Raw genomic sequence first — 60405 nt, 5'->3', positions numbered from 1 at the left:
TGATGCTGACTAGCGTCGTGTGCTCCAATGGGGATGAAGAGGAAGTCACAACAGGTCCCAATCACAACATTACTACACTTAAGTCAGCCAGTGGCACCAAAATGCACAGTTCACGCTGTAGACAAAGACGTTCACACTGTAGACAGTACACGCAGAAGACAATTCACACTCTAGAAGTAACAGGGAAATTGAGCAGACCACTACACCAATTTGTCAAGATCGTGAGCCTTGCGAGGGGGCCGTGCTGTTCAGGTACAGTCCACATGGGCTCTGAATTTTCTCACTTTCTGCGGCGATAATTCTACACTCACCTCGGAAAGAACCATTGATTCGAGTGTCTCCAACCATCCGCTACCTGAGGACACCACATTTTGGAAGGTAGGAGCCCTGGCGGGCCTTTTCCGGCCAGCTTTTCTATCTCAAGCGGCCCAGCCAAGCTAACCCTAATTCGAACACGGCGCACCGAGGAACGGCGGCGCCGGCTGCCTCAAGCTTAACCGAGGTTAGGCCTAGCGTCCGGCGGTTCCGGCCAACGATCCAGGCATGGACTGGGACGTGGAAGACACCGAGAACATGGACAACACCCATCATGAAGAAGAAGCACCCGAGAAAGACGACTGGGTAGAACAACGAAGAAGACGAAACAAGAAGAAAAAGTCACAATCCATCAACCCCGATGTAGAAAGCCCCAAGCCGGACATGACATCCACATCAAGGTCACAAATTAAGCAACAGAAAAGACTCCCTCCCCTACCAAGAGATGACTACAAAATCATCATACGCCCAAGGGGAGCACTCAAACTGTCTAACCTAGAGATCGTTCACCTCTCACGAGCGGTCGCTGAAAAGACGCAACACGGCAGCAAGCGGACAGCGAAAGCCTTCTTCCAAACACGCGTACACGAAGTACAGAACATCGCCATCGTAAGCACTCCGGACGAAGACCTGGCACGAAACATTCGAGACTTACAATCACTACATATATTAGGCAACGAGTACGAAATCACTGCGTACATCGCTGCCCCGGATGACTCATCACGTGGAGTGGTACACGGCATTCCACCAGGAACTCCAATCAGCGAACTCATCGACAACCTCCACGCGCCTGGATACGAAATATTAACCGCCCGAATGCTTGGAAAGACATCGACGGCCCTAGTAACCTTCGCCGGAAAGCGGGTGCCCAGAGGCGTCATCTTCGAACACGCGATGCTCTCCTGTAGCCTGTATCGGCCCACACGCCCCGTATGCTACGTCTACCATGAAGTAGGACACCGCGTCGACGTGTGCCCAAACCCGGACACCGTGAAATGTGCAGTGTGTGGTCTCTCCAACCCCGCGAAGGAACACGAGTGCACACCTCGGTGCGTCCTGTGCAAGGGTGCACACCCCACGGGCGACAAGAGCTGCCCTGAGAGACTGGTCCGACGCTCACCACCGTCACCTCAGATGAGCCAACACCAAAGCCGAAGAGACACCTTCAACAATGACCAGTCACGATCCTTATCCCGAGGACCTGCCGGAGCCGGAGCGAGCCATCGGTCCAGCTCCAAAAGGCAACCTGCCCAACAGCGACCAGCTACCATGGAGCCCAGCGGATCCGGTCAACGGCACGGGAATGGCAAGGTGAGCTGGTCAGCACGGCTCTTCCCACAAAACAATCAGAACAAACCGACTCAATCCTCATCTCAACAGACCACCGACATTAACCAGCAACTAGCCGAAATAATAGGTCAACTCAGAGAATTAAGAGCTGAAACCAACAGCTAAGAGAGGAAAACAGACAACTGAAAGCATTGCTAATTATCAAAAATTCAATCCCTTCACCTCAAACCCACACACAAATCGAAAACGAAACAACTCCCCAACCCATGAGTGACCCCTGTCCCACACCAGCTCCTGCCGAACCCGTAACAACATTAGAACGAACAGTAGCTGGTCTCTCCGAAGCCATCATGCAGGTTCAGCAGCAAATGAAGGAAATAGTGATGCAAACACAGCAACTGCAACAACACAGCACCCTAAACGAAGAAAACATGAAAAAACTATGGCAACATATGCAACACACTAACCTAAAACAAACTACCCCTGAGCTAAACGAGGTTGATCAAGGCAACCGCAAGAAAGTAAAACTTAACGTTAGCCCAGAAGCACTGCCTCTGCCTTCTGACACAATGGATGATTATGAATAAGCCAATTCAGCCAAACAGTAACAACCTAACAATCTGGCAGTGGAACTGTCGCATGTATAAACAGACAAGTGGCGCTTTACACCAATACATACGGCACGTAGAAGACCGCCCAGACGTAATAGCCATACAAGAAACTGGATCTACACCATTACAACCAGGCTATAGCACCCACACATCATCCCCAAATAGCAGAATAGCCACGCTTGTCGCAAGATACCTTACAGTCGTACAACATACAATAGATGGCAGTGATATTGATCACATCCTTATAGAGATTCTGCCCACCAAAAGGGGTCAGCCTAGTCTTTTTGTACTGAACTTATATAGTCCTCCGAGCCGCAAGAAAGAGCACTTCGATTACCTATTTGCTACAACCCTGAAACTGGTCAAGAGAAACGCAGTGGTCATCCTGGGAGATTTTAATGCGCCACACCCGGCCTGGGGATACGGCAAAGCAACCACAAAAGGAAACAAGCTATGGGAACTCATCCATCAACAAGGCCTGACCCTTTACACGGGTCCTAACTACCCAACAAGAATTGGTAACAGCATAACACGAGACACCTGTCCTGACCTGACGATGACGAAAAACCTTTCAAGAGCAGAATGGCACAACTCTGAAGAGACACTTGGGAGCGACCATTGTATTCTCGTCACCACAGTCCCTCTCACGTGCAAGAACCATCCCGTAAAGAAAACACGCCTCGTCAACTGGGATGCATTTCGAAAGCAGAGCGAAAACAACCCCTCTTCAGAGATTACCAACATAGAAGAGTGGGTTCGTGATCTGCACGAAGACGTATCCAACCAATCCAAGGAGCTGACTTCATCGAGAGAAAAACCAGCCTTCGACCCCCATTTACTTCACCTCTGTCAAGCCCGAAGAAGTATGCTCAGGAGATGGCGCCGACAGAAACTGAATAGGAGACTCAAAATTCGAATAGCAAAAATTACGGAAGACGCCGCCAAGTACGCAGCGGAACTCATGCGGCAAAACTGGAACGAACTCTGCAACAAACTCCAAGGCACGTTAGGTAGTGAAAAAACCTGGGCGCTATTGCGAAATCTCCTGGACCCTACAAAAAGCCGATCAGCTACGCAAAACACCATCAAGAAAATCATGCACCAACACCCAGGAACCAACCAAGACATCCTTGATGCTCTACGGGACAAATATATAGGTCAACAGCAACCGTCGGACAAGCCAGAGGAGTACAGAGGCGACCCCAACGAAGACCTGGATAGACCAATCACCCTCTCTGATGTCAAGCAGGCGGTTCAGGCCCTCACCAATAACACCACACCGGGAGCAGATAAGGTCACGAACCGCATACTCCGAAACTTAGACGATACCTCCATACAGGCCCTTACAACTTATTTCAACCACCACTGGGAAGAAGGCACACTGCCAAGAGAATGAACTCACGCTGATATCGTCCTGATTCCCAAATCAGGCAAGCCACCCAAGCTGGAAAACCTGCGGCCTATTTCCCTAACCTCTTGCATAGGCAAACTGTTCGAGCACGTTGTCCTAAACAGACTTCAGCCTTACATAGAAAACAATAACTTTTTACCACCAACAATGTTTGGTTTTCGTCCGCACCTTAGCACACAAGATATTCTCCTCCAACTCCACGAAGAAATTACGCAGCAGATCTCTCCCTGCAGCACCAAAGCCATCCTGGCATTAGACCTCAAGGCTGCATTTGATAACGTCAGTCACAAAACCATACTCAGAAACCTCAGCGACATAAACTGCGGGAAACGTACTTTCGCGTACATCAGCGCCTTCCTCCGCAACCGTACCGCCACGGTCGGCATAGGGGACCTCAGAACCCCCCCTCTTCCTACTCCAAACAAGGGAACCCCGCAAGGAGCTGTATTGTCGCCAACACTCTTTAACATAGCGATGATGAAACTTCCAGCTCAACTCGCGGCGATAGAGGGCGTGCACCACGCTATATACGCCGACGACGTCACCATATGGGCAAACATCGGCTCGGACGGCGAGATACAGGAAGCCCTGCAGCGTGCGGCCGACATTGTCCAACAGTACGCGCGCAACAGTGGTCTTGAGTGTGCGCCGGAAAAGTCGGAACTACTCTTGATGCAGAAAAAATGCGGAAAAATTTCATACGATCCTCCTCAAATCTCCCTCACATTGGACAATCAAGACATTCCACAAGTACAGACTATCAGAATCCTCGGACTCTACCTTCAACAAGATGGCGGTGGATCGCACGCACTTCAGCGACTCAAGCACAGCACAAATCAAGTCATCCGCATCATGAGCCGAATCGCAAACAGGCGCCATGGTCTTAAAGAAGAAGATACCACCCGTCTAGTACAAGCACTCGTCATCAGCCGGGTAACTTACACCGTACCCTACATCACAATAAACAGGGGACAACAGGAGCAATTAGAATCCCTCGTCCGGCAACCCTACAAGAGAGCCCTAAATCTTCCACCCACCACCTCGACGCAGAAACTACTGGCTCTCGGCGTCCACAACACGGTAGAAGAACACGTTGCTGCACACCTCGTCAGCCAACGAGAAAGACTCCAACTGACCGCGACGGGCAGGCAGGTTCTCGAACGCTTAGGGTATCCAACACAAACTGCAGGCCATAACCACACGATGACACTCCCACACATGTATCGCGACAAAATCCACGTAAGACCTATACCTAAAAACATGCATCCTGATTACAACCAGGGGAGACGAGAAGCCCGCGCCCGTGCTCTCCAAATCAAATTTCAAAAATCCAAAGACGTGCGGTACACCGACGCAGCCAGCTACCCAGGGAGGCCAGCTATGGTCATCAGCGTTATTGATGAGGACATGCGAGAACGAACGACCGCGACAGTGAGTACACCACGCCCTTTAGAAGCAGAGGAAACGGCAATAGCACTAGCCATCACGTCAGCCCTGCGAACCAAACACTTAACAGTAGTATCCGACTCGCAAGCAGCCTGTCGCAGCTTTAGCAAAGGCCGAATATCTAAAATCGCCCATAAAATTCTGACTAAACATTCGCCCAGTCAACTACCCACAACTTCAGTAATCTGGACACCAGGACACAGCACCCTGGACGGGAACGAACGAGCGCATGCATCAGCCCGAGCTATGATTATCCGGGCATCGCCACCTCAAGACGACCAGTCCACAGTTCCAGTGCCAATCCCTTTGACATATCATGATATTCTGCAACATCAGCGTTTAAGTCGCCGCTCTCTTCCTCCGCCGCACAAACACCTAACCAAAGAGGAGACAGTAGAGTGGCGCTTGTTGCAGACGAACACCTACCCACATCTCAGCCTCCTCCACTCGATGTACCCCGCTATCCATCCGTCAAATCAATGCCCACTGTGCGGGCGAGAAACAGCTACTCTTTACCACGTCACATGGGCCTGTCCCGAAACTAAGACAGTTCCCGTGAATGACAATCCAAGGAGTGAACAGTGGGAAGCCGTGCTGTCCAGCTCGACCCTGGAAGATCAGCGCAGACTGGTCGAGAGGGCCCGGGCGGCAGCCAAAGCTACAGGGGCACTTGAATGAGGGCTCCTCTCACTTGGGAAGACGAAAATCTAGTTTTTGCCACCAATAAAGTTTTTCCTCCTCCTGTCAAGATCGTTTTCAAGGCCGTACTGTGTGATTGCTTCTAGTGTGGTGGGATTGCTGCGGACACGGCTATGTTCTTGTTCAGTTGCAGTTGCGGGACCCAGAGTTAGAAGCTGATGGCGATTACGGCCGAATAATACACAAACCCAAATAAACTGGTAAAGTTTTGGCGTGCCGTCACAAATACAGTGCGATCCGAATAACGCCATCCGCGCTGTTCGGACCCTGCTGGAGCTGTCCACGTAATATTAACGGCCGGGGTGTACGTTCGCATGCAATTTATTGGCAAATACTTTTCCCGGATGCGAGAAGCGCCTGAGAGGACCAAGGATGACAACCGGAGTTTGTTCCTGTAAGTACTTTGTGCTGTCCGTTTTGAGGTGATGAAGCTAGATTAGCCAGTCTGCTTGGTGAGAGAGAGAGAAAGAGAGAGAGAGAAAGAGAGAGAGAGAGAGAGTAGACGTGTTTATTGCGAATAGCAATGGGGAGGAGTCCTCAGTTCAAGACCCCTTGAGCTTTCCCAGCCTCAACAGCCCTCAACACCAGCAGGCGCTGGTCATCGAGGTCGGAGCTGGTCAGAGCTCTCTTCCAAAGCTCGTAAGAAGAAATGAAGGAAGTTTGCGAATGTAGGGTGGCATCGGAGCAGCTCCCTAGTAGGTGAAAGAGTGTACCTGGGTTTTCACAGAACCGGCATAGCGGGGAATATACGGTGGTTGCAATATATGACATTCAGTGGGATGGGGAAGGGTGTTCGTCTGGAGGGTATGGAGCTATGTTCCTCCTCTTTTGCTAGGTGTTTGGGCGTTGCTGAGTAGGTGATGCGTCCTAACTTATAGTGCGGTGTTATCTCGTGATAAGTGATCAACGAGGTTGGCCTCTCCTCCCCTCTTCCCGAAGCCCGGAAGAATAAGTCTGGGGCCAACAGGTGGGTGGTTTTGTGTTTCCGGGAACGGCAGACTGGGCGGGTGCCCGTATAATCGCGATGGATCTGTCTGGTGTACACTGCAGATGAGTTGGTGGATTGTCCTGTAAATTCGCCCGCACGAGAAGTTGCGGCACGCTTGCTGCGAATCTAAGATGATTACTTTGGCTTTAGTTTGCGCCATGGTGGGAGCGATGGCCGCTTCTTCTGCCTGTGAGAGATCGTACCCGGGAAGGGCCAGGCTGCTGACGTGCTTATTCTGCTGGACAAACACGGCTGTAAATGCTCTTATTCCGGCATAGGAAGACGCCTCCTTGCATGCAGTGGTAGGTTCTCTCCCGTGGTTTGTGTGGATGGCCTTGGCTCTCGCTTCCCTGCGCCTAGTGTTTTTGAGGAGAGGTGAAACGTACAGGTGTTTCCTGATATTGCGGTCGCGATATCTCATTTGAGGTGTCTGACGCTACAGAGGGAATGTGAGCCCCAGACGAGGGAGAAGAATCCTCCCGGTGCTTGTGACTCCCACCCTCAAACTTTGGCTAACAAATGGGCTTCTATGAGCTCGTCGGCAGTATTGTGCACGCTGAGCTTCAATAGCTTGTCGGTGGCCATGCTGACGGGATGTCCGAGGGCCTGTTTGTAGGCCTTCCGAATGATAAAATCCAGCCTTTACATTTCTGATTTGGAGAGAAGAGCCTAGGGTTCGGCGTATGTAATTCTGGAGATTATGTATGCTTGAAGTAAAAAGGACACACCTACCAAAAAACTAGTATGAAACCTTTAAAACAACAACAAACAAGATGTTTCGGCTTCGCTACGGAAGCCTTGTTCACAATGGGGTGAATGAAAGTTCATGGATGCTTATGTTCTCCTCAGCACGTGGCGTAAGCAGCGCGTTTACGACGAGGGGAGCCCCCCTTGCTCCCCAGTTAAGCGTGAAACGTGTACTCTGTATCTCTAGAGACTAAAAATAAAGCTGCGATCAAACGTTTCTTTCTTGGCCAATGACTCTTGAAAAATTCCAATCAATCCCATGTCCCGTTGCACCCACGTTGTCGGCAAAAGCATTTGACGCTACTCGCTTCTTTTTTACATCATTCTGATGCTGCCGCAATCACTGTATAAAGTTGGCCGATTCACCAATGTATATGTAGTCGCAATCTCCTCAGGAAATTTTGTGTACCAACCAGGAAACGATTCTCTGGGAAGCATGTCCTCACCGCCCACGAGTGCGTGCCTCAGCTTACACACAGGCACGTGTGGCAGCCCGACGTCATAACTTCGCAGCACGCGGGACAAGGTATCGCTTACACCAGGGACGTAGGAAATCGCAGCACGCTTTCTTGGTTGTGGATCAGCCGGTCGGACAGGATTGGACTGGCTGCGTTTCACTCCATTCAAGAACGCCTTGGGATAGCCGCTTGCCGAGAGATCGTTTCGCACCCTCTCGAGGTGTGTAAAACGGTCTTCTGCTTTTGTACAAATGTAGTTCGGACGGTTGAACAGGCAAACAGCAACATACCTTGTGTGAGCATGAGGATGAATGGACCGAAAATTTAAATATTGACCACTGTGCGTGTTCTTTCGGTACACGTTAACCCAAAGTGCTTCATCGTCTCTTGAGAACGTTCATAAATGGGCGTCTATTGTCTACCTCCGAGGCTTCTATGAAATGAATGGCTCTTTCTTGACTGTTGAGATGCGGAGTGAACGAAGCCAAAGCACTGCGGCGAATCACGCACAAACAGTCGTCCACATATCACAGATAATGTTTTGGGCTTCGACTGAAGGAAGCGAGTGGGCGATTTTCCAACCAATCCATCGTAACATTGGCAGTAGTAACAGAGACGGAGGCACCCATTACCATACCGTAGACTTCCCCGTAGAAGACATTGTCGACGCAGAATTACGTGTTTGCAAGGCAAAAGCAGAGGAACCTCTTGAGGTCATGAGCACTAATCCGGCAAAGTCCGGTTGGTTTCTGGAAAGGTGTTGCATGCTTCCACAAACACGTCAGCCGGAATCAAGGTAAATAGCGACACAACATCTAAACATACTATCACCTCGTCGTCGTCTATAACCACGTCACGAGCTTTTTTAATAACATCAAGGGAGTTGGGGAGCCATTTCCGACTAGCGGAGACAGAATTTTGTGCAGTTATCTGTACAAAATGTGGAGCGGGAACCGGGTATAGTCAACAATTGGACGCAGGGGGACGATAGGCTTGTGAACCTTCGGTAAACCTTAGAGTACAGGTACTGCGCCATTTTGACATAGAAGCCTATATTACAGAGACTTGCGCTGCGGAGGTACGAAGCGGAATAAATCCACCAGGAGTCCCTCTCAGTACCTCTGTACTTTCATGAAAGGGTCGAGTGAGCCTGACTTATGTGTCCTGGCCACGAAGGAGAGCCAGCATCTTGCTTTTGTAGAGAGCCCTGTCAATTAGTACTGTCGTATTCCCCTTGCCAGCAGGAAGAATCACAATTTCGCTGTTCGCCTTAAGTCACTTGGCAGCCTTCAGTTTCTCCGCAGAAAGGAGCGAGATTAACTTCCGCCGGTGCAGCCCAGAATCACACCAATAGCGGGGGTGCGCCCTTCGTCATGGCGGGATGGACCAAATGGGTTTACAGCACACTCCACTATACACACAACACTTCTGACAGCAGAGGCGGGTGCAACATTGAAGTTCAGGCCCAGCTCCAGCACGTAGGCCTCGGCAACGTCTACTTTGTCCGAGGAAAGGTTGTGCACCGTAGTTTTGCTTTGCGGACGGTGAGGCCTGGCTTTTTCCTGAAAGCCTGCCAAGCTTGACACTATGTACGGACTCGGACCGACGAGCGTGCACATTGGCTTCAAAGTTGGCGTGCAGCTGGATGCTTCCAAACTGCTCCGGGCGGTAGTTCTCCAGGCGGCGTCGAACAAAGAACACTTCCTTTTCTACTTTAGAATAGCATCACGATCGTCCAGTATTCTCCCCTGTAGCAACATTCTTTCTGCGTTTGCGACGACGCTATAACCAAACTTGGAAGGTACAGGCCTGTTCAGGTGCAATGAGCGCAGAATGGGTCCCTGTGCTTTGCAGGCTAGGTTGGAGTCCAGGTGTTTATGAAATGCAGCAACGCGGGCTGTGAGGAATAAATAACGGCGAATTTCGGTGATTACGGGTTGGCCATACGCCCGGCGAAGGCCTTTGAAGTCGAGAGTTGGACGGAAACCTGTCAGGTCGGGAGACATGTTGATGCAAACAGGGGACACCGACCAAAAGAAACTGTTAAAACCTTTAAAACAACAACCAACAAGCCATTTAGGCTTCACTAACTTATTCACAAGCCTTATTCACAATGGGGTGAAGGAAAGTTTATGGACGCTTATGTTCTCTTCAGCACGTGACGTAAGCAGCGCTTGTACGACGGGAGGAGGGACCCTGCACTGTGCTTAGGCGTGTGACGTGTGCTCTGTATCTCCAGAGACTCGAGGTAAAGCCGCGATCTGCAGTTCCTTTCTTGGCCGATGATTCTTGAATTATCTCGATCAGTCCCATATCCCCATATGGCAAGGGCATTCGACGCTACTCGCTCCTTTTTTACATCATCGTGATGCTGCCACAATCTCAGTTTAAAGTTGCCAGATTCACCGATGTAGTGTAGTCGCAATCTGCGCAAAAAATGCACATGCACAGAGATACATGCGTGCGCATGTGTATGTGCATGTGCGTGAGTGCGGACGTGCGTTCATGTGGGCGTGGTAGATCCTAGGCTAACGCGAACTGTTATGATGTATTGGTGCGCAAATGAAAAAAAAAAAACGTGGCAACGACACGCAGACAGGCCTTAGAAAAAGACAATAGATGAAGTATAATCGAAAAGGGACCATGTTGGGCTAGTTGGTGGTGAGATACAAAGAAAGGAACAGCGCATATTTTGATGAAGAACGAACAGAAACACACACCACAAGCGCGTGATTGTCAACTGATCACTTTATTTCAAGTTGCGGAAAATAAATAGGACGCTTAAGGGAAAGAACAAGGAACGCGTTCAGAAGAGAGGCGAAGATTGCCTAATTTGTCAAACCATTACGGCATCAATGAACTTATCGCCACATTCCCTTTTTCCTAGCCTCGAAGAATGCGATTTACTCTAGCGTGGTACCTATTGACGGCACGCTGACACATTTATCACCTGCTCTTGCAATCCTTGCAGATGTAAGGTCCCTCGTCGCTTGGTTTCTGCTCTTAAAAATTACCGTTGTTTTTTTTTCAAACTCAGTTAATACGAGAAGCACAGAGCATGCAGTCACGCATATGCTGCCCCACGGGGCCTTGTGATAGTCAACGGACATTATTGTCACGCTCTTATAACCATTTATTTAGGCATCGGCCTGTCTAGCCTATGTATTCCTTACCACAGACCATAGGGATCCGGTACACAACGTCGTTTTCACATTCAGTGAACTTTTTCTTATGCTTTGTAGTGCACTTTGGTTTTTCTCTGCGAACGGGGTTGCTTCTATTTATTAGCTGGGTTAACTTTATTTGTGCCGATTATACTACGCGGACGTCAACACACTGACCAATCTTCGTGAAATAGTGGGAGAGCTTATGGAAGTACGGGATTACCGCTATCTTTTTCTTGTATTGAGGTGTACCTGCGAGTTCGTCATGGCGGTTTATGCTGCGTCTTTTTATTTTACTAACCAGGCCTTCAGCCACTGAAACAAACAGCGTACTAAGGTATCCAGGATTGCTGAGCTGGACAATTTGCGAATGGAAACTTTTCTGGGTCATGTGTAGACATGATTTCGTGAGATCGTTAGTGAGGCACGAGTCGCTATGCTTCTTTTTACAAGTTTTGAAGTAGCTGGATTAAATAGTAACGATGGCTTTTTTAGTGTGAGCTACACTAGCCGAGGTGAGCAGTTTTGTGTGGCTCCTGGAGAGATGTGCTGGGGTGGCGGCCCGGTCCACTTGATGATCATGCGAGGGGTGGCCGGGGGTGGAACCGACGGCTTATACATCGCAGCAACACCGGCATGCGCCCATGGTCTCTAGTTTCTATGGTCTCTAGTAAGTACAACGAAAAGAGCACAGAGAATACGCAGACCCTTCTCGCGCGCGCAAAAAGACATTTTCAGGATAAAACGTTCGTATTTGGGCACAATTGAAACACTAAAAAAAAAACAGAATAGAAGACAAAAAATAGAAACCACGTGCTCTGGTACATGAATGACAGGTTGTTTTGGTCTTCAAGCAGAAAAAATTGAGAAGTTGAAAAGAGGGCTACAGGACATGGCCAACGAAAGGCAAGTGCAAAACAGTGGTAAGACCTTATTGCAAAAACAGGGTGAGCAGCAATTGACGGAAAGTATTGTCTGATACAGATGCAATGTTGTCTGGAAGACCATTCCACAAACGTATGGCGTGAGGGAGAGCAGAAGATTTGAATGGAACAGTTGACGTATATAACCGCGTCGAACTGAGGTGATAATGCAACCTACGTGAAGTAATGGAAGGAACATCAAGGTGAAGTGGGTAGGTCTATTGCTGTAGACGTATTAGTGAAAGAGGCAAAGAAGGGAAATGTCACGGCGGGTTCTCAGAGGTTGAAGTACAAGGCCGTACCTAATTTGAGTTATGCTGCTGCGATAGTCGTGATTGCTTGAAATTAAATGCGCCCCCCCCATTCTCAATCACCTCTAGAATATTATTAGGTAGTTGTGGGGAGGGGACCAGATAAATGCCGCGAATTCAGGCTGTGGGCGGGCGAAGGTTTGATATGCTAGTTGACGGACGTGTGTGGGACAGCTATGTAAATTACGGCGTAGACATCGTAAAGATTACGAAGCTTTAGCGCTTACGGTGGCAATGTGGTGGGACCAGGAGAGGTTTGGTGTGAAATAGATTCCAAGGTACTTATACGAAGATTCCTGTGACAGTGGGTGGTTATTGATTGTGTAGCGATAGTAATAATTCTTTTGCTTGCGCGTAAATGATAATATTTTACATTCTTCGTGTTCAGTGACATTAGCCATTCCTTTTACCAGTCTTTAATTTCATGAAGTCGTTTTTCAGTGTTAAGTGGTCGTTGGGGGAGCATTTAGGACGATAAATTATGCAATCGTCAGCGAAAATTCGCATGCAGAATGAAGTGTTACTTGGCAGATCGTTTATTCAGATTAATAAAAGTAGGGGGCCGAGAACGCACCCTTGTGGTACACCAGACGTTACGTGGGGAAGGTCGGATTGAGTAAACTGCTGACAAAGTGAAAGGAAGTTACGGTTACAGGGGCGTACTTCTAGTTTCATAGCTGAATAATTTCTAGTAGGCCTTGTCTTTATTAGCAGTTATGACGAGGGGCCTGAAGTTGGTGGTATGGCCTTTTGGGACACTTCTACTCTCAGCAAATTAACCTGGTAGCTTAATCTTTCACCTTGTACTGATTTTATATGGGGAATATGACCGCGGTCCTCATTGTGCGTATCTCTGAGCATGCTATTCTGCTATGTAATTTTGCGTTCTACCGGCTGGCTGTGTCGGGTAAAATTTCCGTCAAGTGCCATCACACCTGACTTGTTTTTAGAGTTTCTAGTCTTCCAAAGCGTTTTGTTCAGATGGTATATATGGCACACTAATGAGGAAGCACTTGCTGTTAATAGACAAAGCCTGTCTCTAGGAGCTTTGAAAATGTGGCGTTGTAGTTGAAAGTTGCCTTTGACTGCTCCAAAACAACTTTCTGCCTGTGCATTCCAAAATTACAAAAATGATATTACTTTATATCGTGATAAAAACGTGAATCGACGAGTTATAATATTATTTTTTGAGTGCTTTCTGTCTTTTCAGATTTATACTGGGAATTTTGTGTCTTAAAGCTGCTTGTCTCTATTTCACTTCCACCGGCTTTTTATTTTCTCACGGCTACACCATCTCAAACTTCTGCATTACGCTGAAAACATTTTGGCAGCCTCAGATTGTGGCGCCTACTATGCAGAACATTTTGGCAACTGCTTGTGCAGTATTACATTAAATTCATTTTGCCATTTTAGCCTAATAGGTTACTGTCAGCTTGCTCCGTCTTCTGATGGCATCCGTGCTGGGTGAGACAATAATGCTGACATCAAGGTCGTTGGCATAATATATGCATTTTTCTCAACAAAAGCATACTTCCTCAAGTTCGCTGACGTGATTGAGCAGGTTACAATATATCCCCAAACGCAAGCTTCAGGAGTACGTTTTACCTGCATGCCGTTGTTCTTCGCATCGAATTGAGAAATTTCTATCGCACCGAATAGAAATATCGGTGATGGAGGTGCAGTGAGGGCTTGTGATTGATTGTACCAAAGCGAATTTCCTATTTCTCTCTCTTGGTTTGGGTTAGCAATAAACATCTTTCCGAGGTAGTTACATTATTGTACTTATTCTAGCGTTTCGTTTCTTAAGCTGAAGAGGACGTTTTCATATGTTTATTCCTCATTACTTTAAATTTATTCAGAAATATTTTTAACTCCACGACTATGATTTTGGATTGCAGTTTCATAAGTAGTGTTTGCATGTGTTCTGCACTCTCACTCAGCACGAATATCTCACCCGGAAACCTCAAATAGCTTATGTACTCCTCGTTTTTACTAAATCCTATGTTTTTACAGTACAAACACGCTAACGTTATCCTTATGAATAACAACGGAGGTCCCAAGAACCTAAAAAATTACAGACCCGTCCGCCTATTGTCAGTTGTTGACAAGGTGTTTACCAAAGTTTTAGTTAGCCGCATAGGTGACAGCCTGAATTCCCAACAACCCAGAGAGCGGATTTATGACTCTTTAGGACACTCAACCATGAGCACGTTCATGTCGTCAATCAAGTGATAGTACACTGATAATCAAGTGATAGTGCACTGATAGTACACTAAACCACTTTATATGGCATTTATGCTTTAAGAGAAAGCGTTTTATAACGCACACACTGCAGCCGTGCTAAAAGCGCTCAAAGACCATGGAATAGTTGAATTCCACATAAGTCTTCTAACAGGCACATACAAGGAATGCACTCACACGATAACCCTCGACAAGCAAAGCTATAAATTTCCTATCCCAAAGAAAGTAAGACTGGCAAATTATGTTTTGTGTATTACGACAGGTCCGTTATGTATGCAAAGACCTCCAATTGTTATGTTGTGTGGTATGGAATTGATGTAACCTTCGTGAAAACAATTTTTTGAAGTTGGCTTTCCCACGGTGTTATTATTTACTTTCCTACACTGGCTCTTCCTCAGATGTCAATTCCATCAGTGAGCCACGCTTTAAAACGCCCATGTAGTTCATTACTTCATGTGAACCAAATTGTGGTTTTGTAATACGCAAACATTATTCTTCCGTTCGGTATTTTTGTTACGTGAAGCTGCGCTTTTGTGCGCGGGCAGCATCATAAAACTAGCGCGTCATCGGAACAGAGGCTCTCGACGCGCTTACATTTTGGTGTTTTTAACGTTACTGATGGTACATTTATATTCCGGCGTTAACGCAAACGGCCATTATCAGAGGTGTCTTCTGTGTCGTTCTGTGTTAAGTTCATGAAGTGTTCGTGTCGACGTATTGCGTTACCGTGTTATAATTCCTCAAAACATGCTCCCGGATTGTGTAGTTTTCGGACCCATTCAGTTTGCGAAATACGCCGCCAAGCAGTATTAGATTTGATGTGATTTTTGACAAAATAAGTTATGCATTTCGGCAGCATACCTTTTATTTGAATGACAACCGAATTCACCATGCCCAAATGCAAGCGAAGTCAATAGCCACTGTTGGATGCTTGTTTTAATGGGTATGGGGGCCAAAGTTCTTATAGTCTTAAGCTCACATACTACCCAGACAAAATTTTCTACATTACATCTTGCAAAACACAAAAATAACAAGAACGACTGCCCGCGCACAAAGTATCTTTTCGTACTTCTTTAAAACAAACACATTTGTTCTCTGCGTCATTGCGAGTGTTTTATACCAATATTTACAGGACCCGGTCGAGAGGTTTCTTGGAATAAATAAAATGAAAGGTGGTATTTTTTTATTTACGTCACATCAAGTTTGTGTAATGCATAAGGACGAATTTTGGTCTTACAGAACAGTGTTGATACTACGGTTGCAAGCGAAAAATCCACAGGAGTATCGCTAGAAATGCATAGGTTCATTGTTATAGTGGGATGTTTTTTTAAATAGCGGCGCAGTTTCCCCCTGTGTGAAGTTTTCGACGAATTTAGAGTCACCTGCTTTAGTGCGAAAGAATTATGTTACTCATGTGGCCAATAACCTGGCGTAGTGAAGACCTGCTGGTTCCTAATACCCCTGTCACACGGGCACTTTCAATCGCGATTGAAGTGAATCGCGATCGAGTTTTCGAGCGCGCTCGAAGCACTGCCGCTGCTACACGGCCCGTTTCAATCGAGATCGAAAAGTTGCACGGGTTGCATTCGTGTACGCCAGATGGCGCTAACAATGTACTTTTGGCCGGCGTCTGGTAACTTCGCGCGGTCGTAGGTATACGTAACTATGTAGATATTACCTCACGCTTATTTGGGTCAAGTTATTTGACACAATTTGTGGCGTTAGTTGAAGTTGTCACATTCTGTGCAATTACTGAGCGGGGACGAGAGTATCGCTGCTTTCGTTCGATCGCGCTCGGAAGCCTCGATCGCGCTTGAGAAACCAGGATTGAGTTCGAGCGGGATCGAGCTCGATCGCGATTGAAACTGCCGTGTAGCAGAGGCCCGATCCGGATTGAGCTCGATCCGGATCGACTCAATCGCGATTGAAAGTGCCCGTGTGACAGGGGTATAAATTTCACAGGACTTCTGCAGAAAAAAAAAACCTAAGCAAGTTGTAGAATCGAACATAGAGCCGCCAGGTGACAGTGAAGCGACGAGTACTGGCCCACAGCTACACCCAGGTACAATTAAAAGATGCACGCAAGTCTTCCCACATGCTTCGAATTCTGGAGAATCCTGGTTTCCCCCTACAATTCTTTACGGCTACATAGTGCGTACGTCATGATGGTTTCATGAAGCTACTGTTCCACACATTTGTAACCTTTAAGAACAGAGTTCCTAATGGTTACAGAATGTGCAATTCATCGTCATAACATTGTCTCTCACCCGAACTTGCCACTGCAAATGAAGCGGCCGTTTGTGGCACGAATGTAGCGGTTCGTTAGGTGTTACTTAACGGGTGCGCCCTTGTGGCTAAAAAGCGCGTGCCTCCTGAAAATACACGAAAAAACGTAGGTCTAGCGCCGGCCTTCATTCCGAAAGAGTTTATAGTTTTTTCTCTTGATACGGTCATAATACACTGTATATTCACGGTGCTCTATTCGTTTTGCAAAGAAACTAGACTAGCTCGGAAGCTATCACAAACAACAGGACATGCTCTTGGGCGAGTTGGTAATTATTATTAAAACAGCTGCGGCGCGCTGCAGGGAGTTTCACGTCAGATGCAATAGTTATTGCGGAGAAATTGGGGCTTTGAAGCTTAGTCGAGCAATCACTTTAACTTTGGCGTGTGTATCTGAATATCGGGTCCTTTATTACGATAGAGGCCTCTAACTGCTTTCTGAGGTGAGGTATTCCGTGAGACGTTTTCCACTGTAACTTTGTTAAGTTCGAGTTAACAGATTGTGTTCCACTTTGTAAAATAATAAAACTCAACATACGTTGCATCTTACACCAGTAGGTGGTAGCAAATAATCCTGAACACTTTAGCGAAAGTTGGATAAACGTTCGCTGAAATTTCTGATTTTATATCTTCTATTTTTGAATGAAAGAGCAGACATCCTTAAAACTGCTTAGATACTTTTGTTTGTCATGTTGATTTGCGCAGTGTATATGAACAAACTGCGGTTAACTGAGAGTTGATAGTAAAATTTTTTGGCAAGCAGGAAATACATAGAAAAAATATTTCACCCCAGATTCATTGGGCACTGTGTATAAACGCTGCCTTGGGCCTCAATTGTATGTCATAAGTTATGATGAAATACCAGCGCTAGTACCGATTAGAAAAATTAACACTGCTTTGAGACCAGCAGAAAAGGGATGCGAATTACCATAGCCAGGCTTGCGTGGCGAACATGGCATACCTGACACGCCTTTGCAACAAAATAAATTTCTACTTTCGGGAAAAGTACGAAATCTAGAAAGTTATCTCCTTCGCTCTATGATATGTCCCAGAGAAATTTTGCATGGTCTGGCTAGCTACCATTACGAAATATAAATAAAGAAACGCCTCTCGACCACTTTATAAAACTTATTTATGAAAATTGTCGTCTTTTATCGAGGCAGATTTTGTAAGCACTTCAGGTTACTTGAGAAAACGCCCGCCAGTTTTCAAAACTGTAGTTCCATCTGGAGACTACTTTCGGTTCTTACAAAGCACGGGTGCATCTGCAATACATTGATTAATTGAACAGTGGGCTATTCGTATTCTATTGTGCACACCGAAGTTGACGTCTTCGTTGACTTGTGCGTTCGGTTTTTTCCTGAAAGAAACATGAGGTTAATGACACCAAAAAGTAGCCGCGAAATGCACATGGTAATGGACAATCCTCAGAACGTCTGCAGCTATTTTTGTGTTTACTTCATTGTCTTTCGGAGAATAATGCAACTCCCTGGCACTCCTGACGTGACGGACAATACGGTCGGTCTTTTGCGGCTCGTTTCGAAGCAGGCCGCTATGTTCCTGCTCCACGTCTGCGCTTCTACAGAATTTCTTAAAGAAGGAGAAATTTGGGGAATTTTCCATTTAATCCGCAAGGATACTGAACGCGCTTGTTTTTGTCAATACCCTTGGGTTTTTTATGGCATTAAATGAAAACGCCAAAGTAAAAGCATTGTATTTTGTTGTTTTATTATTACATAATTGCATGATGGGGCTCGAGTAGATATACATTCGTGATTGAGATGATTTAGGTTACGGTTTTTTCTGTACTTTGTTTTTATGCAATTTATCCAGGTTGCCTTAATTTTGTAAGATCGAGCCTGATTTTGGGTCTGTCTGCTAATTGTTCCAAGGGCCTGAGGTACGCAAAACAAGCACGCATTCCCTAACACCTGCAGAGGTCAGTGACTTTAGCTAACCAAAACTTGATTTAGTGATTGTGCTGTAGCCTTAGACTCACAAACGCGTGCCGTAAAGATGTACGGATGCTCAAAGGATTAATATCAGCCTGTTGAGTATAGAGGTAGCGGTTAAACCAGAAGACAATTACGTTGCCAAAAGTAGACCCCTACGATTTGGTTATTCCATTTTAAGATTTTCTTTGATATATATCTATTAATTTTCATGCGGTGAGCGATGGTTACCAGATGTGCCTAAAGATAGTCATAGTGGCCGACGTTTCAAGACGGGTATGATCTGTTGTTTGTTTTTGATTTTGCCTACAGTAGCGGACGTTTGTCCTGTTGAAATAAGTAAATTTCCCAAGTTTGAGGGTTACCAAGTATTGGGCCAATAGAAGATTTTAAACTTGTCGCATTGGGGTATGCACCCAAGACTCCTTACTATTAATTATTACTGTTAATATTAGTGTGATTCATTGTATAGTAGTATGATTCATTTATTTTACTGTGGTTAGCTCTGAGCCGCAAATGCAAATGTCAGACATCAGCCAATTCGTTTTCTTAGCGTCTTCAGGACGAGAAGAAATTGGGTGCAATGTGCATTTTCAGGCAGTGCAGGCACAATTGACACTGCTCTTTCGTACAAGCCAGACGGAACCAAATAAACACTGCTTCGGTGTTTGCCTGTGATAATGAGGACGGATGTAAACTGACCTATTTTTTTCTTTTACCAATCAGAACCGCCAGAAGCCTCTTCAAAAATGCATCATACGTCACATCTTTGTTCCGATACGCGTAGTGCCTTTTGGTGCACTGCCGAGTACGTTTCTGCACCCAAAAGTGGCTAGCAAGTACATTGGTCGTCCCGAGATATTCAGAGTACCGTAAAACACTCAAAATACATCGTTGTGCCTACGACGGATCTTCCATCATGACGGCGCGAGATTGTTGATGCGATGCTGGTAAGTCACTAGTAAAACCTTCTAGTTTACTCGTCACCTCGATTGGCTTGAATCTTTATTTTCTACCGGGAACGATTGTAGAAAACATGAGCCACTAGAGAGTTATAGTATAGCGTTTTGTGCCGTTGCGTACGTTAAAAGTTATATTTTTGCGGCAACCTACGTTGGCACCGAGCGGACAGTTTTAGTACAGCGTTTCGCCGGTTTTGCTTTGCGTCCCGATAACGCTAATGGCACCATCTGTTGAACCGAATGCGACGCGGAAATCATCTGGCCGAACGAGCACCTGGAATTTGTGCGACTGCCCAAACAACGAAACAAAACGCCTTCCCGTTAGTATCAACTGCAAAATGTGCACGACATGATAGAAATATTCTCCTACATAAGCACACTATATAGCGGAAGCATCGAAGCACCGAGGTTACTTTTTTTGGCGGTCGGACGCAACACACAGAACCAAATGACTTGGTTTCAGGTATACATTTTATTCGACTCGAATCCCGAAATCCGTTTCGAACACATGCTTAATAACCACAAAACTGCCTATACTACGATCCGGAAGCACAAAAATAAAATGCGATGTTTTGCCTCCAGCCTGTCGTAAACATATCGCACTAAATTCACTCGATTTGCGGGGTCGAACAGCAAGTCGCTTCTCTCTGGCGCAAGCCGAGAAGGCTTTTAACCGCACATACTGGGTTGCGTTATCGCTAGTGACTACTAATTCCGAACATAGCAAGCACAGTTCACGCTCAGGAGCACACCGTCGCCTTCCACCGCGAAGCGAACCCGTCAACGATAGGGGCCCCTAGCTGCTTTCTGGGGAGAGGTATTCCGTGAGACGTTTTCCACTGGAATATTGTTGAATTTTAATAATTGACACCGCGACACACATTGCGTCAACTAGAAGTCAGCATACGTTACATATGACGCTAGTATGTGGAAGCAACACAGCAACCGACGCCGGCGTGCAGCAGTTTTTTCTTGCAGTCAGCGGTGTCACGTTAGTTTCGCTCACCGCGATAGCAACGTGCAAAGCTAGGGTGCTATTGAAGAAGACAGGAGCAAAAAAATTAGCAGTGGCTTAGCTCGGCTATGCCAGGATATACGTAGAGTGAGCTAAGGTTCAGCTGGTTATTCATGGCTTTCCTGGTTGTCTAGGATTAGCCTGATTATCATGTTTACTGCTGCTTCAATTACATACACACGGTACAGGCATTATATGACACATTTACACTTATCAAGTGGCTCCGCCGTAGCGTCACCAATAGCACCAGAGCTATGCTTGTTCCACAGTCGAAGGCAGGTGTTGCTGCGATGCACGAGCCATCGGTTCCACAGCCGGCCACACCTCACATCAAGTAGACCGGTCTGCCACGTGCGGAACGGAGGTCGGCGAAGACGCTGGGCGCATGGGATGTGTCAGAGACGCCAGGCAGTGAGCAACGTTATGTGCGCCGTGTGACGTCGCTGCTCCTCGCGCACGCAGCATGGCTCTCAAGGAGTCACGTGAAATTGCTCATCCTCGGCCAGTGTAGCTCACAATACAAAAACTTGTTTTATATGGTGCAAATTACAGCTCACAGAGAAGCGAAAATGTTCAGGAGCTCCGGCCTACTTGCCGCCATGTCGTAAACACAGGGACATGCAAGGGACGTAGCGTTTGCATGCTACTTCGCTCAAATAGCGTACTTTCGTTTTACGGCCGCTTGACGCAAAACCTACTTCGCGTACTTCGCAGGTGCAGTGGGACAGACGCAAGCGAATAGCACACGGTAACACTTAGCGTAGAGCTGAAAACTCTATACTAAAACTGTACTGTCACAGCACAACGCATGGGAGATATCTCCGCGGTGATGTCGAGGCCAATCCAAGACCCTCCAAAACAACCCGCTCGCAAGCCAATGCTAATGATGGAGATGAAGCGCCACGTCGGCCTACTAAATGTGATAAAGGTGATACGCAACAAAACAAGATCGTGAGCATCCTCAAGGAGCTGCAGTCCCAGTCAGCAACAATATCAACAAGCGATATGAAAATAAAAGAAACCACTGCAGAAAGAAACCATCGCAGCAGCTAGCTCAAGGTAAAATCTGCGCTGGGAACATTTGATAGCAGGCTTTCGCGGTAGAACAAAAAATATACAAATTTGAGATACTTATGAAGACGTGAGTCCCGCTACTATAGTGTTCAATCACACACAAAACCAGAATAGTCTGTTGCAATCTCGTCTTGACCAACTTGAAGAGAGAGTAAGCCGCGATAACTTGGTGTTTAATGGCATCACTGATGCTAAACAATAGTTGTAAGACTCCGAAAGAACAAACTTAAGCGTCCTAGAACACCAAAAAAGCTTACGCGTCCTAACACCCTAATATAATAGCGCGGTGACAGGAGAACACATTGCGTGCGTCCGTCGACCGGGAATATAACCACCATGGTGCCGCCCAATAATTGTGAAGTTTTCGAATTCTAAACGCGAGAAAAAGTTTATTCAGCAAAATATAAACCAAACGAGCATGATTTCACCCTGTTAAAAGACTTATCACTTGGCATGCGAGAAGCACATAAACTTCTGATTGAATTTGCCAAATACCAGCCTAAAAACCTTTCTTTATAAAAATATAAAAAAGTAAAAATACCAGCATCTGCACTTCGTCGATAATGGCGAGGGAGCGGATTACGGGGACTCGAAATGACATCTAAGTTGCGCCACGAGTGATATCCGGTTTCCGCCCCGACATTTATTCGATTTGCGCCGTGAGTTGCACCTTGATTATTCGCTAAACGAAACTTCAACTCAGGGCTCAAATTGAATTTCGCTTCATTTTTCGATTGATGGTGGTGTGCGCAGGGATGAACGCGGATGGACATTGGGAGGTTCTAATGTACTCCGCACGGTTACAGGCAAAAGAGTAAGCCATTTAACATTCGGGTACTAACTCACGGTCGTAGCCCAATGGGTAAGACGACTGACACTAACTTTGTCAGGTCTACTAAACACCGGCTCGAATCCTGCATGTGCCTGTGTCATTTTTTTGCTAATGTAAATGCTATGCGGACGGACGCGGACATTGTGCGGTCGTAAGGTACTCCGCACCTAAAATTCTTCTAAACGGCAACTGCGTCACTTGCGACCATGTTTTAGGCAATGTGATTGAGTCGGGCCATTTCCCTCACGTGGAGTTGCTAACTACGCCCCTAGGAACTGTAATACACACAATACTTCCCCCTCTCAGCAGCTTCTAATCTGGCCCTCAATAGCCAGAACTTCGTTACAGCCTGCTGTGTCATCCGAGTAACAACTACTAAGCGGCAGTGGCAATCAGTCCTCCTTCACTAAAGCATCGGTTCTTTTCACTGATAGCAAAACGTAATCAAAAAGCTCACCGAAATTTCCGCGGGAATTAACACTTGCGCAGCTTATGCTACCATTCTAACCACAACATGGTTCCATAGAAACATCCGCGATAGGAAATTTTTTTGACTCAGCCCAAACATATATTGTTTTTTTTGTTGCAATAGAGAGGCGAAATAATGTGGCGGCATATTGGTTGCCCTAAAACTTCACCTTGAATAATTTGATCTTATCATATTGCCACAAACCATGCTTTGGGTTTATTGTTTATGTTTTGTTTTTGCCTACCGGCTGCGCCTGGCTATGTTATCTCTGTTATCCGCGGGCCAAGTGAACCTCATGTTCTATACTTTATGCCGCACGGGTTATCTCCTTTGATAGAGAGAGTGTCGCGAACTACCCTAGAATAATCTTTTATGATATACATTGCTCTGGATGCAATTCGACTGTTCGAGAAGCCCTTGCGCCGAGAGATGAATGATTGCAGATCAGACGCCGTGGCATTCGATTCGACGACACCATTCTGCGTACGTCACGTTGTTGACTGCTGTTTCGCCGTCTGAGAAGTCTTTGAATTGCTAGGGGAGCTCATTTTTGCTCGAATAAACTTGTTTTCCTTGAAGACAACGGCATCGTCTTTGGCAACGGGACAATATCTTCATCTTTGGAAATGAAATGTACATCGATCAAGTGTCTCTTTGTAGAATAATATTAGGAGCCTGCTATCACCCCTCCAATGCCCCAGCCACATTTTTGACTGCGCTTCAGCAAGGTATCTACACGTTAATGACCGGCTGCACTTCATTTCCTATTTTTCTGTTGGGAGACTTTAAATACACAGGAAATAAATGGTTGCTATCAGTGCCTTTCGCAGGTCAGATTTTATAAAACCAACACTTGCTCGAGATATGTTTGCACTTTATAATAACACAAATGGTTTAAAAGCATGCTAGAGTAACAACTGCGTCTTCTAAAATAGTCGATCTACTTCTCACCACTTGCTCTCCCCTATGTTGTAAAACACCTATGCCAAAACTACGTGACCACGCCCTACTGAAAGTTTTAACCGATTTACAGGTGAAGAATGCTACCGGGCCAGCCAAAAGTTTGAGTAAGTAGAGCAACGCCGATTTCACGAGAATACAGTAGGAACTGAACGTATTTATGAGTAAATTTTAAAGCGGCTTTGACAAGAGAACTATAAAGTCAAATTGAACCCTGTTTAAAACTCAAGTAGCCCGCCTCACCAACCACTACTTCTATTCTTTCACAGACGTAGCTACTTCTGTTCACTCACAAACTGCGTAGTGTTGTTGACCGTAGTCGCTTCGCCAATTGCATCTTTTTTAAGGTTTCGCATAAGCATTCACTAAAGCTTCACACCGATAACTACTAATAAAATTAAGTATCTTGAGTCTTCGTACTTAGCGCTAAAAGTCTGGTTGCCAAGGAGACGTGCTCTTCATTTTAGCGTGTGTTTTCGGATGTCCCCAAGGCACAGAACTAGTGCCTCTGCTTTACCTCATCTATAATTATGAATTGCCAAATTAAATTTTTCCCCGGTCTATTTATTCGCCTACGACTGCGCCCTTTACTGTGAAAGAACAACTATTAGAGATGCGTATCGCTACAAGATGACATTAACGCAATTTCGTCAAGGTGACGTATGTGGAAGATGACATTGAAAGTTGAGCAGCGAAAATTCATGCGAACCGGCCGTGGTGCTACTAATACGTTGTCTTTTCGCTTGAACAGAACCTCTCTGCAATAAGTGTCATCTTACAAATATGTAAGCCTTCATATCATACCATGCCTATCATGTCAATGCATATCGAGTTCATCATCAGCAAAGCTAACCTCAGCTTGGTTATTTAAAACGTAACTTTCCTTCTGCCCCGCTTTCAATCAAACTTCATTTTGCAAAAGCATCATCAGGTCGCAACTTGAATGTGCCTCATCTATATGCGATTCTTCCGCGGGGACGCTTAGTCATTTTCTGGAAGAGGTTCACAAAAACTAGGAACGTTCTATATACTCAAACTACTACTGAGCGTCGAGCGTAGCCATAATGAAAAATGATTTCGGCTTTCCGCCAATAAGTTCACGTCGCAAAATCGCACGTCGTTGTCTATTTCATAAAGTTTTTTTCATTAGCTCTTTACGAGATTGTTTATTAACTTCACCCTCATATGGGTCATCGCGTCGGGAGAACACGCAAAGTCGGCGTCATCAGTTGTACCACAAAACTTGTATTCATTCTTTCATCCCGCGTACATCAAATCACTGGAACAACCTTTCAGTAGATATTGCATAAATCAAGCATATAAATTTGTTCCGTTATGTATTGGGTAATTTTGCTTGAATAATTTTAGTTTTGTGCAAACAATTTGTTACTCTTGATGTGTATTTTAACTTGTCTATGACTTCCGAAATGCATACGGCGCACAAATTTGTGTCTCTAGAGATGTGTTTTTTATACAGTGTGTGAGCCGGCGGGGCTTTTGTTTTGGAAACAGCGGTTTGTTTTAATACTGTTTTTCCCTAAATACACTTTCCTCTGTAATGTATTACGCTTAAGTTAACAATAAACAAATAACTAAATAAAAATGACTCTACATGGGTTCGTACGTCACATATATTTTGGCAACTCAACAACTGACTTTTATTAGCTGTGTTATGAAGCTTTCACACTAATTCAGTGTAAGGTTATCAGAGTCACTTCTCGCATGTTTAGAACGGCTCGGAAGGGCAGCAGTTATTCAGCTTAAAGGACCACTGACACCAATTTTTGTGCCTGATATTATTGTACCATTCGCTTCCTTTACCTGCCACGACGTCATGCGTAAAGTATGAACAGCGTGTGTAGAGTGGAACATATTTTAATTTAATGGTAAATGTAGCCCCCACGAGACCTCTCTTCTTTCGACTGCCACCGAAATCGACATCTCGTGACGTCGACTCAGGAGAGCGAACGGTGGTGACGTCATCGCGATATTCCAAAATCCGTGACGTCGCGTAACAACAACCGGCGGATCGCAAGGCAGTCGCATGGAGCAAGTTCCGAGCCTTCTATTTCGTTCCGTGAGCAGTGCTGTGAGCAGTGCACGATGCATTGGTGTTCAGTGAAGAACTGTAAATCGAAAACGGGAAGTGGAGTTTCTTTTTTAGCATTTCCTCGCGACGAGGTGGTGCGTGATAAATGGGTCGAATTCGTGCGCCGCAGCGGTCGCCCTGAGTGGGTTGCGAAGAAGAGCAGCGAACTGTGTTCGCTCCACTTTTCAACCGAGTGCTACAGTGAGAACCCGGAATACCTGGCGAGGTTTAACCTTTCAAAAGGTCGCGCATGGATCTTTCCCGGGTCACTGCCAACCATTCTTCCCGGCGCACCTGTGGCTGAGAGCGCAGCAGCGACGCCCAAGCGCCGTAAGCGACAGGTTCGTACGCCTATTGTTTATGTCACACGGTGTATACATTTCTGACGCAGCGCTTGGCCTAATCGCCTGCATTCCTATGGTATAATGCAGGAAGATGCAGCAGCAGAAAGCGGCGCACGAGCTATCGACAGCGCCGACGTCGCGATTGCACCAGCGAGCGAAGGTCTGTGATAGCGCTTGTCTCGCGCGCTCGGAACATCGCTGGGCTTCCGAGTGCTCCGGCGGTTTGTTTGAAACACGCTAAGCCGCTTTCTGTACAAAGTAATGCACCTGCCGGCAAGGTATAAAGATCTTTAGACCTACGAGAAAAAAAAAAACTGCACGTTATGAGCTCGCTCTCGAGTCTCGGTAAATAACCTGCTTGTTGCGGCGCTCTATTTAGACCAGTTTTGTGGCGCTTTCAAAACCAAGGACAAACAATATAAACAGCACACCTCTAATTTGTTTGGTTACTTTGTCGCGCTTTTACGTATAGGAATACAGACTGCAAGTGACAGCTAAATTGCTTGTTGGTAGTGGCAGTGACAGGGGTGTGCTTTAGGCAAAGCTGCTTGCTGCAGGGGAATGTTTGTAGTTGTGAGACAGTGAAGCAGAGAGACAGCAATTTTTTGCTGGGTTATCATACAGAAACGGTCACTGAGCTGTCTGTAGCTGGCAGCGCTTGCCTCAGGAGAAAAAAATCAGTGTGAGAGGTCTTGGCATCCACATTTGGGTAGAAGGACATTTCATTCAAGCATATGTTTTATTCATTGTCTTTACATTGGCCGTGAATGAATGACAGTTACAAAACCTTACCGTGGGAAACTTGCGCACTGATTTTTGTACACCAAGAAATTGTAATAGCCACAAGATATTGTAAAAACCATGGTAATGTAAGTTTCTAGCCCTCTGGAAATAAGTGACATAAAAATATTAACTTTATTTTATAATTGTATCAATGATAATAATAATAATGAGCACCTTTCATCTGCATTCTGGCACGCAATGAAGTGACCCCTTCCTCCAACCTCCTCCTCCTCCTCCTCTCTCTCCTGAGGCAAGCTTATGGATGTTGTACCCTGCACTGAATGTGTTTCGTGTATGAGGTGATTGCGTGTAAGAGCCTTCTCCAGGTCTTTTGACCGAAGCACCCGGTGTGCCAAAGCAAACAATACTTGACCATTCATCATTGAAGTGCGAGCATTGTACCAAAATTCCTTGATATAGTTCATTTCTTGCCTTTACATTTAGCCATTGCACCTGCATCATCTGCTGCCAGTCCAGCCAACGAGGCATGGACCCCACCCAGAGTCGGCCACGTGGATGCACAGACGCAGGCCCACGCACACGTAGCCATGAAAAGCACGCAGGTGAACCGCAGGCCCACAACCCGTTCAATTGGTGTGCAAGCAGGAGGTCCCGCAACCGAAGATGCCGGTGCGTTCCCTTTACTGGAGAAAAAGCTCATTTGTACCGAATTCAAATGCGTGTTTAGCCAAACCAATTTTTCAGAAATTTTCCTCCAACACTAACACTATAAAGGCATTTTTGTACAGCGTAATAATTACTTTTTCATTGCTTCTTTTCCTTCTTAGTAACGTTTTTTCACTCCTTTAAATAGATGAGCACTAAGTTGCTCACACAGTTCAGTGCAAGCTCTCACCAGTAATAACCTGATCTTGCTTCTAGGGTGCCAAACTGATTTGGAGCTCCCCGATGTCTTGCTGCATGAGCACATGCATCAACGGCTCTGCTCAACGCCTTGTCCTAGTGTGCCAGACCACCTGGAGCTGGAACCAATGGACACGTCCATTCCATTCAGAGATGATCCTGCAGATGAGACTTACGACCCTGCACTCGAAATGTCAACGGCGTTAGTGCCTTTCAAATTTCTGCTTACTAATTGTAAACAGTTTGGACAGTCCTCCAGTTTAAGATTTTAGCTATTTTTTTTAATGTTGGTTACCTTTGCAGTTTCCAGTGCATTGTTGGGCAAATATCTACCTATGATGACAAAACCTGTAACATTACATGTTGCTCGCTCGTGTGTTGTCTGCCATAATGGTGCCTGACCAAAACCTTCCTCATGTCTTTCACAATAAGCCTTGTCTGCTTGGTTTCTTGGTTTAGAAGAAAGTCAACAGGTAAACTTTTCCAAAAGAAGTAAATGTAAAGGTTACAACAGGCCATATGATCCGTCACTTTTGTAACTTTAGATGAAGGCTGTTAAAAAAACCCGCTGAATTTTTGTTTTTTGAAGGGGAGTTTTACATGTGCAGTAGGAGCCCACTGCGGCGGAGGGCTAGGTTTTGATTTGTGCCAACTGGAAGCCTTCAACATACAGTAGACTCTCGATTAACGGAACTTCATAGGACCGAAAACATTAGTTCCGTTTAACAGGAGTTCCGTTTATTGAGAGAGATGTGCAAAGGTGAAAATTTATGTGGCTACGCAGTCGTAATGGCATTTCATGGAACTCTAAGTACTAGAAGGTGAATGCACGTGAATGTTTTTTAGAAAGCAAAAAACCTACAAGAGGTATTGGCGGTGAGCGCGAACACAGGCGGCGCTGCGAAGGGCGCCTCCGTGACGTCAGCTTAGGGATTCTCGCATTTGTCGTCTGCTTCACTCAGGATTGCTCTCCCTGCTGTTTCTTTGCGCTCGGTCAACGTCTGATGCTTTTCCGCACCAGAATTGGCGTGTGGGTAACTTTTTATCATAATAATTGGCTTAAAATCACATACAATAGCTCATGGTGTCAATTAAAGCATAGTTTTGGATACCGCTGCGGAAGAAACATTGCCGGCGCCACCCCATTCCTTGCGAAGCCGGTCCTGTGCGGAGCGTGAAGAGTTGGAGCTAGGCGTCAGCTTCTCATGTAAGCATTCGAACAAAAGGAACAGTCAGCTGCTAATAACCGACAACAGCGAAAATGGAAGACCAAAACAAATTCTAGGTCTTCAGTGCTGTCGGCTTTGTCAGGAGGCATCACGATTCCCGGTAATCATATGTAAGGTAAAACAGTTTTTGCAACCTTGGGGAACGCTCGAACGCGTTTTGTCACACCACCCAGGTAGCACAAAAGAGCTTAAATACTTCTACTACCACGAGTTTTCAGGACGAAAGAAACGGCTTGCAAACATCCCAGACAATCCGAGACACGCATTCGCGACGTTTTCGAAAGGTCTTCAATCACGTCTAATGTCCAGCGGGTATTACTATTTCTAGACGATTTATTTACTCTCTTTAAAACATCCTGAAAAATCTGTTTAGAAGTTGGATTTTACAAGAGCTGTATAAGTCTGTCAATGCGACTTTTCAATCCGCATTTTAGATGGTTAGAAGACGTTCTGATAATTCTGGTCTAGCAAAGGGCTTTAGAAAGATGCTAAGAATCCCGTTCTTGGGATATTTAGAGCCGCTTTTTAGACGTATGATATACGGCTTTATGAACCCCCCTGCCATACCCCCCTCCCCCGGAGGTGATGCTGAGGGCGAATGCAGCGGCTTTGCTGCATGCATTCGCAATTAAAAGCCATTTGGCTCGAGCAAACATTTTATTGAGGCCAAGCAATGGGGGTAATGTACTGAGGAGAAAAATACCGTTACAATTCAGAAAACATTGCGGTGAAAGCGTCCTTTCCACCTGCCAGAAGCATCTTATATAAAAACGTCCAAATAAAACACTTAACAAGATAAGAGCAATGCAACAAACTTGTATCAACAAGTCCAGAACTCTACACTTTCTTATTTTTAAACAAAGGATGGAGGGAAAACAGAACTCTGAAAACAAAAACAAAATAAATCAATGCAAGAAACTTGTAAAATCTTGTCCATAACTCTGTGAACTTGCTTATGGATATTGGAAGGTACGAATGCAGCACAAATAAAACACTGCAAAAAGGCACACGCAAGAAACTCTCACCATCACGTCCACAACTTGTACAGTTGTGTATGATTATTTGAAAGCAAGTATGTAGCACAAATAAAACTTTCACGAAAAAATATAAATAGAAGAAAATTGTACCATCAGGTCCACAACTTTGTACATTTGTTTTTAAACTTAAACAATAAGATGCAAGGACAACTTGTTCTACAAAAAATGATAGTCACTTAGGAAAGTGAAACAATTGAACTGCGTTTATCTGAAAGATCACATTGTAAAAATGTACCACAAAATGTGTTAAATACTTTCTTCCAAATAAAAAGCCACGTGCAGCATGACTAACAAAGCATCGCCAGCGGGAGTGAACATATCTTAAATGCAAAAGCTTTTCTTCAATACACATGGTTCATACATGGTTGAAAAAAAAAGAAGAAAACAATGCACAATTTTTCTAAACAAATAAAAAGCCATGTGCGGCACGACTAGCAAATATCACTAGTAGTACTAAACCTATCCTAAATGCCAAAACGTTTCATCAATAGTCATGGTTCATATATGCTTGAAAAAAAAAAAAAACCCTCAGCAACCCACCGGGGTCCTCTTGTCTGCACTGATGAGGGGCAAATCCTCTGTGACCTTTCTGTCGACGACGCCTTTCCCATTTCTTGCACTTTCCTTAATTAGCTGTGCTGTACTGGTCGTACCTCCAGCTGTTCAGGTTGTCTGGATGAACTGCAGAAAAAAAGCCAATAAAAACCTTAAGCCCCAACCACATGGAGCGATTTTGCGAGCGACTTGGGGCGCGACGCGACTAGCGACGAACTACTTTTCGCCGCGCACCAAGTCGCTCATCGAATCGCTCGGTTCTGGGCAGCCAGAAACAGTCGCTCGCCTCCCGGAAGTGGCCTCAGCGACTAGCCAATAGGAGAGCCCCTACGTAAGCACGCACCCTCCGGTTTTGAAAGAGAACGGGGGGGGAGATTTTGCAAATCCACGCAGACGACGTTTGCGGTGCAGCGGCAAAGAAAGCTTTGCGTGGCAAAGGTTGTGTACACGCTGAAGCAGAAGCAAGAAGGCTCCCGCTCACACTGGGTGAGACCCGTGTGGGAAAAACGACGCCAAGAAAGCGAATTCTTCACGGCGTTCATGTTGGAGCCGAGAAACGAGGCGCAGAAGGAAAAGCGTGCGCTATCGCTAACCCAAACCAGTTTTAGAGATGCAACGAAGTGCAAAAAGCAAGGTAGAAAGGCGTAATACTTTTTAGTCATGCTTTTTATGACAAATGAACAAAAAAAAATGTTTGCAAATATCCAGCGTACCAAGCGCGTTACTATGCGCAATGCGGAAACATTGAAATCGCCATCCTCAGTCGCATGCTCAGTCGCTCGAGCCGTCGCTGTCGTGTGGTTGCCTCGGCGAGCGACTTCGGTTCGGCGACTGCGGATCCTAGTCGCGTCGCTCGTCGCGTCGCTGGAAAAATCGCTCCATGTGGTTAGCGCTTTAGGTGTGTAATCCGTTTAAAATACCCTGTTATGTGTTAGTCAATGTGGGTTACGTTCGCGCCTTTGCATTCTTGAGCTGGATCATGATGACTGTCTTCATTTCTGCGTCCGTGGCTCCTCGTGTTTGCATATTCGCTCTCACAGCCTCTTAAAAAGAGTTGTACACGCACGCATATTTCAGAGAACATCCTTTTTTTACGGCCTATTGTACGTACCACATAAATTTAACTAAACTGAGCAGTTCGAATAAGATAATAAAAAGTTGAACCAGGGCAAGCTGAAGCAGCAAGCATGGTGCTATTTCATTTAACACTGCAGGCTTCACAACCCAAAAAGGAGTTTACTACCTATTGACTAACCTCTGACGAGGTGGCACAAGCTTGTTTTTCTGGCCCGAGTTTTCTGTCGCGAGCTGCCTAATTATTTGCCAGCTGCTTCGCTGAGCCGGCACAGCGATCTTCCGTCAGGTGAAGGGTGCAGGCCTTATGGGCTAGGAAATTATTTGCCGGCAGCTTGGTTTAAGTAAAGGTCCTATTCTAGGTCCATTTTAAAAGCGCTGTGACGGCGCAAATGACCGAAATAACCCACGTAGTCGTACTGTCACGGAAGTTGTCCTTCGCGAGCAAAGAGTGCCGGCATTTCGTGTCAGAATAATTATTTGCCTTGAAAGCACGGCCGGGTGGCTTATTTCGGTTATTTGCGCCGCCACAGTGCGTTAAAATCGGGCCTAGAATATGACCTTTAGTTAAACCAAGCTGCCGGCAAATAATTATCCTAGCGCAAAAGGCATGCACCCTTCACGTAACGGAACATCGATGTGTCGCGGCTAAGGCAAGGAGCCGGCAAATAATTAGGCAGCTCCGACAGAAAACTGCCAAGAAAGCTGCCGGCTAATAACAGCTTACAGCGCGGAAGACCGGCACTCTTCGCTTCACGGCAGCTTGCGAAAGAAAACTCTCCAGCTGTCTGCCGGCAAAGCGTGTTCTCATACAGCATGCCGGCACTAATCATGTGACCGCAGCAAGCCAATAAGGGGAGACTGCCGGCAAACTTCCGCTCGCGCGGGTAGGCCGGCTGCCGGCCGAATATCCACTCCCAAGAACTGATGTTTCAAGCTGATATATTTTAAACTTTGCTTAAAATATGCAAAACTAACCATCGCGCGACATTTTTGCACTACTTTAATTTAGCATTGCCGAAAGAGCCTTATCTCTAACCAGGATTTAACATCTTGCGACGCTTACCACGTCTATCATCTGGTTGGGGCGGCATGTTGCGATGGCAACAGTCGGGTCGGTTCCGAAACAGATCGCGATTTGAACCTACGTAGATTTTAATTGCGGCAATACGTTGATATTAATTGCTACGAAAAAAAAAAATAAACAGGCGCCAGTAAAATCGCAGTGCCGCTTCGAGCAGAGGCACCCGTGTTGGAGGCGGTTTACAGAGCTTTATCGGCACCAAAACACGGATATCTCAGGCGCTGCGGCTGGCTAAACGTTCACACACGACGCCCTGTCAGTAAGGCACTGCGTCATGGCATGGGACGACAGAATTCTCTCACAAGGAGTGAAACAAACCCACTTGTTCGCCTACGGCCCTCTTGGGTTAGTGCAAAAAAGATGCCGCAAAATTTTGACGCCGGCTTTCTTAAAAAATACGGTGAAAGCGCAGCTCAGCGTTTCCGACCAAGGATGCCAAGATGCAGCACAAGTTGTCGCGCAAGTAAACCAAAACATCTAATAAATGTTACAATGCCAACAATATATTCCAGGAGCAGCTACCATAGAGCAGCTGCTTAACCAAATACTTCTCGCTTAAAACTAACCACGGTATTACGCATACAACACTCGCGTTTGACAACATCGCGAAACTGCACACATCAAGACAACTTAACGGGCGCTTGTGGCTGGAAATAAAGCTTTTTTCAGAATCACTGTCACAAATACATCAGAAACATGTCACAGCGCGGCGGTATCAACGGGCGGAACAATATGTAACCAATGAAAACGGCACAAATAGCAAATACTACAAAAATGATGGCTACACAAAGAAGCTCGGAGATCGGCGCCCAGCCGCAAACTGACCGTCGGGGTTGGCGCCAAAATGATTACTCTTCAACCCAGCGCACGCCCAAGCTCATGCGAACGCTGCGGAGGAGGTAGAGGCAGAGAGGAAAGCCACTGTTTTCTCAGTAAATGGAGTCACATCAGGCCATACCGTTGGCGCCAAACCTGATTACTCTCAAACCAGCGCGCGCCCAAGCGCGGGACTGTACGGCCGGCTACAAGAAGGCTAGAGGAAGAACTGCTAACAGCAGTTATCAGAAATACGTTTTAAAGACGTCATTGTCTGAGGGATATTATCCTTGCAATGATTGACTTCTAGAAGCCATCTTTTCCTGTCTGAAATCCCTTTCTGACGTTTCCTCCATAAATACGACGTTTTCTAGACATTCTGTGCTACCTGGGCACTTTACTTTGTCAAGGCATGAAAGTTTGCCGACATGCACTATAGACTGCAAAAACTGTAGGTTGAGTTCCAAATAACCCAATGTGTATATACGCGCGTGCTGATTCTATACCAGGCATCTAACCAGTATGGAGTTTTATTGAGCAAATACGAGTCACGTCTTCGTTAAATTTATAGTAACACATATATGTTTGTTAAGACCTGGAGGGATATTTCGGAACATTTTGCACAGCCATATCTTCCCGATATTCGGATATGCGTTATAGGAAAACTGCACTCAAGAGGAAGAGAAGGAGTAAGGGGAGGAGGGGAAAACTTTGTTTAACAATTAAATTGATCTGGTTAGTGGGCCGGGTTCTCAGTCCAGGACAAGAGAGTAAAAGTAATTTTCTTCAAATCATAGAACGCCATCCCGAGTAGAATAGGATTTGTTCTTCGCGCCTGGAAGGGTTGAAGAGCAATAAAGAGCTACTTGGAATTCTTCTTCGTTTTCGAGTCTTGTAATATATGCAGGTATACTATTTATTACGTTAGTTAGCGAGTATATCATGCCATCATGCCTTCAACACCGTAATCATGTCATCATTGTTCGAGTTGAGAGTCAGTTCGTTATGTTAACGATATAATTACGATAGAAATTCGGAGCACAACAGCCGCCTTCGAGTACTGTGGACCACATTGTTTAGGGCGCGATCACGATGGCGTAGCACAAACCTTCTTATTGTATTTGCATGTGAATAAACAAAGCATGCTGAGGATATGCACCTTCTTGCACGCAGCCGTAATGAAAGCCAATTTGTGAAGAAGAGAATGTATGCCATACAAAATAAAGGAAATATCCACACGACCTTTGTGAGGCTCCCAAACATCCCGAAACCTCCTAATAAGAAGTTGGTGATGGCGCAGAAAAATTAATGCGTTGGGCAGAAAAAAAAGCAAGAAACATTAATCCTATACAAGACAACAACGAAAGAAACAGAAGAAAGCCGCTTTATTTCCTGCTGTGCGATGAGCGTGTAGAGGCCGCTGCTTGGTACTTAGTATTAGACTGTTGAGTCTTCATAGGAGCATCTCAAAAATACTGCAGGGAAGCCTACGCATTTTGAATACTTATCGAGAAGCTCTGATCGCTGATCCTCGCGAATAAGCAAGAAAGGACGAGTTACACACCATCTTCTGACCGCTACTCTGAAGAAAGTTGTTCTCTATCTCTTCGTGTGTTGCAAACTTGTGGGGGATACAGCTTCAAATTATTCAGATGCGTCAGAAGCTTGCAAAATAACTGATTCGCTAGAAATACGCTTTTTAACGCACTGCAGCAACGAAGCGGGCGATTTCTAGCCCAGGCACTGTTGCCCCTCACAAGCGGAGTGTAGCAGACGACAGCGGCGCGAATCCCTAAGCCGACGTCAGAGCCAGGGGGCGCCACTCAAAGATCTCACCGCCAATAGGCACAGCATTCACAAAGTTCATTTGGCAACAATGAGTTGCTGTGCACTACAAAATGCATCAATTATTTTTGTTTGAGTCCTTGCAACTGCATCTTCACGGAGGCTAGAGGCCTCAACTTCGCCAGTGCTTGCATGCCACGGAATTTCGAGGACGGCAACGCGGTAATGAAGTGCGAATAGCACCACGATGGCACGAACCAGGCGGCCAAAATCTTGACGCACAGCCTTTTTTGCGTCCATCAGGAAAACTGTTTCGGAAAGAATCAAAACAATATCTGGTGGCTTAGAATGTGTGTGTGTGTGTGTGCTTTGCCTCCTGAGGTTAATGAAGAATTTGTTTTGCAGTCACAGCGATGTGCTCTCTACGTCATCAAGGAAGTACATCGTCTATGAGGAATGCTTGATGAAGTGCTTCAAGTTCTGCAGGGAGTGTCTGCGCCCAACCAAGTCTTCATTGGAGGTGGGACAATTATGTTACAGTTAAGCCTGGATGTAGTAAACCTCTGTGTAGGAAATTCCTGGATTTAAGGAAGTTTTTCACTTCCCCATTTCCAGCCCCGTTAAAACCCTTGTGTTTGCGACCTCTATGTAACGAAGGCGTTGCGGCGGTTGACCTGGATGTAGCGAAGTCGCTAAGCTAATCGGTCATTGCTTTTTGCACTTTTACTGAAAAATCGGCCGGAGAAATGCACTAATTCAGCGAATACTAGCACTAATGTAAGGAGCCAGCAGATACAAAAACGTCTAAATTGCCTAAAAACGAAATTCATGATGATGATGCACGGAGCGGCTAGCACCATCCCGTGGCTACATATAGCATCCACTTCTGTTTTTGCTTCTCTAGTGTGACACCACACCAGGTAGCGCGAGTAACTTCACTTCACTTCCTTTTTCCCCAGAATAACGAACTACCGTGCGTTTCCACGTGTGAGTGCAGAGTTGGTTCGAGAGTTAAGTTTTGAGATGCCACGCCTGCCTATCGGCTTGTAGTGGCACACCTTTACTGCTATCTTCATCGATGAGGGGTTGTAACGCCAGAAAATAAAGTTTTGTCTTTTCAAGACAGGCTCAATTTGAAATGCCGTCTCCGACGGCGAGAAAGAATGCCGCCACCCGGTACAGTGTTCAAGCTAACACCCTCTTCAACATCTTGAGTGCAGAAAAGAGCATCAAGTTCGTGAAAAGGCGCTCTTTCAGCCCACGTTTGGTTCTTGAAGCGTGTTAGGGCACCAAAAAGTGTCAAAAGCAACAGTGACACATCAGTTACGTTTACATTTACGAATGCATTTACGAAGGCCTTGCCACTTTGGAGGAGGAGGAGGAGGAGGTAACCTTTATTGTGGTAAGAAGACTGTATGTGAAGTGCGAGTAGAAGGGGGGGTGCACCATGTAGTGCCTAAGCTAGTGCAAAAGCAGCAGGCGCAACTCACAGTTTTTCACTCTGAAATAAATTCTTAAAGAGAGTTCATGTTCACTGAGCTCTAGCATTTTGGCTTCGTTTTTGCTTCATTCCCCCAACTTAAAGGAGCCATGAAAACAAAATGTGTATTACCCTGTACAAAAAATTGTAAGCTGAGTTTCACCTGTGCACTATGATGTTTGTAAAGCTATTACAAAGCTTCAACCGTTTTTCATTTCAGGTGACAGCCACACTCGTCGTTGTGACCTCAATGTGTGAGGAAGGCCACGTTCACATCTGGCACAGTCAGCCAAAGAGGAGGCGGTTTGCTGTAGGCAACGTGGAGCTCGCTGCGGCTATTCTTTTCACTGGATCCAGCCCAACCCAGTCCATTCGGCTTCTGCAGAGTGCAGGCATCCCGTGCTTCACCACAAGGACGTACTTTCGTCTTCAACATGATATTTTGCATCCTGCGGTGAAGACGGTAATAACATCTATCTTTTATACTTCACCCAAACACTGCAGGAAGAAGCTAAATGAAGTTATTATCTGCTGAAGGATTAATTTCGCAACGTACGCAACATTACGCGCGTTCGCTGACGGCGTGGAGAACAATTTTAGATTTTAAATAATGCTGATGGGTAATAACAATGGCATCAAACACTCCTGTGTTTAGTAATGTGTGCACAAAGGCCACGCCAATCGGAGGTGCACAGAGGTAGCGCGCTGTGTGTAAAAAGAAAAACAATAACAGAATTGCTTCTTTCAGATCACGCGGGAAAAATAACTTTGCTTCTGCTTCGTTATTACGCGTGAGGTTATTACTTTCTATTCCTAGTTATTGCTCCTTACATGTGCATTGCCTAAGCACTGCCGTCATTTCTACGACTGTCCTTAATATCGCACTGTTACGCGTTTCTTTTTTTTTTGCGCAGTCTCTGCAAGAAAGCCTGCAGTTTACAGGAAGCGAACATGAAGTGTCTGCGCGTAAAAATCGTGCTTCACGGCACTGCACATTTTTAGGAAAAAGCGCCTCTAAGCTTAGTTCTGCTCAAGTCTCAACGCAATGCAATTCTGATCGAGTCTACTCAGGCGTTTCCGAATGGATGGTAAAATCTCCATTCGTGAAAAATGCTCTTTCGCAGCTGTCATGGCAATTAAGATTTCGAGAACGCCAATATAGGTTATAACAGGCTATTTCACTTCTTTCAGATTGTTCAACAACACACGGCATTTGGAGTATCATTTTACGATACTGGGGAAAATGCCTGTACAGGGAAAATTTTTTGCGTCATAGTTACAGCTCACCTTTTTATGCCCACTGCTTGAATTTACATATTCTGGGGCAAGCTCAAAGAAATCGTAGTCCAAACATCAAAAACGTTTGCTTTTCACGTTTGCTTTTCTTTTAATTATATGTGGGAGTGAATTATTCACACATAATTTGGCTAGAGAACTGCCACATAAACATTTGTTTTTATTCCAGTGTCGTCTGAGACAACCCCAAGCCCCGTAGTGCTGTGCAGCGAAACCAAGCATGCTGTGCGCAGTACGAACAGCAGAACGCATCAGTACTTCTATGTTTACATGTGCTTTCGTAACTTCCACTGTTTGTCCCATCATTCTTATTGCTTTCTAAAGAATGTGCCCTAAATTTAAGCGCAAATAGCTCGTTCGTCTAGTTTGTAAGTTCTACCTAATTTGCGTCTGCTTCTGCCAGCCTCAGCCAATCGCAGAGCTTAGCTCATGTGACGGCATAGGTTCTGTTGCAGGAAATGAGCTGGTGGGTCGCATGACCATTCCCGTTTTTCGCAATTATGTAGCTTATTTGAGCGAAGTTTACGTTAAAAGTGGTGTCAGTATGATTCTAACGAGACAATCTTTTGAATGAACCAAACTTGGGTTTTCTCTTCATGGCTCCTTTCACTGAACACCAGAATGCAGAGTGCTACAGGTGATTCCCTGCAAGCCTTCCATCTGTATTTACTGCAGGTGTATGAAGACATTCACAGTGCCCGTACGCAGTTTTGTTCAAAGTTTCAATGTATGTCACACTGAAATTTTGAAATTGCAAAACATTAGGTTACTTGTTTTGCTTTGGGGGGTTCTTTTATTTTGTGCTTCCAAAAATATTCGCAGTAACGCACTCTTTGCGCCAAGCGCAGGAACAGCCGGTTGCGTTGATGAGGCTCAAGGGCAACTTCCAGTGCCATTCTTAAGTTGTAACCCTGTATAGTAGCTCATTTGCTCCAGGAATACATAGTGCGTGGGACAGAACCACAAACATCTCCTCGGCTGCAGGTCTGGTGTGTCACAATGAAATAGTACTGCAACTTTTCACGATACGTATGCAATGGCAGTCATTTTTTTACATTATGTTAGGTTTGGCAAGAGGAGCAGACGGCACTGGTTCAGAAGCTCCGAGGAGCAGGAGGAGGGGCGAAGCTTGCTGGTGACAGTCGCTCCGACTCACCTGGGTACAGCGCCAAATATGGGACCTACTCGCTGCTTGAAACATCAATGAACAAGATTGTGGACGTCAGGCTTGTTCAGGTATGATGATAATGATATTTTTATTCCTAGTCAGAATAACATATGCAGCGATAGTACGGCGCAAACGTACATGTGTACCCGTGTGTTTGCGATTGTCATAGTTTACATGTCCTTCTATGGACGTGATGAATGAAAATCGTAATATCATCGAATATTGCCAGATTTCTTTCTCTAAAGTAAATAAATAGCAGTGCTGGACATTTTAGCGGCAGTTACCGTAATTGCCCGGTTCTAACACGCACCTTTTTTCCGGAAAAATAGGTCGAAAAATCACATGCGCATTAGAATCGGATACGAAACCGAAACTGCCGAAACAACGAAAATTTCATCTCGCCCATCGCCATCTCAAGATGGCGCCAAAGCTTTTAGCAACAATTTTTCGGACGCAGGAAGCATAGGCGCCCAGGCTTTTCTATCGGCGTTAAGTACAGGTGCGCAGAATTCTATAGCGACGCGTCGAAAACTGGTTCTACAGTCCCTTGTGCAGTGCACGGACCAAATGTTAGAGTAAGCAAAACAATGAATTTTCAAAACAGTATTTACACGGCAGAAGCATATGGCATTTTACTCGTTTCAAACCACATCATCAAACATAAAATTCCCAAGTCCATTGTGTACACAGACTCTCAAAGTGTTGTACAGGCACTGTCATTAGGTAGGTCATCTAAAAACTATGTGATCAATGCTCTTTTCAAGGTACTAATGACTGCATATGCCTCAAATCTTGAAATAACTATATGCTGGGTACCAGGGCATTGTGGAATCCCTGGCAATGAGGCCGCCGACCAAAGGGCTGGTGATGCTGCTCTCATGACTACAGTTGTCATTACAACAGTACCTTACACCGACCTAAAGACACACATCAGACGACAGCTTCGTAACACATGGCAGTTACACTGGAGTCAACAAACAGACAACAAACTACACGTAATAAAACCACAATTGGGACGCTACACAACTGACTCACACAACAGATATGCTGAAGTCGCCCTGGCTAGGCTGGCTCACAAAGTTCCGTGCACGCTACAATCGGAAGTGCAAGTTTTTTCGGTTTTTTTGCCAGGAGCCTTTGCCAGGAAGCAGCGAGCCTTTTCGGAAAGCGCGGTGCGTGCGTTTTCCCTTTGGCGCCACACGACAGAGGGCGCTTGGGGGCCGTACCCGGCGGCGTGACTTTATCGTGCCGCCGGAGGAAGCCCTCTTGCGCTTCCTGAATAATTCTTCGTCCGTGGGTACAGTGCCTTGGGATTACACTGGGCACACCATGGCTTTTTGAACCCAGAGTGAAGTGGGAGGAGTAATGTTTCAGTGGGGTTAGGAGGGGGGGGGGTTCTGTTTTTACATTTACCGATTCAGTGATAGATGAAAGAAACCTTCGGGATCTTTTTCTTTTGCAGTCCAACGAGGTTGCTTCAAGCAGCCACATGGAGCTTGAGGGATTGAAGAGGTCCCTGGAATTCTTAGATGATGGCGACGTTATGATAGGCGAGCTGGTCACGGACCGGCACCCGCAGGTTCGGAAGTACCTGAGGACGCAGCGGCCTGGTGTGAGCCACCTCATCGATGCTTGGCACGTAAGCAAAGGTCAGTAGATCATGACGTTTGTTTCAGAAGAGTTCAAACTTGGGCTGGTTTCCGTTCTCCTTGTTGTGTTGGGCTCGACCCTCGTGTTTAAATAAAGCTTGGACCCCGATCCATTAAAAATAATTTGGTTGCTAGTAAGCAGAAGTGTTTATCTACTTCTTGTCCTTTCCCATCTGACAAGCCTTCCAATAAACACTTTCTCTCAAAGTGTTTATTTCAGCTGCATGCATAGGCACACAATAGTCATGGCACAAATGTGAGACGTCTGCTCCATGTTTTTTTAGGGCTGAAGAAAAAGCTTTTGGCAGCCTCGAAATCAAAAGGCTGTGATGCGATTGCCTTGTGGTGTGAGTCTATTGTGAACCACATCTACCATGCTGTGCAGGTAAGAGGCCCTAGTGTGACTGCTTTGCAATGAGTGTCTGTTGTGAACCACACTAGTCATGTTGTGCAGGTTGGTGCAGGCGATGCTGATCTTGCTGAAGCTGTGTGGCTGTCTGTGCTCAACCACAATTAAGACAAGCATGATGGCCACAGCGCACTGTACGACAGGTGCAAGCACGGGGACCTGAAGCCACGTAAATGGATCTACCCAGGTTGTGTATATTGCATTGCTAGGGGTGTGCAAATTGGGATGTTTGGCTTCAAAGAAAAGATGAAGTGAATTCTAATACGAAAACTGAAACCTTGACTACAGCTTCTCAAGCATTCTTCAGTAAGTTTCGTTTGTAAAAAAGTAAGAGGCTCATTTAATAGGGTTTGCGCAATTTTTATCATGACACTACTGCATTATGACACTACATTTTATATGGGGTCAACAGGGGTGAGACAGCCCAATGAGATTTGGGAGCAGTTTTCGGAGCAGCAAAATTTCGATTTTGGAGCAGAAGAAGCTTGATTTGGAGCAGGTAGGGACATTTAATACATCGTCTTGTGAGCTTAAAAAATCACAATTTCAGCAATTTGAAGGGTCAAGTACACATTCCAATCAGTTTTAAATACACGTACACTGAAACAGCCTTACACGAAAGAATTTTTAAAGAGTATCACAAAGTTCTAACTGCACTACCCTTTTCTTAACTGGTGAGATTGTGTTGTGGCTGTACGCAACACTGACGACAAAACTGCCGTTAACATGATCAAATTTAAGGGCTCTGCAATTGTGGCGTGTTTTTTTACCGTTTCAATGCTAAATTTATTATTTTTGTAATCCCAGGCTGCGTTGTACGAACGCAACTTCGAGCTAACGGTCGCATGCCTACCCGTTGCAGTCCGTGGGGTGCACGTCCACCCGGTGATCATTTGAGTAGCGTTACTGTTTAGCCACCTAGTTTTGGGCATTAAATTTCACTTCGCATACATCAAGTGTTATTAGTCGAGTGCTATGGCAACCATGCAGTCCTGCAGCTATTGGGCTCTGCCTGGACAGGTTGCGGTAGCCCGCAACTTTCGTACCGACCGTTCCCTCCCGGGCCGAGGCTCGCGATCGCGCTTCGAAGCACAGTAACACCTCAGCATTTTATAACACCACAACGAGCCAAAAAGTTCAATTCACGAACCCGATTATAGACGCACGCACCGCGTTTCGCACTCAAGGACAAACCACGCCGAAGTCGTAGGCCCCACATTTAAAAACGTTTTTTACGAGCCGCGCAACTTCTCGTAATCTGTGTTTGTGTTCGGCACAAGTATGCTGCTGCCCGTTCGTTTATGCACATACACTGCGCTCTTGTTCCAAGTAAAACTAGTTCAGCTTCGAGCACCTGCCCCTTATTTTTCCCCATATGAAACAGTGATTTGTACCATAATTCTTATTACAAGGTTTTACTATGCTCTTTTAGGGACCGATGCTTACTGCAAGCTTCAACAGCTTCTGGGTAACAAGAGGCTGCTCCATGATATCCGGCAGATATCTCCTCGCTTTCAAACCTACAGCGTGGAATCCTTCCACGCTGTGATCAATCGGTTTGCGCCGAAAGCGTTTGCGTTTTCCTACATGGGGATGCATGTCAGGTGAATATTCATAACAAAAAGTCAACTTTGCGACTGTGCACTAAAACTTATAACCAGACATACTGCACGGCTACATTTTTAGAATCCACACAGTGGTTGTACGTGGCCTTCCCAGCATCATGACATAGCAGCCCCTTAAATTTGTGTGAACCAGGCTTGCTTGCTTTGTCATGTTGCTTTACTAGCCAATGCATAGAAAATTCTGGCTTCGTATATCTTGTCGGGTTTCTTGTGTAGCAACCAGGAGAAGTCAAGCCCATTTCCGTGAAGCTGCATTTTTGTGTGCAAATGTATTGCAGGTGTGCACTGGCTGCTCTCCATTACAACGAGAACGCTGGGAAGGAGCAAGCCAGGACCAGTTGTGGAGACCTGCGCTGGAGGGTGAATAACCCAAGGCAAAGTAAAGGACGTCGCACCGTCTCTGCCATCACTCTGCCACCCACGTATGGTACGTACACTGTGTACACATCTTTGCATTCAGTACAATGGGGATATTTTAACTGCTTCCTCTAAATGTTTGCAACCAGTTGTGACACGCAGCCTCGTGCTGAATGTGATAGAGCTATAAATTTAAATCACTGTTGTTGGTATCACTAGAAAGATCATTCTTGAACTCGTCGTCATTCTCTTCAAAAAAAGACTAGCTGACACTCCTTGTGCCAGCAAGGGGGTGGTACTTTTGGCGGTGCTCCCCAAAGACTTGGGGGTGATCTTCTTGTGGGAAAACCACGCCTTGGCTTTTAGTGGCGCCGAAGAAAAGCGTCGCAAGACCCGGTATCCATTTCAACGAGCGTCGTGTTCCTTTTCAAAGACAAAGTAAAAGTCACTGCATGCGCTGCATGCTGCACGTACATATCATCCTCATCGTCGTCCTTACGCGGCACATTCCAACCATGTGACAGTACAGCGCGATGTTCAAATAAAATTTACAACACTTCTCGCACCCCTTACCACTGCCTTCATTGAAGCACACCTAAAAATGCTATGTCTGTGCTAATAAGTAATCATTTTCAGTATTTTTTTGTAAGCCTGTGTTGCTTTGTGTTTGTAGGCTACATCGAGCGCCTGATGGGAGCTGTGGAGGACCGCCTGGACTCCAGACAGCCTGACCAAGTCTGTCCACCACAGCCACCACCCCTGGCCAGTTCCCTCAGCCCAGCAGACCAGAAAGCGCTGATTGCACAAAAGCTCTCTCGCTTCAACTTACCTTAGGTGTTGGTTGCCAAAGTTTGGTAGTGTGAAGTGACAGTGTCGGACTGGTAGGCGTCTGGTGAAAAAAATGGGGTTGCTCCCTCTTCCATAGGAACCGGTAAAACACGAAAGTGAAATGTGCCTTTACAGGAGCAGTTGAATGTTTATTGCGCATCGGTATGAACTTGCACATCGCTACTTATATTTCGTCGGTATGGCACCGTTAGACGCACCAACGTTAGACACTGGATTGAACGCATCAGAGCATTGCGTAAATCCGACTGAAACCACAGGCGCTAGCAAACCGTTTATGCGAACGAAACCAAACGAATTATCAGCAAATTGTTTGGTGAACACACGCTGGAGCAAACCGTGTCACGTCACGACACGAGCGCGACATCAGCAAGTCGGCTTCTCCGCAGCTTACACTGCGCGTCCCCCGTACACGTAGGCGCTGGCATCGAGGCACCAACTGTCGGCGCCTCTCCTAGATAAGGCGCGTTTGTCGCTCTGTTCATGCGTCTGCTCATAGCGTAGTCGGGAGCGCGTTTCGTACCTCCCGTCGCAACGGAAGAGTTCATGGATCACATCCCGGCACCGCCGCGTCAATCGGAAGTTTTTCTGGCGATGTCATTTCCGTGACGGATATGACGTCAGTTAGAGCTTGGTGGACTCCAGCATAAAACACTTTCGTTTCAAAAGGCCTTCAACGCAAGTGACTATGTATTGCTTAACCTAGCGCCTCATGCCTGAAAACCAGTAGGTCTCTCTTGACCCTCACAGCGTCCCGTCCACAGTGAAATGACCGATGTTGTCGTGCCAACTTTTCACAACCCTCCAACATGTCTGGCTTGGAATGACCCGGAGAAGACTTCGATGTCGTAACCAAGGTAGTTGACTCAGCCACAGAAGCACTTACTCAATCGTAGTGTCCGTCCCGCTCCTCATAGAGCTTCCAAAATCTTCACAGGTGTGTGAATCCCTCGTCTATAGCTGTCATTTGGAGCAACATGTCATCCATCTAGGCAAGTGCCACAGAGTATCGTGGGAGTCCCAGAACCACGTTGATCCTCTGTCTGAATACCCCTGGGGCATTGGCCAGCCCAAACGGCATTCCTACAAATTCGTAGTGCCTGTCAGGGGTGACGCATGCTGTCTTGTGTTTCAACTGCTTTTCCATGCGCAATCCAGGTGTACAGTCTTCCACAGGGACCAAAAGTAGCTAAGTACTCTAGAATTGCAGTGTGTAAGACTGAATCAAATGCTGACTTTAGGTCAAGAAATACTACTGTCAGTATGGCTGAATGTTGCCTATGAAATACACAGCCATCACTGAAAAGCGTGTGAATGCGGATTAATTGTGGCTAGCAAAAAAAAAGCTTATTGACCAGCACCTGCCCTAAAAATTCTGATGGCAAAGTCAAGACTCCACGTGCTTTGCATGGGGCCATGTGATTTCTAGGAAAAGGGCCTTTAGGTTTTGCAGTTGAGCTGGTGTGAGCCAAGCACCGAAGTTGTATACGTGAATCGATGTGGTGAAAGGATTGTATCAGTGTTTTTCTTGTGCAAAGTACGATGACTTGGTATGTATGGTGCATGTGTCCTTGGCATTAAAATTATGATTGCAGTGATGATGCGGATACATTCCTGTGTATGTCTGTTTACTGCAAGTTCATTTTTTCTTGAGGCATGAGAGACGGTGTTATACTGCGTGACATTGCACCGTGTGCTATTATGGAATAAAAACACTGTCTTTGCTCCACCACTTTTAATATTCTGGGTACCTGAACCCAACGTACGCCTCAGATGGGAATGTGTCCCTAATTTTCCCGACTGCACAGCTTGGAATGACTTCTCGGTGGCCTGCACCCAGGTAGTGGTAGATCCACCGGGAAAACTGCCTGTAGGCAGTCAGCCTGTACCGTCTAGAATGAGACACAGCAAATTTTAAATGAGCATGACAGCTTGATTTGTAATTTATCACTGATGAAAATGATTATTGGGCAAGGTGAAGCAACAAAACAAAGAAATGGGGGAAGAGGTTCAACAAATATCTATGCAGAGGGTTGGATTTTATTCTCCCCCTTAACTTTTCATATGAAGTACACCCTGGTTCTGATACAGTAATGGTGCACTCCCTCGTGTTGATTTTGTGTGCTGCGAACGCACGGGAAACAAATGCATGACAACAAGCACATTTTGAAGGTACCACAGCGCAATTAGTAGTCGCGGAATGAATGAACGCCACTTAGAAGTAGTAAACCAAGTTATTGGAGCCCAAAATTATTACGTGTGGATGTCCGGGGCGTCCACGAGGCTTGGCCGGTTCTGCCGGAATGCGTAATAGGCAATTTCCAGCGCGTGGATGTTCAGGCAGCCGTGGAGGTACGTGGGGTGTGCTGTTATGCAGGAATCGCCCTCCGGCACCAGGGCGTCGACTTCGGGCACCTCCCTGCAGCACACGGACTGCAGCCCGTCAGTCATCGGCCGACAGTGGCCGCACTGGCACCTGCGGGAAATGGACCACTGCAGCAGGCCTACATGTAAAACACTGCCAGTGCTGGCTTCCGTGGCCAGGACGCGATTCCATTTAGTTACGCTCTGAATCGCCGTTTTTCATCATCGATCTGCATAACAGGTTCAGCGAGCAAAATGAACTCATGACGTTAGGCGTACATGGAGTTCACCTCGCGCAGTACAGCGTTATAAAAACGTTGCGCCGGGTAGCGCTTGCAACTGCAATGATGCCGTTACGATTGGACAAATAATTACGAATTCGTATGCTATCGCCATCGCAGCACCTACAAAACGCTGACATAAAGCTCTTACAATGTTTTTCAAGACAGCTTACCACTCCACGTTTCCGACGCGTGCGGCCCTGTTGTCTTCAGGGCTGTCGCTTGCGTCGGTGTCGCTGGTGCCGTCTGAATTGCTGCTGCTTGCCAGCGGGTCAAACCTGAAATGGCACCCGTTTGCGAGTGCCGCCGCGTCTGGCAGCTCTTCAATCGGCGTAAAATCGTCCACGTCGCTCGACGACTCGTCGCTCGACCCGCTTCGCGACATCGTGCAAACCACGTGCGCGACTGTAGCAGACGAACAAGCGCTAGTAGAGCGTCACAGGTTTTCGTCTACCCACGTGATAGCGCCGGCAGTGTTGTGACGTATATTCGGGATTTTTGGCCGCCCGAGCTCTCCGGGCAGGAAGCGCTGGCAGCCGGGAACGGCAGTTTTCACAGCCTTATATTTCGGTATATATCGTGCGCTCATGTGCTTTAACCACTGTTTCGTGGTTGTTAGGCCAGTAGGTCTCGATCTAACCAATAAAAACATGAAGTGAAAATTTGGTGTCAGTGCTCCTTTAAGATTTTGCGCAGTATGCGTACTTCTAGGTTAGAAAAAAAGACAGCCGTAGCCCCACGTCGTATCCTAGACATGATACAAGCCGTTATACTCGGCAGCAGTTATACTCAAAGCGTTATGCAAAGAGGCGCGATCAAGGATCTTGTCACGAAGCCACAGACGACGCAGTTGTCCTCGAGGAAAACACGTTTATTGGAGCGAACTTGTGCTCCCCTAACAACTCACAGAATACAGGGGCGGCGAAGCAGCAGACAACAAAGTGACGTACGCATGCGAGCTACGGCGAGCGGAATGCCGCGGCGTCGGCTCTGCAGGCTTTTATCTTTCGGCGCAAGTGTTTCTGGAACCGTCGATTCGCATCCAGAGCATTGTAGATCACAGAAGATTAGTCTGGCGTCGAGACGTTAGGGCGAAACAGTAGACTTATCTGAATGTGATAACCCTTGGGGTGTAAAAATAAAGAATGGAAGCCGCGCTTAGCTTGGAACGCAAATAACACAGCTGGGCGTGGTCCGGCAGTAAAAACAAACAATAAATAAACAAACACATACATGGTTTGCGGAAATATTATGGTGTTACCTAATACTGAAACGTTCACAATACTTGTTAATAAACCAATTTTTAAGATCCCAATATGAATTACTAGTTCAGTTCTGAAGTGAATGCTATTTAAATGCTCGAAGAGAAATATCAGTGATGCGCGGAAAAGGGCTGTGCGGTAATCTATTTAGCAGTGAATTGGGAAAACCGATAGAGATTCTGAGTCTTTTTGTGGTGGTTCATAAGGGTAAAGCGGAAACCAAAAGTTCAATACATTTCTCAGAAGAATCTGAATACTGCAAAAACTTTATGCGATAAGCTCATTCTCCTTTGCCTGCACTTAGGGTATTCTATTTATGTTTTTAAATTCAGAACTAATAGGATCTCCCTAATAGTGAAAATTTGCGTTCGGGTATTGATGCTGGCCAAAAGCACACATCGTTGGTTTATATTAAGAAAGTACATGTGTTGATTGTTTTATTCAGCTGATAGCTAAATCTGAAAAAATACAATCCTATAAGATTCGTTGTTTGGAGCAATGGAAAGCTACTACATGGAGAACTGCATGCGGCCTACAAATGCGAAAAACACCATAGCTCTAATAGAGAACAGTTTTGATGGTAGACCCATCAAGTTTCAGAACACCCCTTTTATGGCATGCGTGAGGTCTTCAAAATGTAGTACACACCATTTCTCGCCTATTTTTTCACTTTTCTTAATGGCTTATTCGTCACCTTGTGTTATAGTAGTGTTTGTTCACTGTGCTAATCATTCACTGATTTGTGCCAGTATGCTGGTTTATGTTGTGTTATGCAGGTGTTCACATGCTATCACATTTAGGAAGCTTGAATACCAGTAGACTGGGGTGCGTGCAAGAGGGAATATTGAAGCATCAAGTTTCCGATCAACATTACCTTGCTCAAAAGTCTGGTGAAGAGGGGCAGGAATGGTTCCGAAACAGCATTAAGAAGATTGCTAGTAGTAAGAAATATATGAATGAAATATATGTGTGAAATATAGAAATTACTGGGCGCTGAAGAGAATTCATGAAGTAGTTTCTGTCAACACACCACATGCTTCTTCAGGAAAAAAGTAAAATAAAGAATTCAGAGGCACCTAAAATTTTTACGAGTTGGGAGTACAAAATCATCAGAGACGAATTGAACGCAGCTGAGGGTTACTTCTATTTTTGCGGCGCGTGTCATCTTTTCATGTTTTGCTGCTGGGTGCGTTTTCTAGTTTTGTGGCGATTGGTGGGGCTGCTTTTCGGGGTGCTATCTTGGCTTGCTGGGTGTGTAGAGCAATCACCGGGACGGTGTAGCTGGTACAAAATTAACTACCTGTCAGTCAAAATGGCGATAGAGGAACGCGAACATTTCCAAAATACATGTTAACACCGAACGACCTATCCCAGAAGTGAGCACCTGCTTCGTATCCGGACGATCTACTGCCCTCCGATTGTGCTCGCTAGTGCTCTACTGATGTGACAGTTCCATGCCCTTCCCTCGAATTAAACCAGCCACGTCGTTAGACAGAGAGGTATATTTCCAGTCTAATTTCATGTCCTTGCACCTCTTTCGAGCTGAAAACTGCTTCCAACATGCCGGAATGGCGTAATCGGATAGGGATCGGCTTTATAACGCCAGGGACTTAGGTTCGATTGGGATTATGGGAAGTGTATTATTTTACTTCCCTTCACCTACAATCATCATCATCGTCAGAGGAAGTTGACTTTTGTTCAGTGCGTTTGGGCGGACTACAGCCCACACCACGATGAGGCTGAAATTTTCGCTTTATAAAGTTGCATTAGTTTGGCAGTGTGACTACCGTTTTTCGTGCCTGCCGCCATCCTTGTTTTATTAGGTTTATCCTCTCGTTTTCTTATCGCCGGTGTACTTGCATAGACTGCCCTGTTTCACTACTGCAGCGCTTGCAATCACTGAAGATGTTGATGGTTAAGGCTCGATAGCGCTACGGCACAAACTGACTCACTGAGTGGCCTGGTTCCTTGAAGGCTGTTGGCTGGGAGAATGTGATGCATTTGCGATGGAGCGCGAGATGTAGAGAAGGATGCACAATGGCGGCTTTTGTGAGCATTGAGCCATTCAATGGTTTCGCATGAACGATACGCAGTTTCCCCGCTAAGGGGCCAAGGCGTCGATCTCAATAAAAGCATAGTAAGAGGAGTTTATCTTGAAGGGGCATGGACGGGAGATAAAGTGATAAGACAGAAGCTGCAGAGGTGCGATATCCTATTGCATAAAACGTGTTTTAGTTCACTGAACCTAGGCGAAATGCTGATTTGTTATGACGACAGCAAGAACATTTACCGCCCGGCGCCTTGTTTTCATAACTACATGCGTTACTATATGTGATCTTTGAATACTGTTTCGATGTCTTCACTGCTTTTTGAAATCCTTTCGGCGGTGTTTTTTTCTGTTTGCGATGACAGCCATCTGACGATATTGTTTGTGCGTTGTACGTCACCTCGGCCTTTTTTATGTTCGTGTTAATTATTTAAAAAAAGATCGAAATGAGTCATCGAGCTCCTTTTCTTGATATGGGTTTGCCACTTTTGACTAGTGAACAGTTTTAATCCCTGTACACGCCAAAATAGATTGAAGTTCTTCCGACAAATCTATATCAGCAGCACTGCAATTTGGTGCGAATAAAAAGGTGTTCTCGATGCTGCTTTTGACGCATATTTATTCTCACGCCATAGATTTATCAAAATCATGTGGGAATATGTATGATTTTATGTGTTCATGTAAAATGGTGTGGCGCTGATGAATATCACCCCGATACTGTAAGAGGACTCCATATCCTCGTGGGCAGTGTTTGTGAAGATTTTTTGTGAATAATGTTAAAATACTGCTCCAAGAGCATATTTGCGCAATAACGAAAGCATACATTTGTGTCAATAGCATGTGATGTGGGTAGATAGTTTCTGGAGACCCATGATATGGGCGGTACACTACCCATATTGGCTGAAAACGCCCATCCGTACATCTGCGCAAACCACCCTATTATGCTACAACACAGCCTATAGCTGTGTTGGTGCATAATAGGGTGTAGGTAGGCGGTATAACAAAACGTAGGAGGCAGGCCTAGCGGATCCTTCAGTGCCATCCGTAAAGAGCGTGCGGAGGCGCGTAGTTCGAGCTACAGCTGCAAGGTCAGACTACTGCATAAAAGAATCAGTAAAGAAAGCAACAGCGGACGGTTTGGGGGACACGAACATCAGGTGGAGCCACTTTGAGCGATAGACGTGACATTGAGGAGCGGTTGTGGACGTAAACAGCGACCCCCGCAGCGGTACAACAAACATACTTCACGCGTCAGCGTATACCGCGGAAATGTTTGTTTAGTGAGTGAGCGATATCGTCGTCGCTTTGATAGAAATGTCATACCATTGGTTACTGGGAAAACTGCGCAGTGCTTTCATATGTTTAGCGTTGCTCCGGTGGCTGAGGGTGATGGTACTTTATTAAGATGAAGGCAGTGTACGTGCAATTTAACGCGAAAGTGAACGCTAAAAGTGGCCATGGTCGTCTGCGTGACCTCAACAGCCGGAACTGTGCAATGGAGAAACGGAACGAGGCGCAGGCGCAGGCGTGTTTACCGAATTTTTTCTCTGCCGATACACGTGTGAGCTACACGACAAAACTCGCGAAAAAGAATTGTCTCAGGAGTCGTCCGTGTTTTTGTCACCGTCGAGGTTTCAAGAGTTACGTCGAAATGTGTAGGAACACGTCAAAACGAGATACATCAGTTTACATGTGCATATTTTTCACGGTTGCCCACTGTTCTCCCAGGCAAGTTGCGTAAAGATTGAAAGCAATCGTGATTTAAACCGTATTTTCTCTTGCGGTCAGCAAAATTTTATTCCGTGTAAATATCACTGGTGGCCGTTCTTTCAAGCGCCGTTTCTCCCTAAGACAAAAGACAATCCCACAATGAACACCGAATCCTTATGCACACTGCATACGAGGGAGTTTCTCTTCCTCTCCCTCATCAAGGAGGGGAATACGCCAGAGAACGTAAAAAATCCGGTAACAACACGGCACTTGCTGAGTGGCGAAGATATAAAAAAAAAGGAAAGGCGGTGGTTTTAGTAAGAAAACGGCACGGGTGGGGGAAGGGAGCGGGACCGAAGGTATATATATATATATATATAAATATATATATATATATATATAGATATATAATATTTATATACAGAGAGAAATGACGGCAGTCTACAGTTACCCGCCGGCAGTCCAGCAGTGACTCGCTTATGACAGGCTGTAGACGTTCGCGTCACGCCCCGGGGGTTGAAAAAGAAGGTCCCCTTCTCCCCGTGTAGTCTGAGTGGTGCTGGCTACCACCCTCAAGCGTCAGATACAGTTGTAGTAAATATATATGCCCCAGAAAGTGAAGGAGAACACAGTCGCCCAGATAGCCGAATTGGTAAGGCATTCGAGATCTAATCGAAAGGCCTGGGTTCGGTCCCCACTCTGGGCGCGTGTTTTTCTTTCTTTCTTTCTCACGTAAGTAATAAAAAAATAATGTAACGTCACTAACGGTAAAAAATAGTCTAACCATTCCCCTATGCCATCTTGGGCGCTGTAGGCTGCCGGCATTTCTTTCTGTATTTCTTAACGAGCCCCTCATTTCCAAACCCGATATATATATATATATATATATATATAACACAGAAATAAGGGTTGGCAGTCGAGAAAACCTCGGAAAGCAAAGGGGAGGTGGTAGATCATTGAAACAGATTAAGAATTTGGAAAGAAAGAAAGAAAGTGAAGAAAAAATGCCCGCCAGGTGGGATCCGAACCCACGACCTCCAGAATACCGGTCTGGTGCGATAACCACTACGCTACCGGCGGGGCGATTTTCCCATTCACTTTCTGGGGTATTTATGTTAGGTATGTTTGTTTCCTGTGCTTGGGGGTGGTAGCCAGCGCCATTCGGACTAATCGGGGTGAAGGGGACCTTCTTTTTAACCCCCGGGTCGTGACTCGAGTGTCTACGACATGTCCAGAGTGGTCGACCAGCTTTGAACCCTCTTAAGCTCCCTTTGGCAACAAGACTGCCAGAACAGAGGCCCTCGCTATGCATGTAGCGAATCAGAATAGGAAATGAGGGGCTCGTTGAAAATAACACAGAAATAAGGGTTGGCAGTCGAGAAAACCTCGGAAAGCAAAGGGGAGGTGGTAGATCATTGAAACAGATTAAGAATTTGGAAAGAAAGAAAGAAAGTGAAGAAAAAATGCCCGCCAGGTGGGATCCGAACCCACGACCTCCAGAATACCGGTCTGGTGCGATAACCACTACGCTACCGGCGGGGCGATTTTCCCATTCACTTTCTGGGGTATTTATGTTAGGTATGTTTGTTTCCTGTGCTTGGGGGTGGTAGCCAGCGCCATTCGGACTAATCGGGGTGAAGGGGACCTTCTTTTTAACCCCCGGGTCGTGACTCGAGTGTCTACGACATGTCCAGAGTGGTCGACCAGCTTTGAACCCTCTTAAGCTCCCTTTGGCAACAAGACTGCCAGAACAGAGGCCCTCGCTATGCATGTAGCGAATCAGAATAGGAAATGAGGGGCTCGTTGAAAATAACACAGAAATAAGGGTTGGCAGTCGAGAAAACCTCGGAAAGCAAAGGGGAGGTGGTAGATCATTGAAACAGATTAAGAATTTGGAAAGAAAGAAAGAAAGTGAAGAAAAAATGCCCGCCAGGTGGGATCCGAACCCACGACCTCCAGAATACCGGTCTGGTGCGATAACCACTACGCTACCGGCGGGGCGATTTTCCCATTCACTTTCTGGGGTATTTATGTTAGGTATGTTTGTTTCCTGTGCTTGGGGGTGGTAGCCAGCGCCATTCGGACTAATCGGGGTGAAGGGGACCTTCTTTTTAACCCCCGGGTCGTGACTCGAGTGTCTACGACATGTCCAGAGTGGTCGACCAGCTTTGAACCCTCTTAAGCTCCCTTTGGCAACAAGACTGCCAGAACAGAGGCCCTCGCTATGCATGTAGCGAATCAGAATAGGAAATGAGGGGCTCGTTGAAAATAACACAGAAATAAGGGTTGGCAGTCGAGAAAACCTCGGAAAGCAAAGGGGAGGTGGTAGATCATTGAAACAGATTAAGAATTTGGAAAGAAAGAAAGAAAGTGAAGAAAAAATGCCCGCCAGGTGGGATCCGAACCCACGACCTCCAGAATACCGGTCTGGTGCGATAACCACTACGCTACCGGCGGGGCGATTTTCCCATTCACTTTCTGGGGTATTTATGTTAGGTATGTTTGTTTCCTGTGCTTGGGGGTGGTAGCCAGCGCCATTCGGACTAATCGGGGTGAAGGGGACCTTCTTTTTAACCCCCGGGTCGTGACTCGAGTGTCTACGACATGTCCAGAGTGGTCGACCAGCTTTGAACCCTCTTAAGCTCCCTTTGGCAACAAGACTGCCAGAACAGAGGCCCTCGCTATGCATGTAGCGAATCAGAATAGGAAATGAGGGGCTCGTTGAAAATAACACAGAAATAAGGGTTGGCAGTCGAGAAAACCTCGGAAAGCAAAGGGGAGGTGGTAGATCATTGAAACAGATTAAGAATTTGGAAAGAAAGAAAGAAAGTGAAGAAAAAATGCCCGCCAGGTGGGATCCGAACCCACGACCTCCAGAATACCGGTCTGGTGCGATAACCACTACGCTACCGGCGGGGCGATTTTCCCATTCACTTTCTGGGGTATTTATGTTAGGTATGTTTGTTTCCTGTGCTTGGGGGTGGTAGCCAGCGCCATTCGGACTAATCGGGGTGAAGGGGACCTTCTTTTTAACCCCCGGGTCGTGACTCGAGTGTCTACGACATGTCCAGAGTGGTCGACCAGCTTTGAACCCTCTTAAGCTCCCTTTGGCAACAAGACTGCCAGAACAGAGGCCCTCGCTATGCATGTAGCGAATCAGAATAGGAAATGAGGGGCTCGTTGAAAATAACACAGAAATAAGGGTTGGCAGTCGAGAAAACCTCGGAAAGCAAAGGGGAGGTGGTAGATCATTGAAACAGATTAAGAATTTGGAAAGAAAGAAAGAAAGTGAAGAAAAAATGCCCGCCAGGTGGGATCCGAACCCACGACCTCCAGAATACCGGTCTGGTGCGATAACCACTACGCTACCGGCGGGGCGATTTTCCCATTCACTTTCTGGGGTATTTATGTTAGGTATGTTTGTTTCCTGTGCTTGGGGGTGGTAGCCAGCGCCATTCGGACTAATCGGGGTGAAGGGGACCTTCTTTTTAACCCCCGGGTCGTGACTCGAGTGTCTACGACATGTCCAGAGTGGTCGACCAGCTTTGAACCCTCTTAAGCTCCCTTTGGCAACAAGACTGCCAGAACAGAGGCCCTCGCTATGCATGTAGCGAATCAGAATAGGAAATGAGGGGCTCGTTGAAAATAACACAGAAATAAGGGTTGGCAGTCGAGAAAACCTCGGAAAGCAAAGGGGAGGTGGTAGATCATTGAAACAGATTAAGAATTTGGAAAGAAAGAAAGAAAGTGAAGAAAAAATGCCCGCCAGGTGGGATCCGAACCCACGACCTCCAGAATACCGGTCTGGTGCGATAACCACTACGCTACCGGCGGGGCGATTTTCCCATTCACTTTCTGGGGTATTTATGTTAGGTATGTTTGTTTCCTGTGCTTGGGGGTGGTAGCCAGCGCCATTCGGACTAATCGGGGTGAAGGGGACCTTCTTTTTAACCCCCGGGTCGTGACTCGAGTGTCTACGACATGTCCAGAGTGGTCGACCAGCTTTGAACCCTCTTAAGCTCCCTTTGGCAACAAGACTGCCAGAACAGAGGCCCTCGCTATGCATGTAGCGAATCAGAATAGGAAATGAGGGGCTCGTTGAAAATAACACAGAAATAAGGGTTGGCAGTCGAGAAAACCTCGGAAAGCAAAGGGGAGGTGGTAGATCATTGAAACAGATTAAGAATTTGGAAAGAAAGAAAGAAAGTGAAGAAAAAATGCCCGCCAGGTGGGATCCGAACCCACGACCTCCAGAATACCGGTCTGGTGCGATAACCACTACGCTACCGGCGGGGCGATTTTCCCATTCACTTTCTGGGGTATTTATGTTAGGTATGTTTGTTTCCTGTGCTTGGGGGTGGTAGCCAGCGCCATTCGGACTAATCGGGGTGAAGGGGACCTTCTTTTTAACCCCCGGGTCGTGACTCGAGTGTCTACGACATGTCCAGAGTGGTCGACCAGCTTTGAACCCTCTTAAGCTCCCTTTGGCAACAAGACTGCCAGAACAGAGGCCCTCGCTATGCATGTAGCGAATCAGAATAGGAAATGAGGGGCTCGTTGAAAATAACACAGAAATAAGGGTTGGCAGTCGAGAAAACCTCGGAAAGCAAAGGGGAGGTGGTAGATCATTGAAACAGATTAAGAATTTGGAAAGAAAGAAAGAAAGTGAAGAAAAAATGCCCGCCAGGTGGGATCCGAACCCACGACCTCCAGAATACCGGTCTGGTGCGATAACCACTACGCTACCGGCGGGGCGATTTTCCCATTCACTTTCTGGGGTATTTATGTTAGGTATGTTTGTTTCCTGTGCTTGGGGGTGGTAGCCAGCGCCATTCGGACTAATCGGGGTGAAGGGGACCTTCTTTTTAACCCCCGGGTCGTGACTCGAGTGTCTACGACATGTCCAGAGTGGTCGACCAGCTTTGAACCCTCTTAAGCTCCCTTTGGCAACAAGACTGCCAGAACAGAGGCCCTCGCTATGCATGTAGCGAATCAGAATAGGAAATGAGGGGCTCGTTGAAAATAACACAGAAATAAGGGTTGGCAGTCGAGAAAACCTCGGAAAGCAAAGGGGAGGTGGTAGATCATTGAAACAGATTAAGAATTTGGAAAGAAAGAAAGAAAGTGAAGAAAAAATGCCCGCCAGGTGGGATCCGAACCCACGACCTCCAGAATACCGGTCTGGTGCGATAACCACTACGCTACCGGCGGGGCGATTTTCCCATTCACTTTCTGGGGTATTTATGTTAGGTATGTTTGTTTCCTGTGCTTGGGGGTGGTAGCCAGCGCCATTCGGACTAATCGGGGTGAAGGGGACCTTCTTTTTAACCCCCGGGTCGTGACTCGAGTGTCTACGACATGTCCAGAGTGGTCGACCAGCTTTGAACCCTCTTAAGCTCCCTTTGGCAACAAGACTGCCAGAACAGAGGCCCTCGCTATGCATGTAGCGAATCAGAATAGGAAATGAGGGGCTCGTTGAAAATAACACAGAAATAAGGGTTGGCAGTCGAGAAAACCTCGGAAAGCAAAGGGGAGGTGGTAGATCATTGAAACAGATTAAGAATTTGGAAAGAAAGAAAGAAAGTGAAGAAAAAATGCCCGCCAGGTGGGATCCGAACCCACGACCTCCAGAATACCGGTCTGGTGCGATAACCACTACGCTACCGGCGGGGCGATTTTCCCATTCACTTTCTGGGGTATTTATGTTAGGTATGTTTGTTTCCTGTGCTTGGGGGTGGTAGCCAGCGCCATTCGGACTAATCGGGGTGAAGGGGACCTTCTTTTTAACCCCCGGGTCGTGACTCGAGTGTCTACGACATGTCCAGAGTGGTCGACCAGCTTTGAACCCTCTTAAGCTCCCTTTGGCAACAAGACTGCCAGAACAGAGGCCCTCGCTATGCATGTAGCGAATCAGAATAGGAAATGAGGGGCTCGTTGAAAATAACACAGAAATAAGGGTTGGCAGTCGAGAAAACCTCGGAAAGCAAAGGGGAGGTGGTAGATCATTGAAACAGATTAAGAATTTGGAAAGAAAGAAAGAAAGTGAAGAAAAAATGCCCGCCAGGTGGGATCCGAACCCACGACCTCCAGAATACCGGTCTGGTGCGATAACCACTACGCTACCGGCGGGGCGATTTTCCCATTCACTTTCTGGGGTATTTATGTTAGGTATGTTTGTTTCCTGTGCTTGGGGGTGGTAGCCAGCGCCATTCGGACTAATCGGGGTGAAGGGGACCTTCTTTTTAACCCCCGGGTCGTGACTCGAGTGTCTACGACATGTCCAGAGTGGTCGACCAGCTTTGAACCCTCTTAAGCTCCCTTTGGCAACAAGACTGCCAGAACAGAGGCCCTCGCTATGCATGTAGCGAATCAGAATAGGAAATGAGGGGCTCGTTGAAAATAACACAGAAATAAGGGTTGGCAGTCGAGAAAACCTCGGAAAGCAAAGGGGAGGTGGTAGATCATTGAAACAGATTAAGAATTTGGAAAGAAAGAAAGAAAGTGAAGAAAAACATACCTAACATACCTAACAAACATACCTAACATACCTAACAAAAAACATACCTAACAAACATACCTAACATAAATACCCCAGAAAGTGAATGGGAAAATCGCCCCGCCGGTAGCGTAGTGGTTATCGCACCAGACCGGTATTCTGGAGGTCGTGGGTTCGGATCCCACCTGGCGGGCATTTTTTCTTCACTTTCTTTCTTTCTTTCCAAATTCTTAATCTGTTTCAATGATCTACCACCTCCCCTTTGCTTTCCGAGGTTTTCTCGACTGCCAACCCTTATTTCTGTGTTATTTTCAACGAGCCCCTCATTTCCTATTCTGATTCGCTACATGCATAGCGAGGGCCTCTGTTCTGGCAGTCTTGTTGCCAAAGGGAGCTTAAGAGGGTTCAAAGCTGGTCGACCACTCTGGACATGTCGTAGACACTCGAGTCACGACCCGGGGGTTAAAAAGAAGGTCCCCTTCACCCCGATTAGTCCGAATGGCGCTGGCTACCACCCCCAAGCACAGGAAACAAACATACCTAACATAAATACCCCAGAAAGTGAATGGGAAAATCGCCCCGCCGGTAGCGTAGTGGTTATCGCACCAGACCGGTATTCTGGAGGTCGTGGGTTCGGATCCCACCTGGCGGGCATTTTTTCTTCACTTTCTTTCTTTCTTTCCAAATTCTTAATCTGTTTCAATGATCTACCACCTCCCCTTTGCTTTCCGAGGTTTTCTCGACTGCCAACCCTTATTTCTGTGTTATTTTCAACGAGACCCTCATTTCCTATTCTGATTCGCTACATGCATAGCGAGGGCCTCTGTTCTGGCAGTCTTGTTGCCAAAGGGAGCTTAAGAGGGTTCAAAGCTGGTCGACCACTCTGGACATGTCGTAGACACTCGAGTCACGACCCGGGGGTTAAAAAGAAGGTCCCCTTCACCCCGATTAGTCCGAATGGCGCTGGCTACCACCCCCAAGCACAGGAAACAAACATACCTAACATAAATACCCCAGAAAGTGAATGGGAAAATCGCCCCGCCGGTAGCGTAGTGGTTATCGCACCAGACCGGTATTCTGGAGGTCGTGGGTTCGGATCCCACCTGGCGGGCATTTTTTCTTCACTTTCTTTCTTTCTTTCCAAATTCTTAATCTGTTTCAATGATCTACCACCTCCCCTTTGCTTTCCGAGGTTTTCTCGACTGCCAACCCTTATTTCTGTGTTATTTTCAACGAGCCCCTCATTTCCTATTCTGATTCGCTACATGCATAGCGAGGGCCTCTGTTCTGGCAGTCTTGTTGCCAAAGGGAGCTTAAGAGGGTTCAAAGCTGGTCGACCACTCTGGACATGTCGTAGACACTCGAGTCACGACCCGGGGGTTAAAAAGAAGGTCCCCTTCACCCCGATTAGTCCGAATGGCGCTGGCTACCACCCCCAAGCACAGGAAACAAACATACCTAACATAAATACCCCAGAAAGTGAATGGGAAAATCGCCCCGCCGGTAGCGTAGTGGTTATCGCACCAGACCGGTATTCTGGAGGTCGTGGGTTCGGATCCCACCTGGCGGGCATTTTTTCTTCACTTTCTTTCTTTCTTTCCAAA

The 60405-nt window shown here is 46.2% G+C and overlaps 3 protein-coding genes and 1 long non-coding RNA gene across 7 annotated transcripts; 2 read left to right on the top strand and 2 right to left on the bottom strand.

Moving 5' to 3' along the window:
* The first annotated feature begins 25918 nt into the window (after positions 1-25918).
* LOC144159858 (uncharacterized) lies at positions 25919-36435 on the top strand. Its single transcript, XM_077691521.1, has 6 exons — positions 25919-26581; positions 26672-26744; positions 27812-27997; positions 28250-28433; positions 36217-36331; positions 36427-36435. The coding sequence occupies exons 1-6, from the start codon at positions 26255-26257 to the stop codon at positions 36433-36435; spliced, it is 894 nt and encodes a 297-aa protein (XP_077547647.1). The 5' UTR covers positions 25919-26254.
* On the bottom strand, positions 31039-32392 carry LOC144157757 (uncharacterized). The gene is made up of 3 exons (XR_013319851.1): positions 32308-32392; positions 32002-32095; positions 31039-31178 (listed from the first exon to the last, which is right to left on the bottom strand). It is a non-coding gene; the product is annotated as an uncharacterized LOC144157757 (long non-coding RNA).
* A 1084-nt stretch (positions 36436-37519) lies between the features above and the next one.
* On the top strand, positions 37520-45171 carry LOC144157756 (uncharacterized). Of its 4 annotated transcripts, XR_013319848.1 has the most exons (8): positions 37520-37754; positions 39653-39823; positions 41218-41404; positions 41689-41789; positions 41859-42000; positions 43246-43417; positions 43717-43865; positions 44469-45171. XR_013319848.1 is itself a non-coding variant. In XM_077688526.1 (5 exons), the coding sequence occupies exons 1-5, from the start codon at positions 37542-37544 to the stop codon at positions 41919-41921; spliced, it is 735 nt and encodes a 244-aa protein (XP_077544652.1). In that variant the 5' UTR covers positions 37520-37541; the 3' UTR covers positions 41922-42068. The 4 variants fall into 4 exon arrangements, 1 of the variants encoding a protein (XP_077544652.1); XR_013319849.1 differs by lacking the exon at positions 43246-43417; XR_013319850.1 differs by lacking the exons at positions 43717-43865; positions 44469-45171 and having other exon boundaries at positions 43246-43562.
* A 1723-nt stretch (positions 45172-46894) lies between these two features.
* Positions 46895-47671, bottom strand: LOC144159857 (uncharacterized). Its single transcript, XM_077691520.1, has 2 exons — positions 47460-47671; positions 46895-47117 (listed from the first exon to the last, which is right to left on the bottom strand). Exons 1-2 carry the CDS (start codon positions 47669-47671, stop codon positions 46895-46897), a joined length of 435 nt encoding a protein of 144 aa, XP_077547646.1.
* Between the last annotated feature and the right edge of the window lie 12734 nt (positions 47672-60405).

The sequence above is a fragment of the Haemaphysalis longicornis genome, unplaced genomic scaffold (assembly GCF_048455015.1).
Source record: "Haemaphysalis longicornis isolate Haplotype H1 unplaced genomic scaffold, Haemaphysalis longicornis Haplotype H1 scaffold_10, whole genome shotgun sequence".
NCBI classification, from domain to species: domain Eukaryota; kingdom Metazoa; phylum Arthropoda; class Arachnida; order Ixodida; family Ixodidae; genus Haemaphysalis; species Haemaphysalis longicornis.
Note: the sequence above shows the minus strand (reverse complement) of the source record. Positions and strands in the feature narration are given on the sequence as shown.

What these genes read in the sequence shown, in the direction of transcription:
- LOC144159858 (XM_077691521.1), top strand. Translation starts at nt 26,255, where the DNA reads ATGCATTGGTGTTCAGTGAAGAACTGTAAATCGAAAACGGGAAGTGGA. An exon ending in CCAAGCGCCGTAAGCGACAG is followed by an intron (nt 26,582 to 26,671) that starts GTTCGTACGCCT and finishes GGTATAATGCAG; the next exon opens with GAAGATGCAGCAGCAGAAAG. An exon ending in GATTGCACCAGCGAGCGAAG is followed by an intron (nt 26,745 to 27,811) that starts GTCTGTGATAGC and finishes CTTTACATTTAG; the next exon opens with CCATTGCACCTGCATCATCT.
- LOC144157756 (XM_077688526.1), top strand. Translation starts at nt 37,542, where the DNA reads ATGTGTGAGGAAGGCCACGTTCACATCTGGCACAGTCAGCCAAAGAGG. An exon ending in TGCATCCTGCGGTGAAGACG is followed by an intron (nt 37,755 to 39,652) that starts GTAATAACATCT and finishes ACATTATGTTAG; the next exon opens with GTTTGGCAAGAGGAGCAGAC. An exon ending in TGGACGTCAGGCTTGTTCAG is followed by an intron (nt 39,824 to 41,217) that starts GTATGATGATAA and finishes TTTCTTTTGCAG; the next exon opens with TCCAACGAGGTTGCTTCAAG.
- LOC144159857 (XM_077691520.1), bottom strand. Translation starts at nt 47,671, where the DNA reads ATGTCGCGAAGCGGGTCGAGCGACGAGTCGTCGAGCGACGTGGACGAT. An exon ending in CGCGTCGGAAACGTGGAGTG is followed by an intron (nt 47,118 to 47,459) that starts GTAAGCTGTCTT and finishes CATTTCCCGCAG; the next exon opens with GTGCCAGTGCGGCCACTGTC.